The sequence below is a fragment of the Eptatretus burgeri genome, chromosome 23 (assembly GCF_056783735.1).
Source record: "Eptatretus burgeri isolate ZD-2024b chromosome 23, Ebu_testis_v1, whole genome shotgun sequence".
NCBI classification, from domain to species: Eukaryota; Metazoa; Chordata; class Myxini; order Myxiniformes; family Myxinidae; genus Eptatretus; species Eptatretus burgeri.
The window spans coordinates 1,657,287-1,728,521 of record NC_140983.1 but is presented as its reverse complement, the minus strand read 5'-3'; the positions used below and the strand labels follow the sequence as shown (position 1 = coordinate 1,728,521).

Here is a 71,235-nt window from a genome sequence, read left to right as displayed (position 1 = left end):
TCCCCGATTACTGTCAATAAATACCTCATTTGTTAAATGTATCAGTTCGTTGCTGTGTTTCTTCCATTGGTTTAGCATTCCGCTCGGGTTGCGCACGGGTCGGGCATGCTAACGGCTAGACTCGTACGAGTGCCGTCGAGGGTGTGAATACTCGGTAACTCACCACGTGGATCTCGAGGTATTTTGAAGATTGGTAAATAACCCTGTACCATGTGGTGGAATTATTGACGATTCACGGTCCGGTCAGGGACCCGTACCCTCGGAGTTTTCCGAAAGGTATGATCTAGATTCCGGGTGTTCGGTAGAATCGACCCTACCGCCCCACCCGGCGGTCCTGCTTGCAGCCGATGCCCGGCTCCGCAACAATATTGCGCGTCAATGTGAAAAAAAAAACCGGAGAAAAGAAAGTCGAAGAAATTATTGTGCGTAATCTTCTAAACACAATTTTATTTATTAATGAACACGGAAGTATTAGATCAAAATGGCGATGTTTATTTTATGCTTAAAAATAAATCGTTCTTTGTCTGCACTTAATGTGTTGAGAATTTTTTAATAAATAATTTCAAGAAAAAAAAAGGTAGCTCCAGCGAACTTTCCCGCTGAGGTTGTTTGCATTGTTCAAATACTTCCGAAAAGTACTTGACTGAATCGGGAATCGATTTGAAATTTTTTTTTCCGTTGCCCGATTTGCTGCCCGTGTTGCAGCATCAGGGTCCAAACCCGGGATGGATGGTCTTGGTGTCACTACCAAGAGCACTCCTCTGCAGTCCAGTCCCGACCTACCCGGTGAGTGGACTGCTCTCATTGACAGAGCCCGCCGTCTGCAGCTGTGACCGGTCTCCCAACGTCTACTGTGGTGCTGAATGTGGTGACCAGGTCGCACGTGGTTCATTCCGATGAACCCGGCTCCGAGCGACGTGACGCGAACATTCCAACAGAGATGTCGGACGGTCCACACAGGGGTACCCAAGGGTGGACGGGGACTGAAGACTGCTCTCACGTGATTGTCCAATATCGCGCCATTAGACCTGCATTTGGAGCATGACGTGGCCCTGCAGCCTGGCCTCGTGGTGGCGTTTGATTCGGCGAGAAGGACCATCTCGGGATGTTGGCGGAGTCTCCAACGGACTCACGGGTTGTGACAAACTTAGAGCCCTCCTGGCCCATCCTGTCATCTGTCCCGTTACTGTTGGGTGCTACCCTGCCACGTGTGCCATTGACTTGTGGTGGTACAGGTGTAGAAAGTTCACTGGGTTGCACCAACCGTCACGAGCGGCTGGAGGAGGACACTCACTCCGTGCAGAAACCCCTCTGTTGCTGTGCATGACACCATCAAGAAGCAGGACGCAGGACGTGGGCGAAAAGGTGTTGGCCCGTCCAAGGGGGCAGCAGTGTCCCCGAGCAATATTGGTCGATATAATGACCATTGTGGGGAAAGAAAAAGAAACTGAGCACAGAGGGAAATATCCATATTGTTGCAGGCCGGGGACCGGTGGCGAGAACGACCGCGAGGTGGGGGAAGTTACGTCGTCTTCCTCCAGACTCCCGGAATCGTAGGTCGTCGCTCCGGATAATTCCGTGAGGCAGCGGGTCGCTTCACCGACCGTGGACGCCAATACCTCCACCGCGTAGCGTTGGGTCTTTTTGTCTGGAACCAATTTACCGAATTAACCACGGGGTGTCGTCTATCAGGGAACCACGCCCTCGGAACGTCTTGCCGGAACCGGATCACTCTTCCAACTACCAACTACCTTTCCGGTTCGGATGCAGCCGAGCGGAACTACCAAGAACGTACCGGCTGGGATAAACAGATTATCGGGGATAAAGACCCGGCTATTTACAAAAGGACTCGGAGCAGACATATCGCGGGATATGCAGGCAAGATTTACAATGATCAAACACTTAAGCAGTTCTACTTAAAGACTGCGCCACACACTCAGACGAAAATAAACCCAGGTGTATTGCAAAGGACCCCCACAACCAGAGAGGGAGGTGAGCTGAGGTCGCAGTTCTTTTGGGGTACCTGCACGTTGGAGGGAAGGGATGCTCCGTGGTGTGGCATCTGTCAGTGGTCGTGCAGCTCGGCTTAAAGCCACACGCGCAGAGACCGTGTCCGCGAAGGAGCCTGGTTGGAGCAGAGCGGAGTCCGAGACGGGGATCAGGGCCGCCGACAGGATCCACGAGAGACCCGGTCAAGATCAGGTGCCTCGAACCAGCACAACAGACGGGCCGCCGAGGCGAGACGCGGGCAGACCCCCCACGTCACGACCCTCCTTTCTTTGGCAACCCTTGACTCCAACCGTCTCACTCCAACTACTGTCTCGCTCCAACGCTGTTTCTCTCCAACCTCAGACTCCAGCGAACACGGCCGACCCACACAGAATTCTCTCTCTCCCCTCTCAGGATGGTGCCGTAATTTATCTCCCAGCCAAGGACTCCACGCTGAGGATCGCTTCGTGATTTATCGATCTCTCTCAGCGGGGAGGGGCCTTGGTGAAGCCGACGCCACTGTCCGCCCTGATTGGACAGGGCCTCCATGGGTCCGCCCTTTCTGGGTGAGGTTTCGGCCATGCAGGGAGAACCCCCCCCCCGCCCCCTCCACGCCTGTCTGGACTCATCAAGAAGAAGCCACAACACAAAGATTTTGCCCCAGCCAACGGGCCTTCGGATACTGCAGGTGGACAGTGGATAGTGATGGGGGATGGGATATAAAGATTTATTACCCTTACTAAAAAAACATCGCAACGCACCCCTTCGATTTCCCACTAAACACGAGGAGGGAATGTGTCTACACATGTACTTAACGACATAACTAACTTTGGGTCAGCTGTATGTTTGAATGCATACGGTCTCCGAGTACCGTAACAATATTTATAAAAGTGAAATGTTTGTTTGTTTGTGACCCTACTCCTCTGAGCTCCCAAAGGTTTATCGCCACAAAACTTTATCGGATCACATTGTTTCCCACGGTGCACCTAAATTGGGGGTTTAAACAGTCATTTTTCTCACAATTCTTAAATTATAAACACACGACCTGCCACCTGTCGCCATCTCCACAAGGACAGATCCATATCCGTACACAACGTTTCATAAAGAAGTCCATTTTCTTTTGGATTTCAACCCGGATACCGATATATTTGGTGAGGTGGTTACCACCGATTGGCAAATATGGTATCAAATATTAAAAATAACTTAATTATGATGTTACCATGTTCGCTAACATCAGCGAAGGAGTCACATGACCTCAAATGCACGAATCATTCAAAAACCAAATATTGTACAAAAACAACCCGCACATCGATTTGAAGGAAATTTTACTGCTCATCCAACGATATAACTCTTAAGGGTGAAAAAAGAGGTTGCAGAAAAAAAAGGTTATCATCTTAGCTAACTTCACCAAATGTACACCTGCAAATCTACATCCATCATGCGGTTTAAAAGAATCAAGTCAACATCGTGATTTGTTTTTTGATCGAAGATGTTTGATTAATTCAGTCGGAGATGTCTCACCTCAAATGAGGAAATATTTGGAGTGTGTATTAGTGTGAGAAGCAGAAATTCAAAGAAAAATTCATTGAGGAGATATCGTCGTGGGTGGAGCCACAAACCTTGGCAACCATTTTTTAAAATTATTCTCAAATGGTTTCTGGTCACTGTCGAATAATACTCAATTCCTCCTTTACATTTGAGTCATCTATCTATAATTCCAGCAGTGTATGTGTGTGTGTGTGTGTGTCTGTGACCGCTGTTTCTCGACAACCACTGGTCCGATCTAATTGAAACTTGCCAGATATATTGCTGGGGACCTGAGGATGTGCCTTTTTTAGGTTTGATATTAATCGGACAAGTGATTCCCAAGTTATTGCCATTTATTTACCAAACCAATGACAAGACAAATTGCTGCGTAGGCGTGGCCGATGGGGAAAGGGCGCCTTAGTTACCGTGGCGTTGGAGTGGCAAGAGCAAAGGAATGACCTGTGAGGTTGTTGTTTCTGGCATGTGGTTTGAAAGTTTTTTTAAAAAAATTATTTTTTGGCACCTACGGCCAAGCACGTATGGGCACGTCCTAGTTTATTAAAAAACAGACAAACACAAACATATCGATCTGGAGAATTTAGAGGAGATTCAAAAAGCAACACAGTCTTCCTCTGATTCTGCAGTACATGGACTTTTTGAGTTCTTGTATGATATGCAGGAGAAAAAGGAGGGCGGGGGAGTGGGGGGGTTGCAAGATGATGACAATATCTGGTCATCCTCAAGACAGAATGGTGCTAAGACTGCAGCCCTTTGGGTGTTGGAATAGATCACACGTGGCCACTTGGTAGTTATTATCCAGAGGTCAGGAGGTCAGCCTGAATTGAAAGGGCTGGGGAACGATTTTACAATCTGAAGTTGATAAAAGTTTGAAAAGGCATCTGGATATTACTTCGACAAACATTCCATTGAAGCCAGACTCCTGCTTCCAGCCAGATTTTCCCGCACCAATATATAATTTTAAAAAAATAAGAATCCCTTAACAAGCTAAATAGAATAATATATGATTATTTTCTCCTGAATATTCTTCTTGTTGCACCGCCACTCAGGGTCGCCACAGTGGATCATCCGTTATAATCCGCATAATGATTTGGCACAGGTTTTACGCCGGATGCCCTTCCTGACACAACCCTGGTCACCTCTTACGACACAGGAATATGGTACACCTATTTTAACTGGGGCATACACCGGGCCCAGTACACTGGTACTCACTTCGCCGATCTCGGAAGGATGACAGGCTGAGTCAACCTCCTGGTGTATTAATTCAAGCGGCCAACGGGGCTTGAACTCAGGACCTTTTGGATCCCAAGCCACTACCCTAACCCTACGCCAACACCAGGCTGTTATTTTTTCTGAAGTTGACTTGTTTATAAGATATCTTATACTTATTTATAAGATTTATGAGATATTTATAAGATATAAGATATATAAGATGAGAAAAATAAGATATCAACTTATTTTCTACTGAATAAAGATTTTAAAATATTTGGAAGGCCAATCTATTTTGGGGAAGAGTAGTTGTTTTTACTTCTCAGACTGATAACCTTCCAATACAGTAAAGAGATATAAGGTCGTTTAAAATGTAAATATGTCCATATATATAACGAAAACTCTCCTCTTGCATATATATGTTTGCATGTATGTATGTATGTATGTTCCTGAAATACAGCCAAAACGGAACAGGATAGCGCAAAAATTTTATGGCCACATGACTCACCATTCGCCTGCTGTGTGCAGTATCAAGTTTCGTTCAAATCGGGCAACGAAAAAAATTATTAAAAAATCAATTCCCCATTCAGTGAAGTACTCTTCGGGAGAATTTGATCAATGCAAACAACCTCAGCGGTATAGTTCGCTGGAGCTATATATATATATATATATATATATATATATATATTTTTTTTTATGTATGTATTGAAATGATTTTTTTCATCAACCGTTGTCACAACAGGAACCCAACGGGTTCACGGGTCATCTCGTATATATTAACAATAGATACATGTTCGAGCACATCGATGTAATAATCATGTTGTATTTGAATACATTTCCCATTAAAGAGATAAAACAATGCATTGCGCAATATGATAAAAACTTTTACTTTTTCAGGTTAATTATGCAGTTTAATTGGCAACATTTTTTTGATCTTTTTATTACCCTTAAACCCATTATGCTAATTTTGGAGAAATTTGCATCCACATCACTATCACAGAAATAGTCAATCAAGGAATACCAAAAAAAATCGATAAAAAACCCTGTATATCATCAACAAATCGAAGAAAGGTATTTACAAATGCTTAAATTGCATACATGATTTTAAAAAGCTTTGATGCATTTGGCGTCTCCGGCTGAACATGGTTTAGGAACAGTGAAACCTGTGAGGTCAAGACGTAACAGGTAGTAAGTACAGTAGGATTTAACTTTTAAACCTCACCATCCGAACAGCCGTACAAGCAATCGCGTTTTTCTTTGCCCTCGTGACTGGGTTGAAAGCAATTACCAATTGGTTGTTATTTTATATGAATCGGATGTGCTTTAGAAATCCTGTGCCGAGTCAGTGATCTGTACCGGTATGAAAGTGATGATGGCATGAAGGCGATAACAGTGTGAAAGCGATAACGGTTTAAAAGCGATACCAGTATGAAAGCGATAACGGTTTGGTAGTGATACCGGTATGAAAGCTAGACCGGTACAAGGTTCCACAATAGTCATACCGGTACGGCGATGGCGATGGATTTCGTCCTGTGTCGATTCCCAATACTGATCTCATCTTCAAACAAAATCACATTTAATACAAGTTGAAGTTGGAAGTAAAATCACCGTTTTCATCATGGGGAAAAAAGAAAGCTCCGTGTCGGAATACTTTGAAAAATTACCATGTGTCAATTTTGGAATTGACATACTGTACTTACATTCAATTTTGGAAATTGCGTAAAAAATAAACAAGTTTCAATAATATTGATTTACCGTTATATGCCAGTCTTACCCCACTGGTATATCGGGATCGAAAAAAATCGATATCGACGGAGCCTACTATTTGCTTTTTATCCGAAACTGCACACACAATTTTAATTAAACTCGACCAAAACCTTCGTCTCCCATGATTTACTGAAGTTTGTTCACGACATTAAAAGAGCGGGGTCTAACGGGGTCTACGGTTGTGTGTGTGTGGAGGCGGTGGGGTGGGGTTCTGATGATGCATTTTCAGATGCTGTCCATTTAGTTTTGTGTTTCATTGTCTTTGCAGATAAAGAAATGAAAACAGTTTCTTTTACCAACTCTGTCCCGTTCAACAAAAAAGATTATTTCAATCAGGAAATGGCTTCTTGTCAGGACAATGACAAATCGAGCAGTGTCTCTTCCAACAACCACAAAAGTTGTTTAAAGGCGATCAAGCAGATCCAAGGAAACGAGAAACTCGACAAGTGCTCCGTGTGTAACAAGGTCTTTACCACTTCATCAACTTTATATCAACATACAATATTGCATACCGGGGAGAAACGCTGCAAATGTTCCGTGTGTAACAAGGCGTTCACTCGTTCATCATCTTCACAGCAACATCAAATCATACATGTCGGGGAAAAGCCCCACAAGTGTTCTGTTTGTAACAAGGCGTTTGGTGATTCATCAACTTTACATCAACATCAACTAATACATTCCGGGCATAAACCCAACAAGTGTTCTCTTTGTCACAAGGCTTTTACTCAATCATCAAACTTACATCAACATGAACAAGTACATACGGGGGTTAAACCCTACAAGTGTATTCTGTGTAGCAATGCGTTTACTACTTTAACATCTTTACATCAACACGAACGTAGACATTCCCTACAAGTGTTCTGTGTGCTCGCAAGCCTTTTTTTTCTTCATCAGCTTTAAATTATCATAAAAATACACATTCCCGGGATAAACCCCACAAGTGTTCTGTTTGCAACAAGGCATTTATTTCTTCATCAAATTTACATCACCATGAACGAATACACACGGGGTATAAACCCCACAAGTGTTCTATTTGTAACAAGGCGTTTCATCAGTCATCAAGTTTACATAAACACGAACGAATACATTCGGGGATAAACCCTACAAGTGTTCTGTGTGCTTGAAAGCCTTCTTTTCTTCATCAGCTTTAAATTCTCATCAAAAAACACTTTCCCGGGATAAACCCCACATAGTCCAGGAGCCAAATCTCATACAAGGTCTAGAAATATTAAAACGTAGCCTATATAGTACTTATTTGGTTTGACTCTTTTTCCAGCTTGGGACATACCTAAGGAACATATCCAGGCATGTTGTAGTCCTGGATTGTGGTATCGAAGTGTCAAGGCCCTGTCACACCTTGACGTTTAGCCAGCGTATGCCGATGTATGAAAAATTTGCCGAATATGCTGGTACACGTCGAATACGTTATGGGTAAGTTTTGTATCCGTAAAGAGCACGCTGAAGCACGCTGGCATACGTCGTAGTACGCCGAGCACGTCGCCAAATTTTAAGCATGCTCAAAATTTTTCGACGTATGCCAGCGTATGACTCACACGTTCCGCATACGCTGGCCATAAGTTGTAGGCACGTTATGCGATCGTTGACACACGTCGACACACGTTACTTGTAAGTTACTCATAAGTCGAAACACGTCGAGGTTTGAACCTATGAGTAACGTGCTTTGAACCTATGAGTAACGTATCTCCAACACATATTGATGTATGTAGACGTATTTGACGTCTTCCGGACGACCACAGAACTTGCTGAACATGTTACTAACTTACAGCTACCGTATAATGGCGTATTGGCAGCGATTAGGGGAATTGGTATATAAAAATGGGGTTCACACAGGAGGAACCCGTCAGTGTTCCAGACTCCATGGTTTTTTTTTTTTCTTCGGCATGATGCTATTGTTGACACTTCGATTTCTAGTGCGGTTATGATTTAAATAGTTGAGCGACAGCCTATTAATTATATAATATTATAACCGCACTTGAAATCGGTGTCAACATCACCGAAGAAAAAAAAAAACATGGAGTCTGGAACACTGACGCTAAACATTACCTCGACGTGTTTTGACTTATGAGTAACTTACAAGTAACGTGTGTTGACGTGTGTCAACGATCGCATAACGTGCCGACAACTTATGGCCAGCGTATGAGGAACGTGTGAGTCATATTCTGGCATATGTCGAAAAATTTTGAGCATGTTAAAATTTGTTGACGAGCTCGGCGTACTATGACGTATGCCAGCGTGCTTCAGCGTGCTCTAAATGTATACAAAACTTACCCATGACATATTCGACGTGTGCCAGCGTTTTAGACAAATTTTTCATACGTCGGCATACGCTGGCTTAATCGTCAAGGTGTGACAGCAGCTTAAACGATTGACCAGAACGACTTACTGAATGGTTTCCATTCATGCTTTTATTAACCTCCGCCATCTTCGAAGATGGATGGAGGTTACTGTTTTCACCCCTTTCTGTTTGTTTGTTTGTTTGTTTGTGAACAGTATTACGGAAAAACTCCTCGACGGATTTCGACGAAACTTGGTAGGGGGGTTTGGTATGGTCCAAGGATCATGCCATTAAATTTTGGACTTGGTCCCCCCCCCCCAAAAAAAAATTGTTAGAGAAAAGAATTTTTTTTTTTTGCATTTCTACATGTTTTAAGTGATTTCCAACCCTCCCACCCCCAAAAATAAATTGTTACCCCCCCAAAAAAGAATTTTTTTTTGCTTTTCTTCATGTTTTAAGCGATTTCCAACCCCCCCAAAAAAAATTGTAAGAGAAAATTTTTTTTTTTTGCATTTCTACATGTTTTAAGTGATTTCCTACCCCCCCCCCCCCCAAAAAAAAATAGAGAAATGTTTTTTTTGCATTTGTCCATGTTTTAAGTGATTTCCAACCCCCCCAAAAAACATTAAGAACAAAATTTTTTTTTTTTGCATTTATACATATTTTAAGTGATTTTCCAACCTCCTCCCCCCCCAAAAAAAATTGTTAGAGAAAAAAAACTTTTTGCAATTTTTTTTTCAACAATTTCGATTTATTTTTTTTGCATTTGTACATGTTTTAAGTGATTTCCAACCCCCCCAAAAAAACATTAAGAACAAAAAATTTTTTTTTTGCATTTCTACATATTTTAAGTGATTTTCCAACCTCCTCCCCCCAAAAAAAAATTGTTAGAGAAAAAAAACTTTTTGCAACTTTTTTTTTCAACAATTTCGATTTCTTTTTTTTGCATTTCTACATGTTTTAAGTGATTTCCAACCCCCCCAAAAAAACATTAAGAACAAAAAATTTTTTTTTTGCATTTCTACATATTTTAAGTGATTTTCCAACCTCCTCCCCCCCAAAAAAAAATTGTTAGAGAAAAAAAACTTTTTGCAACTTTTTTTTTCAACAATTTCGATTTCTTTTTTTTGCATTTGTACATGTTTTAAGTGATTTCCAACCCCCCCCCCCAAAAAAAAATGTTGGAGAAAAGAACTATAACTGTCAGCACTGTTGACATCATATTTAATGAATAAGAAATAAGGTTCACTTGAGTGACCCAGCAGTATTGGCGGCGGAGGTTTTGCACTCTCCCGAGTGCTCCCCCTCTCGTTTTATGATATATTAACCACCATGGATACACATATATCAGCTAACACATGTATAAAAACATTAAAACTCCTAAAATTGGCTTTTGCGAAAATGCATACAATTGTCACCTCCACTTGGTATGTTTTAACACATTTTGCAAATTACTTATACCACAATTCATGACTTCAACAGGCCTGGGTAGGTTGCTAAGGTATTTTTCAATCTGAAAAAAGACAAGACAAATAAGAACTTCATGGGCTACATCATCATGTTGGACCTGGGTATTGCTCCTGGACTATGAAGAGTGTCGACATTGAAGAGTGTCGACTAACCCCTCCCCCTCCCTGTTTCACCAAATAACCCCCCCCCCCAAACACACTTCTCCCCTCTCTGTTTCACCAAATAACCCCTCCCCCTGTTTTGGGGATGTCTTAAGCAGGTTGAATCTTTGTTTCATGTTTAACTTGGTGGTTGTTTTTGGAATGATAACAATGATTATCGAACAAGGTATGGAAGGAATCCGCCATCGCAGACTCGTAATCAGAGACTGGTACAAGAGGCTAAAGGAGACTGGAAGTTGTCAGAAACAGAAAAGTGCTGGTCGACCAAACGAGAGTGCAGCAGACGTTGAACGAGTGCAGCAGACGTTGAACGAGTGTGTGAATCATTTCAACAAAGTCCCAGAAAATCAATTTGATGGGAATCCAGAGAACTGGGACTCCCAACCACCACTGTACACAGGATTTTTCATAAAAAGACTGAACCGATATGCCTATAAGTTGCAGATTCTGCAGGAACTAGAATCAAATGACAGATCCAAACACAAGGTGGAAATGCTCAATCACCTAGAGGATGATGAAGATGACCTGAAAAAGATCATGTTCACAGACGAAGCTTGCTTTCATGTATCGGGGAAGGTCAACCGGCACATTTTGAGGATCTGGGGCTCTGAAAACCTCCATGTGGTCATTGAACACATTCCAAAGGTCAACATGTGGTGTGGCCTTCTCTATGACCGCTTGATGGGTCTGTTTATCTTTGTGGAGGATGCGGTGACCTCAATAATTTACATGAACATGTTGGAAGGATTCGCCTTCCCACAGATTGAAGACCTGCAACCTGATATCCCCCTCATTGGGCCTTAATCGTTCGAACCGTCCTGAATGAGAAATTTCCAGGTCGTTGGATTGGCCAAGACAGACCAACCCGCCTGGTCCCCACGATCACCAGACATAACCACAACTTCATTTTTGTTTTCTGTGGGAGTTTGTCACAGATGTTGGCTTCAACACCAAGGTGGCAAAGCTGCAGGATCTTCGTTCTCGGATCACAGCTGCGAGCGCACTGGTGGCCACAAACATGTTGAGATGAACACGGTAAGTACTCATGTTCCGCCTCGATATCCTGCGCACATTGAAGTGTGTTGATGGTGAGCACAAAACTTTATGAGTTTCTGTTTCATTCAAACCAAAGTGCATTGTTGGATCGTTTGTGGTTCGAAAATTATTAACAACCAAAGATGTCCGGGTCTTTTTGGAACACCCTATGTATCCCTACGATAATTTGCTTTCAAAAGTTTGTTTGTTTGTCGCGCTACTCCTGCAGTTCTTAGCCTATTACATCCACACTTGCTCCATAAAATCAGCATGACCCCAATTCGTGTATCGGGGTATTTTTATCTTTGCTGGTGGTCTTGGGGTGGAGGGGAGGACATCAATTCTCCATGTAAATGTGTATCGTGTGGCGCCACCTCCAGGTGGGAGAGGGTATTACAAGTCTCCACCATTTACAGTGTCGTGTTCCTGTCCCCACGTTTTCCTGCACAGTGAGGTGTTTTGAATTATTAGCAGTCGGTATGTTTTTGCTTCACCGTGGAACCCGGGTCATTTTTTATTTATTTTTCGGGAGCGATCGAGGCAGCTGTCAGTTGCCTATACACTGTCCAAATAAAGGGACGTGTTTCATGGTTGGAACAAGACTGCCCGTGGGGCGGGTATTCTGAGGGTACATATAATAATCCTTACTGGAATTCACAGACTGGTGTTTATGTAATTGTGTGTGTGTGTGTGTGTGTGTGTGTGTGTGTGTGTGTGTGTGTGTGTGTGTGTGTGTGTCACCTCGGACATTCTTGGTCAAACAAAGGGAACAGCAGGAGAAAGGGGAAACGCCAAAAGCATGGTGGTGGGAGAAGGGAGACGGACACGGACAAACAAGGGATGTAGGTAACGATGAGGGGAGGCGAGAACGCAAGGGGTGGACAAGATGGAAACATAAGGAGAATTTTGGGAGGGGTGGGTGTCATTTAACGGACGGAGACAGATTACGTCTGTGAATGGGGGATGACATGAGATAGTGGTGAACAGCTCTCGTGAAGACCGGGGCGGGGGGGAGAATGAACCAAATAGTGTGGAAGGCGGTTCTACAGGTGGGAAAAGAGGAATACATGAGTGGAGGTGAGCACTGGTTCAGAATTTAGGCAGTTTCACTCAGATGCGGATGACGGTGGACCGCGTACATCGTGCAGATACTTGGGGGAGACAGGCACAGACAGGGTCGATGATGCGGAAGATTCTCACCATTTTTTGGCCGCCATTCCATCCATTTATTTATTTATTTATTTGCAATATTTTACTGTGGGGATAAAGACGTTTGAAAAAAAAGTATGATATTGTATAATTACAATGAAGCTATCGCCAGCTCTGTAATACGGATGAAAGGGTTAGGATTGGACATTTTGTCGCCGATAAAGTGAAGAAACCAAGGAGCCCAGACGTGGCGCCGCTCAAGACATCTGTCTGTCTGTCTCTCTCTCTCTCTCTCTCTCTCTCTCTCTCTCTCTCTCTCTCTCTCTCTCTCTCTCTCTCTCTCTCTCTCTCTCTCTCTCTCCCTCTCTCTCCCTCTCTCTCTGTCTCTCTCGCACTCTCTCTCTCTCCCACTCTCACCACCAGCCCACACCAACCCCACTAAGGCATCGTGTGTAACCAGGTTTTTCTGTCTCGTGACCTGTCCCTGTCTGAGTCTTTGTTGTGTGAATGGATAAAGTATCGTGTAAGCCATCACAGTTCATGGTTGCAAGGGGATGATTTATTGGACACAAAACCAGAAGTGTTTCCCTTCTTTGTTCTTCCTATCCCTCTTTGCTTTCTTATCAATAAACCTGTTTTCTCACCATTGACGTGTCGGTCTGGTGTGGAGTTCGGAATTGGAAATTATAACCGTGACATGAGTCAAACTCATCGTCGTTGGGAATTGGCATGAAAAGCCCTCATTGGGAGGTTTTGAAACCATAGAGGTTCGTCCTGGGTACATCACTTGGTTCCCATCGTTTCAGCCAGATTAACCCTCTGTAAGCGACAGATCTCGTTTCTCAACGTCGGAAACCGAAGAAACGATCTGCTCGGCTTTCCCGGGACACGGTGTCTGAGCACCATCGGTCACTAACTTGGTGCTCGTCTGGGTGGAAGATTTGACCTCGTGTCCATCCCACTGTCCACCATAACATTCATAGTCAGGATTGGGATCAGGACGCTGGTTCGAATGTGACGATAGTAACAATATTAATCATATTACGTTTCACCAAACTACCTACAATGGGTAAAGTACGAGGTAAGAATCTCGAAAAAAGGCTTTTAATGAAGTTTAACTCAAAGGGAACATGAATGAATCAAAGTGCAGGGAAGGATAAATAAGGAAGGTTATTAAAACAGCAATCTTTAGTTTGAGTCCTTCCACCAACCACAGTAACACAAGTTTTGGGAGGTCAGGATGCAGTACAGGGAGGTACCCTGACCTCCAACTTCCTTCAAAACAGGAACACTGCTGTTCAAAACTTTGACTCAAGAAACAAGTCAAGTGTTTAACCTCTCGGGTTTAACATCAAACTTAACAAGAACAATACAATAAATAACAAGCTTCACAAGAACAATGCAATAAACAACAACGAGAGAAATAAGAGAGGGGCCAAACCATCTAGAATTCCTCTCCCTCACTCTCCTCCCACTCACACAAGTCTTGACCAAGCTCCTCATGGTCCTTCTCCAGCACTGCGAGGTCCTCCCGTGCCTCAGTGAACTCTCCCTCCTCCATTCCTTCTCCCACATACCAGTGCACGAAGGCGCGTTTGGCGAACATCAGGTCAAAGCTGTTCGCCATTATTGAGTGAGCCATCGAAACGTAACGAGGTCGTGATGGACGACGCAATCTGTGCCATAAGGCGGTTCAAGTTCATGAAGCTCGGACACTCTATGCCCAAGTTGTGCCGACATATGTCAAAGATGGCCTCGTTGTCCACCATAAAGGTCCACTCTGAATGATCGAGCATGGCGTGGGTCGTCACAACGGAGTTGTATGGCTCGACCACAGCGGTAGACACTTGAGGTGACGGGGACACGGTGAACTCCAGCTTGGACTTGTTTCCATATTCTTGGGAGAGGCGCTCCATGAGCAGGGAGGAAAGGCCAGAACCCGTGCCTCCCCCTAAGGAGTGGAAGATAAGGAAACCCTGTAGGTTCGTGCATTGGTCCGCCTGGGGTTCAGGAAATACATCACAAGTCATAACCATTGGTATTGAGAGTAGTTATTCCGTGACAGTAATAGAACCTACAAGAATTGCTTCGGAACTTTGTGACATCCTCTTGGTGGAGCAGCGATGTTTGTTTGTGTGTGACGTTTTTGAAAGCTTTTCTGGACTCGAACATCATCACCGGACCAACAGGAGGCAACAAAGTCCCTGCAAGCCAGGAATAAAGAAATAACAAACTTCGGAGCTTATTTTGAGGAAACGATCCTTTGTGATGTTACCTGCTTACGGATGTGGTCTTGAGCCAGGTCCACAATCTCCTTTCCAACGGTGCGGTCGCCCCGATCATAGTTGCTGGTTGCATTCACTTTGCCCGAAATAAGTTGCTCGGGGTGGAAGACTTGTCTATAAGGACGGGTACTTGTCTATAAGGACTTCATCAGAAGGATGGCACAACCTCAACATCAGGACGAAGGTAAATTACCGCAAAAGCTGGAAGTTCAGAAAGAGGAATAAAGAGGAAAGATAAGGAGGAGGAAGAAAAAACTTATCGACAGGTTGCTCACTCCGACACTCACCAATCACGTCCGGTTCCGAATCGATCAGGACGGCACGAGGAACCTGTTTCCCAGCATCCACCTCAAAAAAGAAGGTGTTGAAAGAGTTGTTGCCACCCCCATGGTCTTATCACTGGGCGTTTGTCCATCAGGCTGGATTCCGTGCTCCAGACAATATTGTCAATATCCCAGCACGAATTGCCGATCTGCACGCCCGCCTGGCCGATGTGGATGGAGATGCACTCGCGCTGCGGGACACAAGGTGATCCTTGTGCTTTGACCACTGTTCCCAACCCACAAGGTAGTTTATCCAGAAACAACTTCCACCACCTGCCACTCACAAACCAGCTCCTAAGCACCAACACCCACACACCACCACTCACAAACCACCAGCCATACACCACCATCCACAAACCACCACCAATACACCACCACCTGCACTGCACAATCCCCACGCCACCACCTCTTCACCACCAGGAATACACCACCACCCACAAACCACCAGCCATATACAAACAGCCATACACCACCACCCACAAATCCCCACCCATACACCGCCACTTCCACTGCACAATCCCCACACCACCACCTCTTCACCAGCAGGCATACACCACCACCCACAAACCACCACCCAAACACCACCACCCACAAACCACCTGCCATACACCACTACCCACAAACCAGCTCCTAAGCACCAACACCCACACACCACTACCTACCCTGCACAATCTCCACACTGCACAACCCCTACACCACCACTCACAAACCACCAGCCATACACCACCACCCACAAACCACCACCAATACACCACCCCCTAAACTGCACAATCCCCACCCATTCACCACCAGGAATACACCACCACCCAAACACCACCACCAACACTGAACAATATCCACACCACCACACATACACCACCACCCACACTGAACAGTATCCACACCACCACACATACACCATCACCCACACTGAACAATATCCACACCACCACACATACACCACCACCCACACTGAACAGAGAGAGAGAGAGAGAGAGAGAGAGAGAGAGAGAGAGAGAGAGAGAGAGAGAGAGAGAGAGAGAGAGATTGAGAGAGAGAGAGAGACAGACGAGAGAGAGAGAGAGAGAGAGAGAGAGAGAGAGAGAGAGAGAGAGAGAGAGAGAGAGAGAGAGAGAGAGAGAGAGAGAGAGAGAGAGAGAGAGAGAGAGAGAGAGAGAGAGAGAGAGAGAGAGAGAGAGAGAGAGAGAGAGAGAGAGAGAGAGAGAGAGAGAGAGAGAGAGAGAGAGAGAGAGAGAGAGAGAGAGAGAGAGAGAGAGAGAGAGAGAGAGAGAGAGAGAGAGAGAGAGAGAGAGAGAGAGAGAGAGAGAGAGAGAGAGAGAGAGAGAGAGAGAGAGAGAGAGAGAGAGAGAGAGAGAGAGAGAGAGAGAGAGAGAGAGAGAGAGAGAGAGAGAGAGAGAGAGAGAGAGAGAGAGAGAGAGAGAGAGAGAGAGAGAGAGAGAGAGAGAGAGAGAGAGAGAGAGAGAGAGAGAGAGAGAGAGAGAGAGAGAGAGAGAGAGAGAGAGAGAGAGAGAGAGAGAGAGAGAGAGAGAGAGAGAGAGAGAGAGAGAGAGAGAGAGAGAGAGAGAGAGAGAGAGAGAGAGAGAGAGAGAGAGAGAGAGAGAGAGAGAGAGAGAGAGAGAGAGAGAGAGAGAGAGAGAGAGAGAGAGAGAGAGAGAGAGAGAGAGAGAGAGAGAGAGAGAGAGAGAGAGAGAGAGAGAGAGAGAGAGAGAGAGAGAGAGAGAGAGAGAGAGAGAGAGAGAGAGAGAGAGAGAGAGAGAGAGAGAGAGAGAGAGAGAGAGAGAGAGAGAGAGAGAGAGAGAGAGAGAGAGAGAGAGAGAGAGAGAGAGAGAGAGAGAGAGAGAGAGAGAGAGAGAGAGAGAGAGAGAATGACGCTTTCCTTCAGTTGGAATCATTACCCCTCTCACATGAAGAGAAAACCCTGACCCCCCCTCCCCCCTGCCCCCCCAACGTGAATACTTCCAACATTCGTGTGAATAAAATAAAAATGTTTCCATCATGAACTATATCTTGAACAGAGACCCCAACACTGACACCTGTAATCTCCTCGACAGATGTTAAAATTACGTGGGAAACTCAAAGCACGATGGGTTTTTAAAAATAAATAAATAAATATTTCATATTTAAAACTGAGTTTTGGGTTAAAATCGTGATCATGATTTAAAATGAATACAAAGTGTGAAAGTTTAGTTTGAATGAGAAAAACCGACGCGCACTCATGTCATTCCTTATTCTTTCACAGCAACTGGGACAAGGAACAAACATTGTAACCATGGACGCACTACAAACAAGCTCTGTTGTCAAGGGCGACACGTTTATGACGTCACGCTTCCACAACAGTGGACGTGTTTCACTTGCCGTTTGTTTACTTTAATAAACATTTCTCAACAACGACGGGAGCACTGAAGGCATCGTTGGGCCCCGCGAGGATATGGCCGCACCGAGTCCTTTTGGGTCTCTTGTTGGGAAGGACCTTTTGGATCAGTTTAACCACAGCAGGTAAACCCAGCAAAAAGGGGATCGTGCGGTGCACGAGTGAGCCAAGCTGTGTACAAGCAAGACGTGCTGTGTATCCCCAGTGCTGAGATGTATCCTAATAGTAAATTTATTAATTAAATAAAACGGTGAAACAGCAGTACTCCGAACAACAGTACTCAGAGGTAATTTACCTGTTTACAAACATTATTTTTCAGATCCAATGGCGGAGAGATCCTTGCAGAACAGAATCACCATCTTGGCCCTGTGGATGTTGAAGACCTCACGTTGCAGAGATCTGGGATGGGTTTGATTGATGACAAGGGGAGAGAAACCACAGGTAAATACAGCAAACAAGTGCCCTTCCCCCCACACACACCTGCTTCCATCACCCTCACCTTCGGGGCCGACGCAGCACGAGGCTACTGGTTACATCATTTCTCCATGAAGTAGCTGTGCCACTGATGCAGTGCTCCGTGTAATCAGGGTAGGGCATGGATTGTGAATTTGTTGGGGGGGGGGGGTAGCAGGTGATGACTCACCTTCTCTTTCGTTAAAGACACAATGGCACGTGATCTTTAATGTCCACGTACTCATACCCGCCAAAGGATCCCCAGGTTAATATCCGTCCGTGTTGTCGTCGTTGATATAACCTGGATGAGTTTATATTCGTGTCAGGAATCGAACCCACAACGGACGGCCCAAAGGTAAGGAGGTTTCACCTCCGAACTCACCTGCCAGTCCATTTTCGGTGTTGAGACGTGTTCATGTGATAATTAAATAAATAAACAAGCAGACGTCGTACAGAGCACGAAACTTGCAAAATCAAGAAAACAAATTTAACCTCAAAAATAATTGTCTCGTTTAATTGAGTGATCTGAAATATTAATCCTCTTTTTCAAGTCAATCGGATGAGAATTGAGGATTTTAGAAATCTCACCTAAGTTGTTGACCTTTGGCCTATGTTGACCTTTTGACCTCAAAAACAATAGGATTCTTCCTTATGACAAACGCTACCATGTGGTGAAATTTCCTGAAGATCGGTTAAAATTTGTCACCTGCATGCCATCAACAGACAGGTAGACAGACAAACAGACAGGTAGACAGACAAACAGACAGGTAGACAGACAAACAGACAGGTAGACAGACAGACAGAACAACAAAATCGACTGACCAATATACTTCAACAATCTTCGATTTTGCTCGTCATGAAACAGTGATGTAGCACACCTGGTCAGGTAGTTTTAACCTTTAAATAAACATTATCTTACAGATCAGGTCACAGAGGAAAGAGAACTTGATGAGGAGTTTCTCCACTTTCTGGGTGAGGTGTACGATTCATCATTGTGGGATGAAGAAGAAGAACGGAATCGCCTTCGAGGTAAATAAGTGTCGTGCTGTGTTCAAGCCAATCGTGCTGTGTTAAAGTGAGTCATGCTGTGTGCGACTGAGTCATGCTGTGCACAAGTAAGTCATGCTGTGTATAAGTGAGTCATGCTGTGTATAAGTGAGTCATTCTGTGTGTGAGTGAGTCGTGCTGTGTATGTGTGAGTCATTCTGTGTGTGAGTGAGTCGTGCTGTGTATAAGTGAGTCATTCTGTGTGTGAGTGAGTCATGCTGTGTATGTGTGAGTCATTCTGTGTGTGAGTGAGTCATGCGGTGTAGAAGTGAGTCATTCTGTGTGTGAATGAGTCGTGCTGTGTATGTGTGAGTCGTGCTGTGTATGAGTGAGTCGTGCTGACTACAAGCAGGACATGCTGTGTTTGAGTGAGTCATGCTGCGCACAAGTGAGTCATGCTGTGTACGAGTGAGTCGTGCTGTGCACAAGTGAGTCATGCTGTGTGCGAGTGAGTCATGCTGCGCACAAGTGAGTCATGCTGTGTACGAGTGAGTCGTGCTGTGTACTAGTGAGTCATGCTGTGTACGAGTGAGTCATGCTGTATATGTGTGAGTCGTGCTGTGTATGAGTGAGTCATGCTGACTACAAGCAGGACATGCTGTGTACGAGTGAGTCATGCTGCGCACAAGTGAGTCATGCTGTGTACGAGTGAGTTATGCTGTGTAAAAGTGAGTCATGCTGTGTGCGAGTGAGTCATGCTGTGTACGAGTGAGTCATGCTGTGCACAAGTGAGTCATGCTGTGTGTGAGTGAGTCATGCTGTGTATAAGTGAGTCATTATGTGCACGAGTGAGTCATGCTGTGCACAAGTAAGTCATTCTGTGTGTGAGTGAGTCATGCTGTGTATAAGTGAGTCATGCTGTGTATAAGTGAGTCATGCTGTGTACGAGTGAGTCATGCTGTGCACAAGTGAGTCATGCTGTGTGTGAGTGAGTCATGCTGTGTATAAGTGAGTCATTATGTGCACGAGTGAGTCATGCTGTGCACAAGTAAGTCATTCTGTGCGCGAGTGAGTCATGCTGTGTACAAGTGAGTCATGCTGTGCACAAGTGAGTCATTCTGTGTGCGAGTCAGTCATGTTGTGCACAAGTGAGTCATGATGTGCACGAGTGAGTCATGCTGTGCACAAGTAAGTCATTCTGTGTGTGAGTGAGTCATGCTGTGTATAAGTGAGTCATGCTGTGTATAAGTGAGTCATGCTGTGTACGAGTGAGTCATGCTGTGCACAAGTGAGTCATGCTGTGTGTGAGTGAGTCATGCTGTGCACAAGGGAGTCATGCTGTGTGCGAGTGAGTTATGCTGTGCACAAGTGACTCATTCTGTGTGCGAGTGAGTCATGCTGTGCACAAGTGAGTCATGCTGTGTATAAGTGAGTCATTCTGTGAGCGAGTGAGTCATGCTGTGCACGAGTGAGTCATGCTGTGTATAAGTGAGTTATTCTGTGTGTGAGTGAATCATGCTGTGCACAAGTGAGCCATGATGTGCACAAGTGAGTCATGATGTGCACGAGTAAGTTATGCCGTGTTTGAGTAAGTCATGCTGTGCACAAGTGAGTCATGCTGTGTGCGAGTGAGTAATGCTGTGCACAAGTGAGTCATGCTGTGTGCGAGTGAGTCATGCTGTGTATAAGTGAGTTATTCTGTGTGTGAGTGAATCATGCTGTGCACAAGTGAGTCATGATGTGTGCGAGTGAGTCATGCTGTGCACAAGTGAGTCACGCTGTGTGCGAGTGAGTCATGCGGTGCACAAGTGAGTCATTCTGTGTGCGAGTCAGTCATGTTGTGCACAAGTGAGTCATGATGTGCACAAGTGAGTCATGATGTGCACAAGTGAGTCATTCTGTGCACGAGTAAGTCATGCTGTGTGTGAGTGAGTCATGCTGTGTGCGAGTGAGTCATGCTGTGCACAAGTGAGTCATGCTGTGTGCAAGTGAGTCATGCTGTGCACAAGTGAGTCATGCTGTGTGCGAGTGAGTCATGCTGTGCACAAGTGACTCATTCTGTGTGCGAGTGAGTCGTGCTGTGCACAAGTGAGTCATGCTGTGCACAAGTGGGTCATGCATGTATAAGTGAGTCATTCTGTGTGCGAGTGAGTCATGCTGTGTATAAGTGAGTCATTGTGTGTGAGTGAGTCGTGCTGTGTATGAGTGAGTCATTCTGTGTGTGTGTGAGTTGTGCTGTGTATGCGTAAGTCGTGCTGTGTATGTGTGAGTCATGCTGTGTATGAGTGAGTCGTGCTGAGTGCAAGCAGGTCGTGCTGTGCATGAGTGAGTGATAAATTACGATTACTCACTAATATTACTCATATTACCATGTTGTAAATAAGTAAATGAAACAGTGATGTAGCACACCTGGTCAGGTAGATTTCACCTTCGAATAAACATCTTTCAGATCCGGTCACAGAGAACAAGGAACCTGATGTTGAGGAATTTCTCAACTTTTTGAGTGAGGTGTACGATGCAGGATTGTGGGATGAAGAAGAATGGAATCGCTTTCAAGGTAAACAAGTGTTGTGCTGTGTACAAGCCAATCGCGCTGTGTACGTGAGTCATGCTGTGTGTGTGTCATGTTGTGTATGAGTGAGTCGTGCTGTGTAAAAGAGTCGTGCTGTGTACCAGTCGTGCTGTGGAAAAAGTCATGTGGTGTACGAGAGTCGAGCTGTGTACCAGTGAGCCAAGCTGTGTACAAGCAAGACGTGCTGTGTATCCCCAGTGCTGAGATGTCTCCTAATTGTAAATTTATTAATTAAATAAAACGGTGAAACAGCAGTGCTCCGAACAACAGGACTCACAGGTAATTTACCTGTTCACAAACATTATTTTTCAGATCCATTGGCAGAAATGATCCTGGAAGAAGAAGAAGGAGAAGGAGATCATCATCTTGACAATATGGGTGTTGACCTCACATTACAGGTGTCTGACCTGAGTGTGATTGATGAAGAGGAGAGAGAAACCACAGGTAAACACAGCAAACAAGTACACTTCCCTCCACACACACCTGCTTCCCTCACCCTCACCTTCGGGGCAGATGCAGCACGAGGGTACTGGTGACATCATTTCTCCTTGAGGTAGCAGTGCCACTGATGCTCCGTGTTGTCAGGGTAGGGCATGGGTTGTGAATTTGTTTGGGGGGGTACCAGGTGATGACTCACCTTCTCTTGAGTAAAAGACACATAGGGATGAGATCTTCAATGTCCACATCCTCATGCCAGCCGAATGATCCCCAGGTTAACGTCCCTCCACGTTGTAGTCGTTGATATAACCTGGATGGGTTTATATTCGTGTCAGGAATCGAACCCACAACGGACGGCCCAAAGGTAAGGAGATTTCACCTCCAAACTCACCTGCCGGTCCATTTTCGGTGTTGAGATGTGTCAATGTCATAAATAAATAAATGAAACAATGATGTACCACACCTGGAAAGGTAGTTTTAACCTTTGAATTAACATTATCCTTCAGATCAGGTAACAGAGAAAGCAGGACCTGATGTTGGGCAGTACCAAGACCTGCTGAGAGAGGCTCAGGGCATCAAGATTCCCACCGATGAGGATGAACAAGTAGGTCCAAAAATCGTTAATTACCTTTGAAACAACCAAGGAAGTCCTCTTGATATAAGATTGTGTCTCTCTGTTATATTCTTGTTGAAGTTTGTTCTTATTCCGATGTGTCACAAGAAAGTAACGACAGATTTCTCCCATTATTCCCCCACAAGAACAACTTTACCCACAATCCAACGAAAGAGCAAGAACAATTAATTCTCATGATATTGTCACACAGATTCCAGTCGGTGTTGAAGAACCCATGGAGGTGTATGGAGATTTCACTGTGGAGCCCATGGATGTGGATGGAGTTTTCACGGTGGAGCCCATGGATATGGATAGAGTTTTCACGGTGGAGCCCATGGATATGGATAGAGATTTCACTGTGGACCCCATGGATGTGGATGGAGTTTTTACGGTGGAGCCCATGGATATGGATAGAGATTTCACTGTGGAGCCCATGGATGTGGATGGAGTTTTCACGGTGGAGCCCATGGATATGGATAGAGATTTCACTGTGGAGCCCATGGATGTGGATGGAGTTTTTACGGTGGAGCCCATGGATATGGATAGAGATTTCACTGTGGACCCCATGGATGTGGATGGAGTTTTTACGGTGGAGCCCATGGATATGGATGGAGTTTTCACTGTGGAGCCCATGGATGTTGACTGTGACTTCCACGAGGAGTGTCCCAATACAAGGGAACAACCGATGGATGTTAACCGGGATGATGTGGACAATCGTGATCCACATGAAGAGCCGATGTAAATAGACATTGACTTTTTTTTAACACGTCCTTCCATGCAGGTGCAAAAAACATGATTTTTCAGAAACCGAAATTGGACACTTTTTCCCTGATATCTCCAAAAATGTAAACGAGACAACAACGGGTGAACACTTCCGAAGCTCGAAATGAGGAGCTGCTTCGTGTGTTAAAATTTGAGAGGTGCAACTTTAAATAAAAACGTTGTTGTTGTAAAACCACACATTTCAAGCAGCGTGTCGGATGGGTGATGTTGGCCACTTTCAAGATGATGTCCCATGGGGTTAAGAAGGGTGTCGGAAGCTGAAACCTTGCACGTTAACTCGATTACAGGTGGAGTTTATTGTGTGCTCAGCTCGACCCTGCAAGTATTTTAATTTCAAAATGGCCTCCGACCATGCACATGCAATACCGATGTCCAAATGCTTGAGTTCAGATGATAACAGAGACAGGTGATCATCCTCTCTTTGGGATCGGGTACAATAATTGAGGAAGGGTAAAGGCAGTAGTTGCCTGAGCGATTAGTATGGGTTGGTGCGATTGAACAACCACAGGAATTAAACACAAAGCAACCGGTGGGGAGTGAAACAAGTGTTATAAATTTATGGGAAGAGATTGAAAGATGGACCTTTGTTTCTGGGTCTCCAGACTCCCGGTTTCGTTCTAATACCCAAACTTCTCTTCTTCAAAGGCGATGGCTCTGGACTGGAATCGGTAAGGAGACGGTCAACAAAGCAATCCAAGGAGTCCATCAGGTGATTTATTGCTTTTGTATTTTTCACTGGGTCTTGATAGCTCATTCTCACCCTCGGACAACTCCATCATTGAGAAATATTCCGATTGGCTGGCGCCCCAGCATCGCATCTGATGAGTCTAAGAGGTCTCAACATTAATGGGATATCTAAAGATGAGGACGAAGGATCGTCCGTTGCTCTCACATCTCTGGTATTACCACCTCTCTTCCGGTCTCGCTCCCTCTGCTTATCTGACTCTCCTCCATCCCAAAATCCAGGTTTTCCGCACACCTCCACTGTTTACTCACTTCTGTGGAACCAGCTTCTGGAGACGGTTCAATCCCGTCCTTCCCTCCTGGATTCGAGGATGTGTTGCAGCAGCACCTCACGTCATCTCCCATCCTGACCTGCAATCTTGAAACCCCCACTTACCCCCGACCGGCCGTCCCTCTCCAACCCTCTTCGGTGTAGGTTCCTGTGTTTCCTCCCCTCCTCTCACTCCTCTTTTTCCTCTCTATTAATTTCCTGGTTTCGTGTGTCCCACAGCAGCCCCAGTGTCAACACTTTGCCGTTTTACCCTCTGCCACCTCACTCTTCCATGAGCCTCGATCCTGTGCAGAAAAAACAACACAGCATGGGATGTTATTCCCAGTCTTGTTTGACATGTGACGCTTTCCATCATTACTCCAATGAAAAACATAGCCCCGTGAGGGACTGACGGTTACTTTGAATCCCAAAATCTGAGGGATTAGAGGAGGGAGGCCGTGGCCACCTTTCCAGGGGAATTACGGCCATGAGGAGCACAGCTTGAGGTCATGGCATGGTCTCGATGCCTTGTGGCGGGTTTGGTCTGGATCTGTCTGGCAGTTTCTGAGAAGATTATTTTTTTTTAATAAAATACCAATATTTGGGGTAAAACCCCCCCACCCCTTTCTCTGAATAACAACTGAATGGTTTGATCTCGGGGAGGGTGAAACAGGGGAAGAGAAAGGGGCGTGGAAAGACGAAGGCGGAGCCACACGTCTCGGAGGTGGGACCAGCGTCCTGGCGTCACTCGCCATTAGTCCTCATTGTGGCCCTTCCGTGGCTCCGCCTTCTTCTTTCCACGCCCCTTTCTCTCCGTCCTGGCGCCGCTCGCCATTGGTCCTCATCGTGGCCCTTCCGTGGCTCCGCCTTCTTTCCACGCCCCTTTCTCTCCGTCCTGGCGTCACTCGCCATTAGTCCTCATCGTGGCCCTTCCATGGCTCCGCCTTCTTCTTTCCACGCCCCTTTCTCTCCGTCCTGGCGCCGCTCGCCATTGGTCCTCATCGTGGCCCTTCCGTGGCTCCGCCTTCGTCTTTCCACGCCCCTTTCTCTCCGTCCTGGCGCCGCTCGCCATTGGTCCTCATCGTGGCCCTTCCGTGGCTCTGCCTTCGTCTTTCCACGCCCCTTTCTCTCCGTCCTGGCGCCGCTCGCCATTGGTCCTCATCGTGGCCCTTCCGTGGCTCCGCCTTCTTCTTTCCACGCCCCTTTCTCTCCGTCCTGGCGCCGCTCGCCATTGGTCCTCATCGTGGCCCTTCCGTGGCTCCGCCTTCGTCTTTCCACGCCCCTTTCTCTCCGTCCTGGCGCCGCTCGCCATTGGTCCTCATCGTGGCCCTTCCGTGGCTCCGCCTTCTTCTTTCCACGCCCCTTTCTCTCCATCCTGGCGCCGCTCGCCATTGGTCCTCATCGTGGCCCTTCCGTGGCTCCGCCTTCTTCTTTCCACGCCCCTTTCTCTCCATCCTGGCGCCGCTCGCCATTGGTCCTCATCGTGGCCCTTCCATGGCTCTGCCTTCGTCTTTCCACGCCCCTTTCTCTCCGTCCTGGCGCCGCTCGCCATTGGTCCTCATCGTGGCCCTTCCGTGGCTCTGCCTTCGTCTTTCCACGCCCCTTTCTCTCCGTCCTGGCGCCGCTCGCCATTGGTCCTCATCGTGGCCCTTCCGTGGCTCCGCCTTCGTCTTTCCACGCCCCTTTCTCTCCGTTCTGGCCTTCTTCAACTTCACGCTCCTGAAATATGGAATTTTCAGTCCAGTAAATTGGCATATCGCTTCGTTTGTGACGTCATTGGAGAGAGTTTTTGAGGCATAATCGATTCATTCTGTTTTTTTTCAAACTCTTTGAAGATCTGCGCAAAATTTGGGATGTGCGTGACCTTGCAATTCCTCGCATCAAACACACGCACAACTCGAGATGTACACTTCCTTGATGACGTCATTCCTTGCGTCACCTGTGAACAGCACCAAATGCACCATTCAGCCGCCGTTATCGAAGCCGCCGTTTGCGAAAATGTTTCCAGTCCCTCCATCCCATCATGCCAGCACACATGCCGACCCCTTCTTCTTCTTCTTCTTCTTCTTCTTCTTCTTCTTCTTCTTCTTCTTCTTCTTCGTCATCTTCTTCTTCTTCATTTTGAATAACATTCATTATCTTTTGGAAGATTTCTTTCACGAATACATCACAAGAGCTGGATGGTATTCACACTAAAAAACATACCCCACACAGTCTTGGGATGGGCCTGGTGTGAGGCCACGTCCAATATGGCTGCTGCCAGACTACATGGCTGATGACGTCATCTTTATCAAAGCATATTTATTTCCCACGGGAAGTTGATCGATTTTGCTAACTTTGCATTGGTCAGTTAAGCAGTTTCTCCAACAAAGATTTTCAGATTTTCCCTGAGATCCAATTTAGCCGCCAGACCACGTGACACATAATGGTCATTTTTTTATGAAAATCTTCTTCAAATCTCGTCATTCGGATGAAAATTGAGGATTTCAGAAATTTGGTCCATGTTGACGTCACAAAGAGTGACCACGATATCACACTGTCATGTTACATGTGATAAAGTTTCAATTTCCTCCACTTAACGGTTTTCAGTGTACGCTCTTAACATGTGTACGGTGTGTGTGAGTGTGTGTGTATTTTTGTTTATGTGAACTTTATAAGCTGTAGATTAAAGAATAGCTTCATGATTTGGAGTTGCACAGGTCAACTGGGGTCCGCCCTGAAACAACAAGAATCACACTATCATTATCGATTACTCATGTCTGGCATGTAGCCTGTGTTGACCAGAGTGGAAAAATGTCCATTTTGTGGTTAACAGCTGCTGCTCTAATAAACAAGCCACACATGTCGCTGAGCCTCATCAGACGAGGGCATCACAAAACACAGTAACACGACACAAAGTGAGCTGGGTTCGTGTAAAAGGTGCAATTGGGAGCAACAAGGCCAAAAATTAACGAAACGAATTTACAATAATCCTTCAGCACACAAGTGACAACGTTTTTGGGGAAAAAAAAACGAGGTGAAGAGGTGTCTGCCATGTACAGAGCCTACAGAAAGTCTACACCTCCTTTAAAAATCCTCACCTTTTGTTACCTTATAGCCTGGAATTAAATGACATTAAATCAGACTTTTCCCACCTGTATTTACACATCGGAACCCACAACCTCCAAGTGAAAAACAAATTATACACATTTCAGAAAATTAATTAAAAATACAAAACGAGACTCTCTTATGACACAAAAAAAAACAAATACTGTAAATATATAAAATACTATAATTATGATTTAATCACTCCACATGAGTAGTCGCACCTGTGGTGAAAATTTAGTCTCAATCTGAGAAGCGGTTGCGGAGAAAAACACGAAAGTTCTGTGTGGACAAAAAAAACAAAGACAGACAAGCCGGTAGGCGGCCATGGGTCGCTGAGCATCCGATGACCTTTGACCCCTGATCTGAGTTAATCTAGTACTAAGTACTTACGAAATTGCAATCGAATCGCTTAACCCGTGTATGAGCAAGGGGGCTTTGAATGGTCGTTTTGCCAAAAAAATACACATTGACCTTTGACCCCTGACCTAGCCGAGATAGGTCAATATGTCCTGAAGCAAAGTTGTAATACCCATTGTGTACTATGTACCTATGAACTTTCATTCGTATCGGTTAATCCGTGTTGGAGCAAGGGTGCCTTGAATGGTAATTTCGCCTGAAAAATGCACTTATTGACCTTTGACCCCTGACCTACTCGAGATAGGTCATTATGCAAACGAGCAAAGTTGTAGTACTCATTACGGTCTATAAGCATGTAAAGATTCATTCGATTCGGTTCAATCGTCTTGGAGCTAGTGTCGTCAAAAACTTTGAATTTTCAGCGGGAATGCTCAATGACCCTCGGACACCCAAGTTGAGAGGGTCACCATTTGGAAACTATAAGATATAGAGAAAAATGGATGTCATATAGCGGATAGAGAATCACCTTAAGATGAATGAACAAACATCAACAGCATTGATGAGACAGCTCGAGTGGGAGGTGAGGAGTAACGAGACCCTCCCACTGATATCACAACCACCACACAGGTGTGTAATCACCTTGCAGGTTCCTGTGTTTCCTCCCCTGTACAAGCTTGTGTGCTGCGCTCTCAACCACCGCGCAAGCGATTCGCTCTCTTCATGTGATCCGACAGATAAACGGGTGTTCGTCCATTTGCTCGTCCCATTGTGTCTGATGGAATGTACCTTCGTCTGTCCATCAATTCAGTGTTTCCCAATATTCTTCTTCTTCTTCATGGCCTTGGCGCTGATGCAGTGCCCCCTGTAGGTTTGGGCAGGAATTTGTAATTCGGCCACGGTGCCGGCAAAAGCTCGCCCACTCCGCGTGGACACTATTGGGATCTTTAACGTCTATCAAGTGATCAACTAACGCTGGAAGACAGGACACCCAATTTAACGTCCATCGGAGGGACGACACACACATTGATGATTCACCCAGCCGGTGAAACACCAGGATGACGTTCTATAGCTGGGTCGGGATTCAAACCCAGGCCAGACAGCTTCGAGGTGACTGTGCGAACCTCGAGGTCATCCTGTCAGAGGTTGTATGTTAACGCACTGTTAATCAACAAACTGAGATTCCATCTTGTATTTATCCAAATTAATTTTGGAGCCATTTTACCTTATTTCTATTGACCCTATTATTTAATTATATTGTGTTATTTTTAACACCATTTCCGGTGCATGTCATGATTTTGTCGAGCTCCACTTGACCCTATTGCGTTTGAAATAAACTTCACTGGAGATTTCGACAGAATTATTTAGGCCATGAGCTCCAATCGTCAAATATGGAATCAGATTTTGAATATCAGCATTTAATAACCTTATACGATACATTATTAAATCTTGGCAGTAGCCAATCACAGTGTACCTCGCCTCACACAGCCAACCACAGTGCACCTAGTCTCACGCAGCCAATCACAGTGCACCTAGCCTCGAGCAGCTAATCATATTGCGCCTTGCTTCGAGCAGCCAATCACAGTGCACCTTTCCTCACTCAGCCAATCACAGTTCACCTAGCCTCACTCAGCCAATCACATTGCACCTGGCATTATTCTATTTTTCGGTGCAGGTTTGAAGTTTCTTTGAATCAAGGTACAACGGTTTTGGCCGTCTCACCTGTGGACCAAGACGATCCAGAAACACCAAATGCAATTATTCGATCCAAGATTGTCAGGTAAAGTCCAAAAGACCCTCATGATGAGATGTTCATCGTTGACTCCGAGAGGGGAATGATCAGCATCCTTCGAGCTGCAATTGACAGAGAGGTGAGTTCCATGTTCCTGGCATTCCCATGAAACCCGGACATTGTTAAATCAACGTGGACATTGCAAATGGTTCGTGGACAGGACAACACGAGTGGAACATGAATGTGTGTTTGGACATTGGGGACATGTGTACACAGGTGTTCCGGGAGACCCTGTGCACACGTTCCTTGTTCAGGCAAACTCCATCAACAATAAAGGCACAGTCACTGTTGTCAAGGTAAGTGTTCATAAAAGATGGGAGATGACTTGTTATCACAATAAATATAGTTTTATGGAAGGAATCGGGGTGGGTGAAGGGAAGGCAGCATGAGGTGAGGGCAAGGGAAGCCAGTGTGAGGGGAGGGTCCGTCCAGACACAACCACCATCTGGACATGTTTGGAGATAACCCACGATCTGGACATAAGCACCATACAGACATGTACGGAGATAACCACGGTCCGGATACGTCAGGAGAGAACCACAATCTGGATATGTGCGGAGATAACCACCGACTGGACATGTCCAGAGATAACCACCATCAGGGCATTACCACTGTCCAACATGAGAGGAGGGCAAGGTAAGGCAATGTGAGGAGAGGGTCCGTCCAGACATCACCACCATCGGAACACGTCTGGAGATAACCACCATCCGGACGACAGGAATACGAAGGGGGGGGGGAGAAAAAGAGGGGAAGTGAGGAGGGGTGGAGGAGAGAGGAAGAATTGGGGGAGGGAAGGCAGCGTGAGGATAGGGCAAGGGAAGGTAGCATGAGGGGAGGGTCCATCTGAAAATAACCACTGTCCAGACACGTGTGGAGATAACCACCATCCAAATACGTTCAGAGAGAGAGTAAGACAGAGCGGTGGGCAGGGGAGTGAGAGAGAGAGAGAGAGAGAGAGAGAGAGAGAGAGAGAGAGAGAGACAGAGAGAGAGGGGGGGGGGAGAGTGGAGAAAGATGGGAAAGGGGGGGGGGAGAGTGGAAGGAAGGAAAGGGAACGGGAGGAGAGAGGGAGCAGAGGGGGACGATTCTGGCAGATGTGACGTCCAGTTTAACGTCACACACATTGATGAATCACGCTGCCTTCAGATACATTTGGTGCCTACATTTAAACCCTTCCTTTGTACATGTCTGGTCAGGTCAGGTATTTAATATTCAACACTTTATAACATTGCTTGCCGCATTATGAAATGCTCCACAGAGGGCATGTTGCTTTTGAAAAGGATTCTGCGAATTACGAAAAGCATAACAATAAACAATTTATTCCAAAGGCTTAGAACACGGCATACTGTAGAATGTTTTTTGGGGATTTTTTTTGTTTTCAGAAAAAGTATTTCCTATTATCATGCAAAGTTCCATCAGCCAACAAAACATGTGCAGTTTGTTTATCCATCAGGTTCGCTTTGATTCAAATCATTTGAGATGTATTTGATCTGAGCTGTATTCAAAAACACCTGTGATGTGAGGACTTCAACAGATAGAGTTTTATTTCATGTTAAACAAACTTCATTTCCTTGAATTAAAAAAAAAGTAAACTCTTCAAGGATGGGTTACAAGCACGGAACGTGATGAAACAATGTGGCGGAGCACAATTGAAATGAAACCATGTAACAATATGTATAACAACAACGTGAAACACAATCAAGGCAAAAAACATTTCGAAAGGTGAAAATATGGGAGTTCAGCAGCAGGTTGTGTCTCGTGTCAAAAATCAAGGCCAAACGCACGCGCAAGCAATTCAAAAGATGAAATATAAACTTGCACAAAATAAAAACACACGAGTTCCTCAGTTATTTAAAGTTGAGCATAATATAAATGGCGAAATAACACTTTCAATTAAACATTTTTTTTTAACTTGAGATGAAGAAAAACAAAACAACAATTTTTTTTTTTTTAATTGAGACAGACCAGAGCTGCTGATTCATTAACAGAACTGAATTTGCTTGGTGATTACACCAGCAATTTCAGTTTGAACGAGGACATGCACAAGTGCAAGGAACACAAAATCTCATCTGTCTTGGCATGAATGTACCTTGGCCTGGCACGCAGAAGCAAGGACGGCACCTCGCAGGGTTGTATGCACCAGACATTGCAACAGAGAAAGAGCGACGAGGGTACCCTCGGTTAGAGGCACCGGAATACGTGGGGATGGCCTGATAAGCGGGAGCTCGGGCTGTGGTCATGTTCTGTTGGTTATTTATTCCTGGAGGGAGTGGGTGCAGGGATATCATTGTATTAGGTCAGGACAACATGAACAGAAATTGTCACAAACTGATGTAAGTCAAGGTATTCAAGGCTTTTGACACACCAGGCTTACCAACTGATCTGCAATGTCCAAAGAGGATACCTGCCTGGTTCAAAGAAACCAGGATACCCCAACAGACCTCATAAATGTACATATATACTATATACACACAGCATTACCCCGGTTTACGACACCCCTTTTCACGTCGTTTCGCAAACACAGGTCAGGTCAGGTTTGGGAGCATGCGCCTGAGCATGCGTGTCGCTGCGTCTGCTTTCTGCCGGTACTCCAGGGACCTCCGTCTGGCCATCCCCCAGGCAGATGCCTGGCCCATCCCCATCTCCTTGAGATGCCGATCAACCTGCCGCAACCACGAGGAACGTGGTCGGCCCATTTTCCTCCTCCACATGTCCATACATCCGCAGTTGATGCTCACGGACGATGCAAGTAACAAATCTCATTTGAGTCTCTCTCAGCAACCGCTCGTTGGACACAAAGTCAGACCAGCAATAGCCAAGGATTCTCCGAAGAGACCTGGAACCAAAGGAATTAAATCTCTGTCTCAGGTCAGAGTCCAAGCCTCACATCCGTAGAGCAAGACTGGAAGCACCAAGGACCTGAAGACTCGGACTTTCGTTTTCCTGCACAGGGACTCCTCTGTTAAGAACCCACCACCCTCCGCTCTCACTGCAGTGCACCGAGGGACGGGCTTGGAGGAACGCAATTCCCCTTTAAACAGGACGAGAATCACTTGACAACAGGTGATGCTCTACCCCTTCATCTCGGGATAAAATGGTCCAAAAAAGAATTTGATGATCATCGGTCACGTGATTCGGCAGCCATATTGTTTAAAAAAAATCTTCTGAAGTGGCTGAACAGATCGAGGCAAAACTTTACACGTATGGCCGCTTATCATTGAGGAACAAAATGTTTACACATATTACATCATAAGTCACATGGTTTAGCAGCCATATTGGATTCACCTGAAAACCTATTAAAAATCCTCTTTTCCAGAACGGCTGGACCGATCGAGGGGAGACTTCACACAAATGTTCCCCAAGTCTTGGGTGAACAAGTTTGTTCAGGAAAAATTTAAAGGTCACATGGTTTGGCAGCCATATTGAATTAAAAAAATTAAATAAAGTTTTCTCTGCAACCGCTTAATCAATCGACTTGAAACTTCACATTGATGATCTGGTAGTGATGGGGAATACAGGTTTTAAATTTAAACTTGATCGGCAGCTGATGGTCTGGCAGCCAGAATTATTACATTTTTTGATCTGGGTTATTTTTTTATTTTATGTTTGTATTATTTTTTTTATGAATAAGGCTCACTTGGCTGTGCCTGGATGGGTTTGCGGATAGAGGAGCAGCAGCTGAAATGTGAATCCTATCCATGTTCCTCCTGATGACTTCATCTTTACTTGTTTCTTGTTTGGGTTGCTTCTGATCACTCCAATGCAGGACTGTACCTATTTGGTCTTCCATTTGATTTGAATAATAATGAATAATAATACAATTGAATAATGATTAAAAAAACGTCATGGGTCAGGATCAAGTGTCCGATCAAAGCGGGATTGCGTCAAAGCAGGACGTCTTGGTACCGTCATCACTACCAGAAGTTATAAAGTGGCAGTTCCAATTAGTCTCTGATTAATTACGTAACACACCAGTACACAAACACCACACAAAACAAGTCCTGGAGAGGGTCTGCAATCTCTGATTGCTATTTTTCTTGTCTATTTTGCTCCTGTCTGATATTCTAGCAGATAAAGCTCCAGAACGCTTTAGTGTTATTTCTGCATTGATGAAAGATGTCTTTGTAAGAATACAAATTGTACTCCAACAAAGGCTGAATGAGAACCTGTCTCATTTATAATGAATCATCAATAATGATAAAACTTTGTTGTTTCCCCTCTCTCTTCCTGTTTGTTGATTCACTTGCTTTTTGTGTTTAACTGGAGCTCCCACGACCAGTATGTTGCCTTTTTATTGTCAACTTGCTCTTTCATGGGTCTATCAGAGGCAAAGATGCTACAGTTAGAATTATAGTATATGAGAGTAGTACTCTCATATACTATAGTTGGTAACAGGTCATACTGCATTAGTCTGCAGATAATTATGACAGAAAGGAATTTTTGCCTGGGATGTTTTCAACAGCAAAGGAAAACTCAATTTCTTTGTTACAAATGGCAAACATTTGAATGAGTATTTTACTTGATATTACCAAGTTTGTTTAAAACGTTCTGTGCAGCAAGTTCTTTCGCTCCATCAAGCACTGAGCAAACCTCATCTGGAGCGAAAATTCCTCCAGGGAAGCCATTCATGTACACCTGCGAAAAGCAAAACCAGTGAGGGGTCCGTTGTTGAAAAGGAGCTCAATCACCGCACAAAGTCGTAAATCTCTGAGTAACAAGTATAATGCAATGTTGAGCAGAAATAAATGGCAGCCTCACCGTGTATCCGTAGAGCTGCTGTCCGGTAGAACCTGGTGAGCTAAAAGGTGAGTATGAGGGAGGAGGGAAACCACGACGAGCACACCACAGCTCCAAGCGCACTATGGCCGTACGTGCACCTGCCAAGTCGATTTCTTGATGTGACAAAACCGTCTCTTCGGCATTCGGGTTACGCCAGAATGCTTCACCAAAATCCGCACCCACGCGCCGTGTAGCTCCAGGAGCACCGCTTACACTGTCCAGTCTTGCTTGTGACTGGTTCATTAAAGGACGAGGCATCCCGTGGTACACCATTCTGGAATGTGTTTGAGGCTCCCCAGGTTCCCTGTGTGCGTCACGATTGTTCATAACTCCACCACCAGCAGCTGCATGTTGGGAGAATGCAGGTCTGGCCAAACTCACCTCCACCTGGAATTCCACACCACAAAACCAAATCAAATGAGCTTCATGTCACTGGAGTGGCCATATTCAGTCAGAATTGTCTGAGAGCATCCAGGAAAACAACTCGGTTTTGTGAATTCAGAATGGGCCACTCAACTATTTCCACAAACCATGACACTGATCGTCACTTCCACAGCAATCCAGAGCTCACTTCCGGGAATCAAATCCACAGTAAGTAAGGGTAATGCAACAAGGCTTTAGTCACTCTACCACCAAAACACTCATTTGAAATCGTATCTGTAATAATTTTATTTTTTTTATGTTGCAGGCTACAGGCACGGACTGAATAGTCCTCATCGAGGCCAAGCCTGAAATAAAAGAACTGCATGAATAGAAAAGTAAGAAAAGTAAGAAAAAACAGTCTAAGAGTTTTTGAGAAAGAAAAAAATGTTTCTCCTCTTTCAGGAGTTCCCATAAAATAATGGTTATTTACTTATGTTCATTGTTGGAGAGTACTGTCGGACGCCGGTACACACACCTTCAAAAACAAACAATACCTGCACAAACAATCAGGAAATGAACTTCATGGACAAAGCACCTGTGCATATCATGACAGTTGTCTTGTTCCAGGGAACGAACGGCCTACCTGTACTCCGTCTAGCCATGCACCATGGAGTGAGTTTTGTGCCCGCAGAGCATCCTCTCGTCGTTTGAAGTCCACGACTGCAAGGTTGCCGATCTTTGTGATCTTGCCGATTGCCCCGGCATGTGTTCGATCACCTCCTGCCCCATTGCGAAGAGCTCTCTCGAACGCCGAGCGAAGCGCTTGCTCCGACGTTGCAGGTGACAAGTTCTTCACATTTAAGGTTCGCACATCAGACACCACTGGGTTTACCTCCCTCTCTGGGCTGGCCCAGTCGACCTGTATTGGGCGCCCCCAGAGATAAAAGGATCCTTTTTGGGGAAGGAGAAAAGTAAGGTGTCACTTAAAACAGTGAAACAATTATCGCTAATAAATAATATAACTGACTGTGAAGTATTGTAAAACCTTGGGTCAAGAAATCTAAATAGAGAGGAGCACCTGTATGGGATAAGAAATTTCTCTCCATGTTGTATCTTAAAAAAACAAAAGTTAAAACCCCATATTACTCAACACTTATAAAACCTCATGTGATGGAGACAACAGCTTCAAGAGAAGTTCCACACACCAGGCTGTAACTTTCTGCGTGCCAAGAGTGCTGATCGGTGGGAATCGTACCGCACAAAAGCAAAGTCACGGTTGCGATTCGCAGGTTTCATCCCCACGCCTGGACAAACAATCGCATTTTTTACGCCACTTGTCACCTTCTTTAACTCCACGAGAATTTCCTCTTGACTTTTATCCTGCATAGTGAGGCGGAAATGAGCATTGCAGTGATTTTGGAGAGTGAAACGTACAACAACCCATCAAACAAACGGTTCAGTGGTTTTGTGGGTTAACGCACCCGGGGTAGTCCTCCGATGAAAAGACGGCAGTTGTTGATACAAACACCGAGTGGGCGGCCCGGTCTCAGCTCATAGTGGTTGAGCAGATTAATGGCAGCCTTGGAATCCTGTGAAATTGGACATGCCACAAGGACAAAAGTTGGCTCATGATAAATCTTTGATCAGTTGAAGATAAAAATGACAGTCAACTGCATGAACAGTTACAAAAAATAATATTGATAACAATCAATACGACAAGAAGGCTTTAATAGGACACATTGAAAGGACTGTGAAGGGTAAACAACCTGCTCAATCTAAGCAATAAATAGCAAACATGAAATCACGTGACTGGAACTCACCTGTAAGTTGATGAGTGAAAGTGTTTTTTTTTTAAGATATATACTGTAAAGAGTCGAGGCTCGTTAAATGAGCGAGAACAGAGAACGGATCAGGACGCAACAGAACAAAAGCACAACAGAAGAAGAGGGGGAAACACACAACGGCAGGGTTGAGGGAGAAAATGGAGAGACACTTCGAAGATGAGGGATGTGAGGAAGAATTAGGATGAGGGGAGGACATGGGGTGGACAAGATGAATACTGAAGCAAACTATCAGGAAGGAAAAAAGGAAAGTTGGAAAGAGGTGGGCTTGGGAGAGTTAATGGCGGTAGAGAAGATCATCGTTTTGGATGGGGGATGATCTGAGGTGGTGGTGAATTGCTGTAATGAAAACCTGGAGAAACAAATGAGATTGAGGAGAATGTGGAAATTTATTCCACAGTCAGGAGAAAAGAGGAACGAATGAGTGGAGGTCAGCAGTGATTCTGGATTTTGGGAGTTTCACCAGGAGGGACTGTAGGTAGACCTTGTGCATCCTGCAGAAACCTGGGGGGAGGAGGAGGGACAAAGCGTAGAAAGAGCAGAGGATGAAAGACCAGAAAGGAGGTGGTAGAAGACAGAGAGACCACCCACCTGTCTCTGATTTGAAAGTGAAAGGCCCATCGACTCAGCTTCATCACAGGAGGTTCCAATGATCTTGGAGGTCTCCATTCCCGCAGCATCAAGCTCAGCAACGTGTGAGGCAGGGGCGCCAGCCAAAAGAGAGCAGTACTCCTTCAAAAGGCCTTGTACCAGTCGGTGGATAAGAGTTCAGGTGTGCCAAGGAAGGACTTTGCACGACGGAGGATGCCCAGTCGGCGACTGGCTTCGGAGGCTAATTTAGGAGTGTGGTTTGCCCAAGAAAGATCATCGTGAGACCCAACAGTTTGAGTCACTGAACTTCTTCCAAAAAATTGTGAAAGAAAGTAGACGGGAGTGTTTGCCAGACGTCCTTTCGGAGAGAGGCAGTGAGTGTGTGGGATTTCTCAGGATTGATAGACAGATTCCAAGTGTTCCGATTCTATCATGGTTTGTAGAGAAGGAAACAGCTGCTGCCATCAGGAGTGTGGAGTCATTAGGAAAAAGAGAAGGAGGATTTTTGTTAGAGAGTCTGAGAGATCATTGATGAAGATTAGGAATAGGACAGGGCCCAGAACACTGCATTGTAGACCTCCAGCCTTGACAGGGGGATCCAGTTGAGAGCCACACGTTGGCGACCTGAATGGAGGAAGTCAGGAAACAATGTGTGGAGTTGGCCTTGCATCTCATCGGCGAAGAGTTTGGGAGAGCAGGACGGGGTGCCAGATTGTATCGAATGCTTGAGATATGTCTATCGTGACGGCCCTGATCTCAGTCTGACATTGAGGGACTCCAACCATTGTTGGGAGAGCAGAAGCAGCATGCCCAAGGTAGAGTGACCTTGTCTGAATCTGAGCTGATGGTCAGAAATCTGATGTCTAATGCGATTCTGGATTCCAGAACCTTGTTGATGATTTCAAGTCAGCTGATGGGTCTGCAGTTCAGGGGATTGTTGTTTGTACTTTGTTCATGTAATTCTGTGATGTTGGCCGACTTCCTAGCAGACGGAAGATTACCTCGGTCAAATGATTCAGTGAACAGAACAGAAAAAAGATGTGCAGAGCATTTTCCTCTCGTATTTTGCTTTACTTGATGCACCTGCTTTACTCGAGGGTGTGTTAGTTACAGACATTTGACTAATAAAATCCTCTGCATAAACCATGTAGAAGTGAAACTGCTTTGGAAACCAGAACTTTCAGGAACTGGCATATTTGGCTTAGCTTTATAAATGCACGTATTTAATGTCACTCCAAATTTTGAGCTGCACCGAGCCGATTTCACCCTTTGATTTGTTTTCACCCTTTGATTGACGGGACAAAGCACGGAAGGAGTGGGGAGGGTGCAAGACCAGAAAGGAGGCGGTGAATACCACGATTGAAACAGCTACTTCATGTCACGGCTCATCACGGTCGCCTGTCCAACTCACAATCCTGTGAGATATGAGGAAAACATATGACGTGAGTTTATACCCTGCTTAAGAAAATTCCACGTCGTTATTTGGGGGGAGTGTAAGGCAACAGACCGCTGCCAGCATCACTGAGGCCTACCTTCACATGGCCCATGACGCCTATCGGCATCATTTCAACCGTCACTTTAGTCGTTTTACACTGAAGGGAAAACTTATAGAGAGGTCATGGCAATTGTGAATATGACAGCATCAAACATATTGTTGCGGTTCTGTGAAGCTGACACTCCCTCCGAGGCAATGACACGCAACATATCGCGGTCCCGAGACAGTTATTTCATTAGTATTTGTTTTAGATAGCCCTTCCCTTATGTCTAGTGGGTTTATGGGTCATATGCGTTGCGTGGGCCTTCAATCCCCATGTCTTTATCCCCCATCTGTTATCTTGTGCATACACGCAAACAGCTTATTAGCATATGCCACTAAAAACCTCATTCAAACTTCGTGCCATTCTCCAATGCCACATCACCTCAGACCTTAGCCATACTTGAACCTCAACGCTATGACCAGGAGTTCACATAACTGGTACTCAGATACTCCTGCACTGTGATTTCAAAATTTAAGTGCAAAAAATGAAGTTTATAAATGATAACATTGTAATTTGTAAGTTATATAAAAGCAACCCGATCATTGGGTGGATCACTGGCACATTTATGAGGGCGAAGCCGATAAAACATTCACACGCACAAATAGTCTTTCACGTAAGAGCCATCTTCTCACATGTTCTGTCTCTTGTTTTCCCTCTCGTCTGCTGTGGATGCATCAGAGCGATCGGCGAGGGCAAGTCCAGAACACCCGTTCTTTTCAGTGACCCCACAGAAATGCACTTCTTTACATTTTAATTTTCTGCACCTCACTGCAACCCTCATCACACCTCCTCCGACCATGCACCATTAAACACCCTCAGTTTTCTTCCCTCCTTCCCCCCTCCTCAGCGACTGGGTTGTGTTGGTCGGTCGACCGCGCCTGGTAACAAAGAGGTTGCTAACCACGTAAAACTTTCTCTTTCTTGCTCTTTAACTTCCCACAGTGTATGTTTCTGATGGTGCCTGTCTTGTATCATGGAAGTTAAGTTTGTAAGTTCGTTATGTCAGTATAGTTCAGCCTTTTCTATCTTGTTATTTTGTAAATATTTGCATTTCTGTTGCTTCACTTGTCGTCATGAACTTGCTTGTATAAATGTTCCCAGCTGGGGGTGTCGTTTCCCAATTGGTCGAGCATGGTCCACATGTATTGTTAGGTGGGAAGTTTTACCCCACCAATTTGCTCTTGTCAGCCGGTGCATACTTGGCAGCTCCGTTCGGCTGCATCTGATACAGTAAGTTAACTCAGGTACACATCGAGGGCACGAGATCCCCCTTGATTCTGCCAATCAACTGGAAATGGCAACACACCAAGTTGTGTGAACCCTGCCAGGATTGGTGATACCAATCGGCGCTTGTGGTTGATTAGCAACCGGCCAGCGCACGAGTTATCCATGCTCGATGGCCTCAGGACAGGGCGTTTGCGAGGGACCAGGGTGCTTCCCCTCGTGGTGAGCCTCAAACACCGTATCTGTGACAATATATTTGGCTTCGCAAAACGGTAAGCATCAACATGGTGGCCATATTATTTTTCATCAGGTTGAAATTGGGAGTCGAGTCAGGCAAGCTGTCCAACCTATGGGTGGAACGGAATGTTAGACATAGACGGATGGACGAGTGGACGAAAAAAGCATGTTATTATTTTGGTGGACAAATCAACAAAGCATCTGAGATTTGAAGCATGTATCACAGCATAATGAGCTTTGTGGTCAGTCAGGAAAGCCAAACAGGTCGGACTGACTTGAACAGGTCTTGGTTGCTTGCGAGCACTTGCTTGATAAAATAAAATGTGTCGAAAAACAAAAGCTGGGTTTCCACAAACAGGCTTTTGGACACAGAATAGGAATTCCGAAATGTGTGTGTATATTCGTAAATTCAACTTTAAAATAACTCCGGATATTAAATGAAGGATATTAATGTATTTGGTCTTTAAAAATCGTTTTCATCTTCAACAGAGTTTTTCACTGCATTTCTCACCGTGTACCAACCTTCCGATTTGTGTACGTCACAACACCGTAGCCACGGTTCTCCCCACTGAACTGCATCATGAGTCGAAGCTCGTATATCTGACCGATACTTCCAAATACCGGCACAAGTTCATCCTCAAATGCATCACGAGGGATCTTCTTGACGAAGACCTCACAGTCCCGTGGAGGTGGAGGGCCAATCCAGCCTAACGAAATAAAGACTTGGTCATTAAAAAAAACACTCGAAATAACATTTCCGTTGTACCAATACACATAATTAAACATCAGCCATTCTGATGAATGACTCGAGATCTTGAGAATAACGAGTGGCAGTTTTAGATTCAGCTTCTATGTACAGATACAGCAACCTCTCAATTTACACGAAAGCTGTGTTCTTGAAGATAGTCATAAAATTGAAAAACGTGTAAATTAAAACGAATTTCCCCATCTCTACTTATAAATGTCAATGTGTGTGTGTGTGTGTGTGTGTGTGTGTGTGTGTGTGTGTGTGTGTGTGTGTGTGTGTGTGTGTGTGTGTGTGTGTGTGTTCAAAAAGCATCACATATTCTCTCTGCTAACTCCCCGACCCCCACCCCCACCCCTCTCTCTCTCTTTGTCCCATCCTTGCTCTACCCCCTCCCAATACAGTGCAGCACCATCCTCCCACACCTCTCTCCCCTCCCCCCTCTCTGTCTCTCTGTACATATCCGGATGGTGGTTATGTCCGGATGGGAGTTTGTCTCCGGACATGTCCGGGCGATGTTTATGTCGATACGGGAGTTTGTCTCGGATGTGTCCAAGCGGTATTTGTCTCCAGGCAGCTTGACTCCGGATGCGCACGGGCGGTGTTTGTGTCCGAATGTGTGAGGACGGTGTTTACATCCAGAAAGGAGTTTGTCTCCGGAGGCGTCCGGGTGGTGTTTGTCTCCGGGAGTTTGTCTCCGGACATGTCCGAGCGTTGTTTGTCTCCAGACAGCTTGGCTCAGGAAGCGTCCGGGTGGTGTTTGTCTCCAAACGTGCCTGGGCATTGTTTATGTGCGGACTGGAGTTTGTCTCTGGACGTGTCCGGGCAGTGTTTGTCTCCGGACGGCTTGCCTCCAGACGTGTCCGGGCAGTGTTTGTCTCCGGACGGCTTGCCTCCAGACGTGTCCGGGCAGTGTTTGTCTCCAGGCTGTTTTTATCTCAGGACATGTCCAGGCGGTGTTTTTCTCTGGGTGGTATTTATAGTGTGACCGTGACAAAATGGATTTTTGTTTTTGGCTGTGTTTTCGCTTCCAGTCCAACCTCCTGTTTATTTGTGTGTTGTACCGTCCTCCAAACCTCTCTCAAACATGGACTAGCTTTTAACCACTCATCCCAACTCTCGCTTCCTCATATGTGGTGATACAAATTGTCACCATAATTTCCTCGGTGTTGAAACCTCTCTGACCAGCTATGGAACTTCAGCAAAGGGACTCCACTCCATGAGACGACTCGATCTGTGAGCTTTCCAACCCGGATTTCTACCAATGGCAAATCCTCGCCTTTGGACTTAGTGATCACAAACTTTCCTTAAAATGTCTCCTGGTCTTCATGTGCTCCAATTTGTTCATCTGATCATCTGCTTGTGAGAGTAAACCTCTCTCTGGCTATTCTCAGAGATCCACCTTAGTGCCGGCGAGTCTGGCAGTTCACTCAGGGAAACTGGCAGGGACTGCAAGCAGCCATCTCACTTCAGGATTGGTCTCCTATATCTGCCACCCCTGAAATGAACTCAGCCTGGGAATTCTTCCACAGAAACCTGCTCTCTCTTTTGCACAAATCCATCCAATCTCGCCTTCAGCAAGCCCCACCCCCTTTCCACCGATAGTACACTGAATCATATGGTGAGGCAGTTGCTTTTAAACAACGAGCTTTCTCTTTCTGGAAGGAAAACCCGACCGAAGGCAATGTCAGTGCTTTCCACATGCCCCAGGAGTGCGTGTCAACTCTCAGGAGAGCCAGAAAACATCTGTCCAACCTTAAGATTGAACTTTCAAACTGGTTTTCCTCCTCTAAAACCTGGTGGCACCTTGTTAGGTCTGTCTCTGGAGTATGCTGCCCCTCTTCTCTCTCTTCAAAAGGCACCACAGCCGACCACTCGTCAGAAGGCTGAATGCCTCAATAATGTGTTTGCTTCCAAATCCTGTGCAAATCCTGTGTCCCCAACGCCTTGCTGTCTGTACCCACCCTACACCCAACTGCTCCAACTGTCATACCCAACTGCTCCTGGACTCTGTGTCTTTTTCACCTGAGAAGATGGATAAGTTTCAGGCAACCTTCGACTCTGATTCTGCAACTGGACCGGACGGCATCAGTTCACGTCTCCGAAAAACATACCAAGCTTCTCTTTCACATCCTCTCTCTGCCCGTTCCAACCGATTACACAGGTCTGCAAAATGGAACTTAAAAAAATTGTTCAGATAATTTTATGTTACTTTATATATTTTTGGGGTGCTAATTCGGTTCAGCGCAGGACTACTAGATTGATTCCGGGCCGAGCTCGACTCAGCAATGAGGAGCGGCTGAAGGAGACAGGGCTTTATTCACGAGAAAGAAGGTGGTTACGAGGAGATATGATAGAGATGTTTAAGATAATAAAGGGTATGGATAAAATAGGTGCATATGAATTATTCAACAGAGTATCAGTAGGCAGTGATAGAACCAGGGGCCATAGCCTGAGAGTAAAGAAGAGGAGAGTTCGGATGGTAGTAAGGCAGGGCACTTTCACTCAGAGAGTAGTTAATGCATGGAATGGCCTCCCTGGAGAGAGAGTGGCAGCAGAAAAAGTAGATAAGTTTAAATTGGAATTAGGTAGGTACCTGGAAGTTATGGAGATGGAGGGGTATGGGGATGTTGATAAGACTTTTAGGTAGTTTAAGTATTGATAGGTGATTGTGTATGGAGTGCTGTTGGTGGGGGTCTTGTTAAGTGTGTGTTTTTAACCAAGCCCATGCCCCCTCCCTTGAGGGGAAGGACAAAAAAAACCCGACAAAATAAATAAATAAACAAATCAAACAAACAAAATATTTATTTCATTAATTAAAAACATTTTTTTGTATTTTCTTCCTTGGATCTTATGTTGATAAATTAGTGTGGTGTTCGCGCAGGCATGATGGGATGAATGGCTTCCACCTGTGTTGGATTTCCTTGTAATTTCCTTGTATCTCTTTTCTGATGACTACACTTTGTTGAGGAGTTGGTCAAACACTTGGAATGTGTCATCAGTCCTCGCAAATCTCACTCTCTCCGCGAAAGGACTGTCTGTCAATCACCCCTCTCCCATTTACTTTCTTAACAATCCTCTTGAAGAAGTTCAGTCACTTACACGTTTCGGTCTGACGATCAGCCATGAACTTTCTTGGGAAAACCACATCTCTAAGTTGGCTTCCAAAGCTCGTCGCTGAATGGGCATCCTCCGTTGTGCAAAGTTCTTCCTTGGCACTCCTGAACAAGGCCTTCATCTGGAGCTTGATGGAGTACTGCCATCCCCTCTGGGCTCGACGCCTGCCTCCCACCTTGCTGAGCTTGACACCGTGGAAACCAACGAATTCAAGATCACTGCAATCTCGTGTGATGAAGTTCAGTCTGTGGGACTGTCACTTCACCATCACAGACAGGTCGGTGGTCTCTGTGCGTTCTACCGCCTCCTTTCTGGTCTTTAACACACAGCCCTCTCCGTGCTTTGTCTCCCATCCCAGTGCATCCCCCCTCCCCATGTTTCTGCAGGGTGCATGTGGTCCACCAGCAACACCCTTCTGGTGAATCTCTCAAAATCCAGAATCATTGCTCACCTCCATTTATTTGGTTCCTCTTCCCACCTGTTGAACCAACTTTCATAAGTTCTCTTAAATCCCATTCTTTCATCTTTGTCTTCAAGACAGCTGTTCACCACCATCTCAGATCATCCCCAATCCAAAACCATGTTCTTTTCCTTGAGTTTGCTTCAGTATCCATCTTGTTCACCCCCTGCATACTCTCCTGTCTCTCAATCTTACTCACATCCCTTGTTTGTAATTATCCTTCTATTTTGTCCCTCGGCCCTGCTATTGATGTTTCCCACATCTCTTTCTGCAGTTCCTTTTGTTCTGTTGCGTCCTTTGTGGGATGAGGGATGGAAAAGGTGGAGGTGAGAGAGAAAGGAAGGAGGTGGAAGGAGGGAGGGGAAGGGGAGGGGTGGGAAGAGAGACAAGGCGTTTCCTGGCGTTGGGCAATGCCGGGGTATCTTTGCTCGTGTATTGTAATAAAAAGTCTGCACAGTAAAGAGAGGAGAAAGCTGTTTGGAACTGAACCCTGTTATTCCCATTCTTTTCTATCCAATCGACATTGTGTCTCAGTACATCAAGCAGTCTGGCAGAATATATCTGTATAAAAGAGCAGTTTTCTCCGATGGTCACAATTGGTTCAAGACTAATGGTATGTTATGAACAGCTTGAAGGACAATTTTGATGTTTTCTTCCGAAGAACTTAGTCGATGTGATGAATGAGTGATAACGAATAAATTCCTACCGAATGAAAAGACATGCATACCAGGTGGGGGCCCAAACCGCCGCTGTCCCTTTTCCTGGATGATGTTGTATCCGGTTTTCTCCATAAGATCCAGCAAAGCATATGTGTTGATTTGATCCGAAGTCATTTTTGGAGGTCTCATCGGGTGAGGATACTGAGCCATACCTATAAAAAAAAAAAATTTCTTGCATGTTCTTTGCATTTTAGTCATTCACATGGAGGTATTTACAAATCATGCATCTAATATTAAAACCAGCTTTGAGCTCAAGCAGAACGGATCAAAAAAAACATAGGGGCAATACCCTTGGGTACTCACCTGGTGGCGGCTCGACAAGATAACCAGGGAACCGCAGGTAGGCATGGATGACCCACAAAATATATAACAGAGAAGAAAGTAAATACCGATGGATTTTTATTTTATGCCATAAACACACCTTGGTACATCACAGGTGATCAAGGTTGTGGTCAAGTTTCATCGAAACTGTGTGTGCGGTTTCAGAGAAGAAAGCAGACACCTATTTGTTGGGGGACAACCCCCCTTACATCCCCTGAGACCCCAATTTTTCTGATGTTGTGAACAAACTTTGGTACATCAAGGGTGATGAAGGTTGTCGTGAAGATTCATCAGCATTGTGTGCGTCGTTTCTGAGAAGAAAGCAAATACCTATTTTGGGGGGGAATCCTGGAATGGACCCCCTTCAACCTGGAATTATATAACGGCATAAACAATCTTTGGTACATCATGGATGATGAAGGTTGGAGTCAAGTTTCATCGGAATCGTGTGTGTAGTTTCAGAGAAGAAGTCGTGTTTCCGGACGGACGACGTGCCATCCGATAAGCTCATGAATGACGAACCACCCGGAACCCCTCTGTTCCCTCTTCCCATTGAAACAATGCTCCGGCATTCGTGGATTCGACATTCGGGGAATTTTTTGGAACGTACCCCCCCCCCCCAATGCCCCGATCCCCACACCCATTCCCAACCGTGAATGTTGTGGTTTTACTGTAATTAGCATGAACCGATGAACGAGTGATGCATTGTGGGTCCATGCGGTTGGCTTGTGTGGGTTGGGGCCACCATCTTATATATATATATATATATGTACCTCGTGTTAATGAAAGGGTTTGTCACTCGTGTCCGGCACTCTCACGTCGTGTTTGTAGACAACTCTTCCACTGGTTTGTCCCCTCAGTTTTATTGGAATAAACTCCTCGTGTCCATCAGAACGTGTTCCCGCCCAATCCAATCGAACCATCGGATACACGACGTGGAGTCGACATCGATGAGGTAAAAGGTTCCATCGAGACCAAACACTCGAACGGGTCTTTGATGTTTGTGCAAAACGACACTAATTCATGAAGAGGATTCAAACGACAGCTGAGAAGACCGATGTAACGACTACCCGGAATCCGGTACCTCAGGTAACGTAACGTTAGTACCTCAGGAAATTTCCTATGTAATGACTACCCGGTATCCGGTACCTCAGGTAAAGTAACGTTAGTACCTCAGGAAATTTCCTACGTAACGACTACCCGGTATCCGGTACCTCAGGTAAAGTAACGTTAGTACCTCAGGAAATTTCCTACGTAATGACTACCCGGTATCCGGTACCTCAGGTAAAGTAACGTTACTACCTCGGGAAATTTCCTACGTAACGACTACCCAGTATCCGGTACCTCAGGTAAAGTAACGTTACTACCTCAGGAAATTTCCTACGTAACGACTACCCGGTATCCGGTACCTCAGGTAACGTAACGTTACTACCTCAGGAAATTTCCTACGTAACGACTACCCGGTATCCGGTACCTCAGGTAAAGTAACGTTACTACCTCGGGAAATTTCCTACGTAATGACTACCCGGTATCCGGTACCTCAGGTAAAGTAACGTTACTACCTCGGGAAATTTCCTACGTAACGACTACCCGGTATCCGGTACCTCAGGTAAAGTAACGTTACTACCTCGGGAAATTTCCTACGTAATGACTACCCGGTATCCGGTACCTCAGGTAAAGTAACGTTAGTACCTCAGGAAATTTTCTACGTAATGACTACCCGGTATCCGGTACCTCAGGTAAAGTAACGTTAGTACCTCAGGAAATTTCCTTTGTAACGACTACTCGGTATCCGGTACCTCAGGTAAAGTAACGTTACTACCTCGGGAAATTTCCTACGTAATGACTACCCGGTATCCGGTACCTCAGGTAAAGTAACGTTACTACCTCGGGAAATTTCCTACGTAACGACTACCCGGTATCCGGTACCTCAGGTAAAGTAACGTTACTACCTCGGGAAATTTCCTACGTAATGACTACCCGGTATCCGGTACCTCAGGTAAAGTAACGTTAGTACCTCAGGAAATTTTCTACGTAATGACTACCCGGTATCCGGTACCTCAGGTAAAGTAACGTTAGTACCTCAGGAAATTTCCTTTGTAACGACTACTCGGTATCCGGTACCTCAGGTAAAGTAACGTTACTACCTCGGGAAATTTCCTACGTAATGACTACCCGGTATCCGGTACCTCAGGTAAAGTAACGTTACTACCTCGGGAATTTCCTACGTAACGACTACCGGTATCCGGTACCTCAGGTAAAGTAACGTTACTACCTCGGGAAATTTCCTACGTAATGACTACCCGGTATCCGGTACCTCAGGTAAAGTAACGTTAGTACCTCAGGAAATTTTCTACGTAATGACTACCCGGTATCCGGTACCTCAGGTAAAGTAACGTTAGTACCTCAGGAAATTTCCTTTGTAACGACTACTCGGTATCCGGTACCTCAGGTAAAGTAACGTTACTACCTCGGGAAATTTCCTACGTAATGACTACCCGGTATCCGGTACCTCAGGTAAAGTAACGTTACTACCTCGGGAAATTTCCTACGTAACGACTACCCGGTATCCGGTACCTCAGGTAAAGTAACGTTACTACCTCGGGAAATTTCCTACGTAATGACTACCCGGTATCCGGTACCTCAGGTAAAGTAACGTTAGTACCTCAGGAAATTTTCTACGTAATGACTACCCGGTATCCGGTACCTCAGGTAAAGTAACGTTAGTACCTCAGGAAATTTCCTTTGTAACGACTACTCGGTATCCGGTACCTCAGGTAAAGTAACGTTAGTACCACATGAAATTTTCTACGTCACGACTACCCGGTACCTCAGGTAAAGTAACGTTAGTACCTCAGGAAATTTTCTACGTCACGACTACCCGGTATCCGGTACCTCAGGAAATGTGACGAACAGTCAACAGATACAGTGTATTTATCAATACCGACGACAGCACTGGACCGTCGGGTACCAAGCAGAGCCCCCGATAAATGTCTGCAGTAAATTACCCGAAGTTCGGTCACGAGGTACAAAATGGAAATGCGACAAGATTCACCACACAGTGAACTCTCCTCTTCTTCAGCGTCCCCGGTCCGGTTCGTTTGTAAAGTGAACACGTGGGTACAACCGGTTGGGTGTGGTATAATTTACCTGAGTTCCTGTGAGGAATGCAAGAACAGGAAAGGGAACACCACGTGTCGAGAAGCTCACAGTTTAAAATGGCGCCCGCAAAATCAATTTCCCGCTTTTTTTCCGAATCTCTTCGAGCAATTCCAAACCGAAATATTTATTTGATCGTCACACGAAATTGAGACGACAAATAATGACAGGAATGGCCACACAGTCTGAGGAGATTATTTTCGAGACTGCAAAAAATACGATCTCTGCAGAAACGCGCCGACAATGGCGTCTCAATTTGGAACACAACGATGTTTCCCTCAACCTTGGTCTCTTCACGATTTTCCGCTCGTCTGTGGAAAAGATCATTTTAAAATCCGAAAACTATAATTTTAAAATCTTATACACCGCCTAAATTAATGCATGCGTCAGAAGGTCGCGTGTTGCATGCTGGGAACAAGGTTGCCCTGAGGGGCGGGGACTCTGCTGGTGTGGCCGCGTGAGGATTGGTGCTGGTCATTTTGGGGTCACGTGACTTGTTACCGCCCACCGCCGAAGGTGGAAGGAGGGAGGTGATGATTTCACCCCTTTCTGTCTGTCTGTCTGTCTGTGTATGTCTGTGAACTGTTCTGTGAAATCTGATCTGGTGGACGTCAAAGGTGGCTTTTGAAAAGAGGAGGTGAGCTATCGCCAGCACCCTGAACAAATTACAAATTCTTGCTCAAATCAACTGCAGTCGAACGTCAAGCCTCTCCAGTCGGTCCTTGAAAGACTTAGCCAAACTTCTTCCATGGCTGACCCCACGAATTCATGAATTCCATGTACTTTTCATTCCACACTTGTTCCCACCTTGTCGTGGCGTCGGCAGAAAGGAAGTTTTTGGCCGCAGTCTTTCACGAACCGGCTGGCCAGGCTGACACCGTCATTCTAATGGTCTTCCCGGGGTCTTGGCACGTAACCTGGTGTCAAAGAATGTCCGAGAAGAGCACAGCACCTGCTCCTCGCTGTCAGGGCAGGAGCTTGTCTTTTGTTCACAAGGTGCCGGTGATACATCACTCCATGTTCATGAAACACACCGAGGGATCTTTACCTTCCACCAACAACCATTGTTCGCACAAGGGTCCTCCGGCGTGATGTCCACCCGAGAGATGGATTTGGAGGTTGTGGTCCATCCGATGGATGTACCACCTGTTGACAACCTCCTACAACTACTGTTTTACGACCATTTCCATCTTTTTTCAGGTGATCCGTGAATTGATGGCATTCCTCCATTGCGGATATATCCAATGAATCCGTTTTGTGCAAACCCAAACATTCCACATCTTTCTTGACATTTACAATCCATCACTTTTTTTTAGGACGTCCTCTCGGCTGTCGACCTTTTTAAAAGAGTTTTTTGCGAAGTTCTTCACAGCTTCGTCTTGTGACTTCCGCTCATCTTCTCACCTGTTGATTGACATTCCAGCGGGAAAAGCAAACACTTATTGGTTCAACAGGCTGTAAAAGGCTGTAAAGTTCAACAGGCTGTAAAAGGCTGTAAAGTTCAACAGGCTGTAAAAGGCTGTAAAAGGCTGTAAAGTTCAACAGGCTGTAAAAGGCTGTAAAAGGCTGTAAAGTTCAACAGGCTGTAAAAAGGACTGTGCAGCTAAAATTGTAGTAAAAAAAGTTTTTTAAAGTTCCGTTAATATCATTCATTAACCTCCGCCATCGAAGATCGGAGGTTACTGTTTTCACCCCTTTCTGTTTGTTTGTGAACAGTATTACGGAAAAACTCCTCGACGGATTTCGATGAAACTTGGTGGGGGGGGGGGTTAGGTATGGTCCAAGGATCATGCCATTAAATTTTGGACTTGGTCCCCCCCCCCAAAAAAATTGTTAGAGAAAAAAAAATGTTTTTTTTTTGCATTTCTACATGTTTTAATTGATTTCCAACCCCCCCCAAAAAAAAATTGTTAGAGAAAAAAGTATTTTTGCAACTTTTTTTTCAACAAAATTTCGATTTTTTTTTTTTTTTTGCATTTTTACATGTTTTAAGTGATTTCTAACTTCCCCCAAAAAGATTGTTAACCCCCCCCCAAAAAAGAAAAAAATTATTTTTTTTTACATTTCTTCATGTTTTAAGTGATTTCCACCCCCAAAAAAATGTTCGAGAAAAAAAATTTTGCAACTTTTTTTCAACAAAATTTCGATTTTTTTTTGCATTTTTACATGTTTTAAGTGATTTCGAACCCCCCAAAAAGATTGTTACCCCCCACAAAAAAGAAAAAAATTATTTTTTTTTGCATTTCTTCATGTTTTAAGTGATTTCCACCCCCCCAAAAAAAATGTTCGAGAAAAAAAAATTTTGCAACTTTTTTTTCAACAAAATTTCGATTTTTTTTTTGCATTTTTACATGTTTTAAGTGATTTCCAACCCTCCCCTCCCCCCCCAAAGAAAGAACTATAACTTGGAGAAAAGAACGATAACTCTGTCAGCACTGTTGACATATTTAATGAATAAGATATAAGGTTCACTTGAGTGACCCAGCAGTATTGGCGGCGGAGGTTTTGCACTCTCCCGAGTGCTCCCCCTCGAGTTCTCAAATATTTTCACACGTCAGGTCGTGAACTCGTGGATCATCCATCATATCCTTATCTTTTTTGGTTTCTTTTAAAAAAAATGCAGGTGTTTGTGATATCATATAGTTAAAACAGGTGATTATATCCCTTATGAGGAATTAGTGGATGTTGGTTGAATCACGTGCAACCATTTTTGAGGAACAAATGAAAAATATATTTGTTTCATTATAATCTCTGCAAAAAATATTAATCTCCGCAACGCTTTGGAGATCGCACACCTCCGCCAGGCTGAACCAGTGTACGTTTTGTATTCCACTGATGGGCCGGATCTGGATTCGGACCTGAAGCAAAATCGAATCGGCTCGTTCTTGTCACCTGTCGAACTGGTCCACCAAGTTTCGTCATAATCCGTCCGCAGCTCTTTGAGATATCGTTGACCTCAACATCCTCACCACAAACAGGTACAAACAGGACAGAAGCATCTAAGATGTCATTGAAAGCCTGGATCTTAGTTTTGACCATGGAAACCCGTAATCCCAGCGGCTCCGACTCCTCATTCAACACCTCGAGGGCCCCCAAAAGGATATCCAGAGTCTCCGCAAAGATGACTATCATTTGCGAAATCAAGGTCAGAGATCTTGACATTCCCAAACGATGCACAGCAGCTTGATCTCTCCGACATCCTCCCTAAAATCCAGTCCATACAAGTGCTGAAAAGTGTGGGGTCCAGTACACACCCCTGACGAACTCCAGGAACAACTGGAAATAAGTCAGAGATGGTACCACCATATCTCACAGCACTCTCAGTACCAGAGTATAGTTCAGGTATCCGATTGATCAGTTTTGGTGGCACCCCACGAAGACCAACAATCCTCCAGAGGACATCCCGATTCACTGAATCGAACGCTTTACAGAGATCAACATATTGCTGATCCAATTGCCTGTTTTCCACTATCAGTAATGGTGGGTGGAGGCATATCTCTCAACGTTGCGATGTTGAAGAGTACCGTTCTAGTTTTGTGTTCTCCAGTGATGGCAGGTTGAAGGGAGAGTGGGGGGCGAAGACGAGAAAGTGACAATTGAGACACAAACGAAGAAGACAGGTGGTAAAGAGAGAGGAAGAGAGGATGCATTCTTGTTGCCATGGCAACTCAATGTTGTTTGCACTTACTTCGGACAAATTCCGTCCAGTCTTCATTGGCAACACTTGAATTGCGTCCAACATTATAAGCGACCAAATGTGGACCAAATGCCATCACACATGAAAAACATTTTTAAGAAAAAAAGAATACATGGAGTATCTACATATTATGTACGTAGGGGGAGAGGTGAACAAAAGATTGAGTTTCTGTTTCGATACAGAGCTGAGGCTCGTGGAAGAGCGATAACACAGAACGGACCAGGACAAGGAACAACCAAAAGGAAGAGTGGAAAGAGAGGGGAAGATCGGGAACTCACCAACAGGAAGCTTGAGGGATAACATGGAGTGAGACTTGGAGGAATCAATGACATGGGGAAGACGGGGGGGGGGAGGAGGACTTGGGGTGAATAAGCCAGATAAAGGCACAAACACTCTCAATCACAGAAGTGGAAGGGAAAACTCGGGGGAAAACAGAAATGGAGCAAAAATACAATAAAAACGATGTGATTAAAATTAATATAAAAGAGATGGAAATGAAATTAAACAGAAGAGTGAAAAGAGAACGAAGGTTTGGAAGAAATTGGAATGGAGACAATGCGGGGAAGAGCAATGCATGAGGTCCATATGGGCTAAGAGGATGGAATGGGTGTGAGAGGGGAAAGGGGTTCAAACGCCATCATTCATTCACATCTATATATTACTAACTCTCATGTTGTATTTATCTATGTATGTATGTATTATGTATGTATGTTCCTGAAATACAGCCAAAACGGTACATGATAGCGCAAAATTTTTTGGCCCACCTTACTCACCATTCTCGTGTGGTGTGCAGTATCAAGTTTTGTTCGAATCGGGCAACGAAAAAATTATTAAAAAATCGATTCCCGATTCAGTCAAGTACTCTTGGAGAGAATTTGATCAATGCACACAACCTCAGCGGTATAGTTCGCTGGAGCTATCTTTTGTTTTTGTTTTGTTTGTGGAAATGATTTTTTTTTAATCAACCGCTGTCACAACGGGAACCCAACGGGTTCACGGGTCGTCGAGTCCACGATAAGGGAGTCGTTTGGCCCTGTGTCGCCATTTTTCTCAGAGATGGCCAAACGGATCTTCATCAAACTTTCAGATGTTCATAAGTGAGGGCCAGGGAGTGTTTGAAGCGAAAGTCTTTTTTGAAAAAAAAAAGAAGCATTTTGGGGGCATATTTTTTAAATCGCTCTCTCGTGCCGAAGCCTTTGTAGCTGCATGAAAGGTAACATTAAATTATCTCCGACCCCATTCCTTCGTGGGAAGTGTTTGAGGCCCCCACCAAAAATATTGGAAAAAAAACCCCCAAAATTTAATTTCTTGAAAATGCCACCAGGATTCGAACAGCAATGAGCAAGACCAGGTGTCCCTGCTAGTATGTAATATGTAGAGGGCTCCTTACTTTATTGGTGAGACTTGAGTCAAGGATTCAAGGAATGGCAAAATGAAGCAGACGAAGGAAGAGGAAAAGAGATCAGACCAGACGTACGTGTTTGAATCTTGGGCAGAAAATAATGCTGATTGAGGTGGTTATGCAAAACCAGGTGTTGAAGAGGAGTTGTTCAACAGAAACAACTTGTACTTCCTCATCTGATGATACAAGGAAGCACAAGCAACGTTAATGCAGGAAGAAGCCATTTGGCCCATCATGTCTGCTCAACATTCCACCCTGGGCGTTTGCCAATCAAAATTCACCATTCACCTGACTATCTTTTCTTCAACCTTTCCTTCACCTAATCTTATGCAATCTTTATCAGAAAGAAACAAAAAATAATAATAAAAACGATCTCTTATAATGCTTCATCTTCCTCTTCCTCACGTGTGGTTCTCATTACTGTATCGTAATTCACGACTCTTCTTCTTCTATTTCAACAGACTGCTCTCAATTCGACATTTCATTCATAAAATCCAACTGTTACTGCGTTTCTTCTCTCCATTCTCTAAATTCGCCTTTATTACATCCCCCAAGAAATGTCTTTAATCGCATTTGTGACTTAAAAATTTAAATAACCCCAGTTTCCTGTGAGTGTTCGCTTTCCATCAACCATCCTTTTTTTCCATTTTCAGTGCCAACTCACCCCTCTCACCCCTCCCTCTCAAAGTGAAAATCACACTCTTCTTACTCCAAGCTTCCCTCTCAACTTTCTCCCTCAACTCTCTCCACTCACCCTTCTCCCTCCACTCTCCCCACTCACCATTTTCATTCCATTCACCCCCCCTCACTCACCCTTCTCAAAGTTTCCCCCCCCCTCTCATCCACAAAGCTGCCTCCTTCCCCTGCCCTCTCTTCTCCATCTCAAAACTCCACCTCCTCCAATCCTCATCTTCCTTCTGCCCCCTCTCTTATTACTCCCCACTGTACCTCAACCGAGCACCACAGAGCCTTTTCTCCTCCTCATCCGGCCTCCTCCCCAACCTCTTCTGCAATCCCCCAAACTCATTCCACAACTCTCATCATCTCCGCCCCTCCTCCCTTGTCCTACCCTCCCCTCCCCTGCTCCCAAAGCCTCCTCCCCTCCCTCTTCATTAACAGTGTGGACGTCAAATATCCGGGGCCTTGGCTCAACCCTGACAGATCTTACCATCCAGGTTGCCACTGACAAACCAGACATCATCTGCCAAACAGAAACTTTCCTCCATCAAGAAGTCTCTGACTCCCTGGTATTTCTCCCTGGTTACTCCCTCCTCCGGTATGACAGACCTGAGCCTCGTCCTGGTGGAGGAGTTGATTTCTTTATCAAAGACTCTATTCCTCACTCACCATGCACTGTCCTCACTCCCCCACACCCCCAGGAATACCTCAGTCTATGTCTTCCCCTCCACTCCCACCTCATGTTTATATGTGTGCTGTACCATCAACCAAACAGTGATGACCTCACGATTCAAAAACATGGACCAACTTCGATTCTCTAATCCGAACTCTCTCTTCCTCATGTGTGGTGACTTCAGTTGTTATCATGCCAGTTGGCTTGGTGTGGGTACCTCTCTCACCTGTTATGGCACTTTAGCAAAAGACTTCTGCGACTCATTGGGACTGACTCAGTCGGTCGACTTCCCGACCCGGTTCTCAACCAATGGTGCTCCATCTCTTCTGGATCTGATTTTGACAAATTTTCCTGAAAATATCTGCTGTTCTTCCTCCACTCCTATCGGTTCTTCTGACCACGTCCTTGTCAAAGTGGACATCTCTCTGCCTGTTATCAGAGAACCACCTCAGCGCCATCGAGTCTGGCATTTCACTCAGACTGACTGGCAGGGTCTCCAAGCAGCCATCAAACTTCAAGACTGGTGTCCCATCTCGACTTTCTCCAACGTCAACTCGTCCTGGGAATTCTGTCAATGAAACTTGCTCTCCCTCATGCACAGATTTATCCCCTCTCGTCTTCAGTTGTCCGACCCTTCCTCCCATCCATGTTTCACTGAAGCTTGTGGCGAGGCAGTTTCCCTGAAACAACTTGGCTTTTCCTCATGGAAAACAAATACAATGGAGGGTAATCTCAGTTCCTTCCATAAAGCTCGAAAAAGTGTGTATCTACTCTCAAAAAAGCCAGAAAACAACATCTTTCTAATCTCAAGTCTGAACAATCAAACCTCTCTCCCTCCTCCAAATCTGGTTCTGGTGAATGTTCCCCCTCCATCCCCTCTCTTCCCTCAAATGGCCCGCACAGCTGACACCGCACGTGAAAAGGTTGAATGCCTCAACTCCGTATTTGCATCTTAATCCTTGTCGGAAACTCATCGCATTCTGTACCCACCTTACCCAGTCGCACCCAGTTGTCCCTGGACGCTGTGTCGATTTCTCCTGACAAGGTGGAGAGCTTGCTGTCAAACCCAGACTCAGATTAAGCAACCGGTCCAGACGGCATCAGCCCTCGTGTCCTAAAAACCCTGCTGCTCTGCTCTTGCTCACCCTCTCTATGTTCTATTCACCCTCTCATTTGCTCAAGGTCATCTCCATCTGCTTGGAAATCAGCAAACTTGACCGCCCTGCAAAAAAGGTGCAAAAACAGATCCCTGCAACAACAGACCAATCAGCCTTCTCCCAGTCATCAGCAAGGCTACGGAATACATCATCGCTTCTGACATTAAATCCTTCCTCTTCTCCAATGGCTTGATTTCCGATCATCAATTTGGTTTCACACCAGGTCACTCCACCCTGGAATGCTGCTTCTACTCTCCCAACAATGGATGGAGGTCCTCAATGCCAGTCATGAAATCAGAGCCATGTCCCTCGACATATTGCATGCTTTAGACATCTCGTCTGGCACCCTGCCCTGCTCACCAAACTCTCTTCCTATGGTATCGAAGGCCATCTTCACTCATGGCTCGCAGACTTCCTCTCCTGTCACAGTCAACGTGTGGCCCTAAATGGAGTTCTTTCATCCCCTCTTCCTGTCCAGGCTGGAGTTCCTCAATCCAACGTTCTTGGCTCTTTTCTTTTTCTGGTTTTCATCAATGATCTCTCCGACTCTCTGGAAAATCTTCTTTCTCTCTTTACCAATGACTCCACCCTCTGCCACACCATCTGTCATCCCTCAGACCGGCAAGCAGCAGCTTCATTGCAATCTGCAGATCTGGATAAAATCACGAGCTGGTCCAACACGTGGAACATGTCTTTCAATCCTGACAAATCTCAAACTATCACTCTGTCTCTCCGAAAGGACCGTCTGGAATCCAACCCCAACCTGCATCTACTTTCTCAACAATCCTCTGGAAGAAGTCCTTTCATTCAAGCTTCTGGGTTTCACTATCTGCCATGATCTTTCCTGGGAAAGCCACATTTCCAACCTGCTCAAGGTCCGCCAGCAAGCCCCTTCTGGTGGAACAACCAAAATCACGAATCACTGCTCACCTTCACTCTTTCATTATTCTTTTTTCCCGCCTTTGGAATAAACTCCCACACTCTCTTCAATCCCATTCTTCCCTCCAGACCTTCAAAACACCTACTCACCACCATGTCATATCTTCCTCCATCCAAAATCTCGATCTTTTCTCCCCCCACTAATCCACCCCAAACTCACCTCCTTCAAATTCCCTTCCTTCTGGAAGGTTTATATATTCCCTTGTATTTTGCATCTTGTATTCCCCGTGTTCCCCGCCCCATCCCTCTCCCGTCCACAGATCTCCTGTCTCTGTTCCCCACTGTTTTGTCCTTCCGTCTCCCGCCCCTCTTGTCTCCTGTCCCCCTTGTTGTGCGTTGTTTGTTTTCTCTCATACGAGCCTCGACAATGCATTAAAAAAATAAAAATAAAAAAGGAGTCGCAATCTGGGTAAAGGACAGCATTGCATCAAGAGAAAGGGGTGACATTAAGGAAAGAATCGGTGTTGAGGAATCTGTTTGAGTAGAGATTAGAGATTGTAAAAACAGTGAGATACGAGGAGGATGCTTTTATAGGCTCTGGGTGTGAAGGAAGAGGAGGAAGGAGGAGGACATGGAGAATTCAAAAGGGCATCTGGTTAGGGAAGAGTATTGATGATGGGGGATTTTAACTTGCCAGGGACAGATTGGGTCCAGGAACAGGGAAAGGGAAGAGCGGATGAAGATTTTCTTGTTTTATTCCAAGATTACTTTTTACCCAATTTGTAGATAAGCCCAGGAGTGCAGTGTTCGACCTCCTTTGAAGTCACCATCCCAATATGGTGGATGAAATGCATTAAGGATGAAATGACAAAAACATTGTGTGTGTGCAAGGATTCTGTTAAGGTTTAGAGTTGTGGACAGGTTAGAACAAGTGTGAGCCCATTGAGGAATAGTAAACAGAGGAGAGTGGTCAGTGATGAAGGTGAGATAGCAGGCTTATTAAACAGGTATTTTTCTGCAGCTTTGACAAAAGAACAATCATGAGAATTGCCAATAGCTGAGACGATCTATCGAGGAGGTGAGGAAAGGTTTTTACAGAAGATCCAGGTTGGAGTGGAGGAAGTAAAGGAAGAGCTAGGTAATCTAAGAGTAGATCAGACTCCAGGTCCAGATAATATCCACCCGAGAGTGTTGATGGAGGTGGCTGAGCAGGTAAGCGAGATGTTAACGGATATTTTCAATAGTTCCCTGGAGTCAGGACAGGTACCGGAGGATTGGAGAGGAGCAAATGTAGCACCATGATTCAAGAAAGGATCCAGAGAAGAATTGGGAAACTACAGACCTGTTCGTTTGACTTAAGTTGTGGGGAAGGTGGTGGAGACATTAATTAAAGACCAGATGAGGAACCATCTATCTATAATTCCAGCAATCTCTGTGTGTCTGTCTGTCTGTCTGTTTGTTTGACCTAACAGCGATGTGTCGAGCAAATAGGGTTTTAGGTTGTATTCGGAGGGGGATCAATTATAAATCAAAAGAGGTGGTGTTAACATTGTTCAGGAATTTAGTGAGGGCCACATCGAGAATATTGTGTGCAGTTTTGGTCACCACAACTCAGGAAGGACATCGATGTCACAGAGAGGGTTCAGCACAGGGTTACTAGATTGATTCTGGGCCAGGCTAGACTCAGCTATGAGGAGCGACTGAAGGAGACAGGGCTTTACACACGAGAAAGGAGGCGGTTACGAGGAGATATGATGGAGATGTTTAAGATAATGAAAGGTATAAATAAAATAAGAACAGATGAATGACTCAACAGAGTAGACAGTGGTAGCACCAGGGGCCAAAGCTTGAGGGTAAAGAAGAGTGGAGTTAAGATGGTAGTAAGTTTGGGGACTTCCACTCAGAGAGTAGTTAGTGCATGGAATGGCCTCCCTGGAAAGGTAGTGGAATGAAAAACAGTAAATAATTGTACATTAGAATTAGATAGGTACCTGGAAGTTATGGAGATGGGGGTTATCGGGATGTTGGCAGATACTTTTTGGTAGTTTGAGCACTGATGGGTGATTGTGTGCATGTGCATGGAGTGCTGTTGGTGGGGGTCTTGTCAGTGAGTGTTGTGCAGTTGATGTGTGTGTTTTTTACCAACCCATGCCCCCTCCCCTGTGGAAAAAAAACACAAAAACGACAAAAACTTAAAAAAAACCCCATAAAAACACCATCAAAAAAAATAAATAGATTTTGCATTTTCTTCTTTGGACCTTGTGTTGATAAATTAGTGTGGAATTGATGACGTGCAGGCAGTGCTGGATTAACCATCAGGCAGACAAGGCATGTGCCTCAGGGCCAGCCAAAAATTCGGGCCACAAACATTTAGGCAACTTTTTTTTTGTTTGTTTACATACAATTGTTATTGGTCTCGTAATATATCGCATTATTGGCGATGATAAACTCATAAATTTTCGTTATTAACTGTGCGAATGGCATTCGTACGAGTACTACCAGTCTCGTGCTATGGATCTTTGTATAGATCTATCACATTATAATTATGATTGTGTTTATCCCTACATTGGGCGACAGTCTGTCTCAGCAAATCAGAAGAGCGGTTTCATTCCGGCTTTAGAAAATGAGGTCATTGGGAATTCGGGATTGTCCATCGTCTGATATAATCATAATATTCGTGTAGATTGTCATTTTTTTTTAATATGGACAATACAAGCAGTTTTCATCAATTTTTAAAAAAATTTTAAACAAATTATTTCTAATTTCTGTCCCTGCCAGGGTAATATTGTTGCGAATCTGGAAACCACGATCACACTCAACAGTCAGGTCCTTTTGCTCAGTTAACTCGGTAAGTACGTATTTTATAGATAGCTCCCCGACCCTGGTCTAATGGGTAATTAAATGTTCCTGCGCTGTGAAGTTATTTTAATAGTCAGGTTTGCTTTTCGGTTATTTTTCCACCACCGACTACACCGCCAAAACCTGCAGAAACCTGTTGCTCCGCTTCCTGTTGGAGGGTGGGTCCAAGTGATGTCACCACACCACCTGGCCAAACTTGGGGGGGTTTGGGGGGTCTCACTGGGGTCGAAATCTATTGTGTGGCCTGATGCAAGGTCAACGTGAACCAAATGAGTGAGCGCCTTGTTCGGAACCGCGGTCTTCAGACACGGTCACCTGTTTGTGTTAGTTTTATAAATAAATAAATAACAATCTGATCACTTGTTTAATGAAACATTTGAACGAACACGTGCTGTGTGCAGCCAGGTGTAACAGGCAGGTATACCTGGGTGTAACCCCACAACGTTCACCTGTCAATGGAGAAGAACGACGTTGGAAGTGCAATCATCGTCATAACAACAAATCAGGTACAACGAATGCACTTGGGTTGGTAGGATAGCCAGCTTCGAGGTGTGTGCACTCGCCTCGGAGCCACGTAACCGGCGTTCGAATCCCTACCCAACTGTAAACTACCGCCCTGGTGTTTCACGTGCAGGGCGAGGCATCGATGTCCGCGCCGTCCGTTGAAAGGACGTCAAACTGGAACACCCGTCTGCCAGCACTGATCGTTGATGGACCTTGAAGATCTCACGGTGTCTTGTCACCAACAAGTTACAAAATGCCTCCCCGAATCACCTTCGGCACGTCGAGGACGGCACGCCTGTCCAACCGGTTCGTGAAAGTCCCCACCACGTGAGCAGATTTGGAGCAGATTCTCAAGGTTGTTGTCGAGACCACGACGAGCGGACACATGCGGCTAGTCCTGGAAGACGAGTTTTTGCTCTCATATGAGCCTCGACATTGTATACAAAATAAATAAATAAAAAATAAATAACGTCATTTGTTGAAGCCGGATGTTCGGTTCAAATCCTGTATTTCGTTCAAGAAGCATTCTTCAGGTGTCAGGTCTTTATCCACCTGAAATAAAATAATAAATAAAAACAGAATAAATAAAATCAAATAAATAAACATATATCACCAAGTGCACTGACCTCACATTTACAAATGAAATCGGCAAAACCGAGAAACTAACAAAGAACCGGAGAAAACTAAATAACTGAAAAATAGAAATCCTATAGAAATCCTATATAGTGATTTGAGGATTCCTGTCGTGGCCAAAAATATTGGCACCCTCGCACTTTTTTTTCAAATAAAGTCCCATTTCTTCGAGAAAATTGTTGAAAATAAGAAATATTTTGGTTTCGACAAACCTATTTATTTGGTTTGTGGTGGAACAAAACAAAAAAAGCTGAAAAAATTACGATATGTTAGCTTATCCCATCCAGAAATCCTAAAATGGTACGGGCAATATTATTGGCGTCTTTTAGAAATGATTAGATTTCAAGCAGGTGATTCTCCTTTTCTATGTAATTGAACTCACCTGTGATGAGTTGCAGGTGCCTGCAATATAAAAAAAATCCCTCATTCAACCAGTTTGAATGGAGAAAAGGAGTCAATCTGCTGTTTTGTGTCTGTGTGTTCCACAATAAGCATGGAGAAAACAAAGAAAGTCAGAGAATTGTCTGAGCAGGCCAGACACAAGATTGTAGCCAAGCACGGACAATCTCAAGGTGACAAGTCCATCTCCAGAGACCTTGATGTTCCTGTGTCCACCGTACACAATGTTATCAGGAAGTTTAAGGCCCATGGCACTGTCGCCAACCTCCCTGGACGTGGCCGCAAGAGAAAACTTGATCGAAGATTGCAGAAAAGGATTGTTTGAATCGTGGAGAAAGCACCTCGATCAACTGCCAAACAGATTCGAGCTGACCTTTAGACACAAGGAATGACAGTTTCAACTCGCACCATCCGTCGCCAACTCAATGAAAGGGGGTTCTATGGTAGGAGATCCAGGAGGACCCCACTGCTGAGAGAGAGAGAGAGAGAGAGAGAGAGAGAGAGAGAGAGAGAGAGAGAGAGAGAGAGAGAGAGAGAGAGAGAGAGAGAGAGAGAGAGAGAGAGAGAGAGAGAGAGAGAGAGAGAGAGAGAGAGAGAGAGAGAGAGAGAGAGAGAGAGAGAGAGAGAGAGAGAGAGAGAGAGAGAGAGAGAGAGAGAGAGAGAGAGAGAGAGAGAGAGAGAGAGAGAGAGAGAGAGAGAGAGAGAGAGAGAGAGAGAGAGAGAGAGAGAAAAAAAGAAAGCCCAACTGGAGTTTGGCAAAACACACCTGAACAAGTCAAAATCCTTTTGGGAGATTGTCCTGTGGGCAGATGAGACGAAATTAGAACTTTTTTGTGAAGCACATCATCTCTGTTTACAGAAAACAAAATGAACCCTTCAAAGAAAAGAACACCTTCCCAACAGTCAAACGTGGAGGAGGTTCAGTGATGTTTTGGGGTTGCTGTGCTGTCTGGGTACCTTGAATGTGTGCATGACATCATGAAATCAGGAGATGGCCAAGGAAGAATTTTGGAGTGCAATGTTTAGCCCAGGATGATGAGAGCTGTGTCTCTGTCAGCTTTCTGACACTGGATTCAACATTGACCCCAAGTGTTGATCTTCACGACACACGGTTATGTAACCAGTTCCACACCCTGAACTCGTCCATCATGGGATGGAAACGAACACCTGGAAAATGCTTCCCCAGAGTTGGCTCCCACTGAACTCCTGTTTGTAATTAAAACTTCTTTTAAAACTGAACTTTTTGTGAGAAAATGTAATCTTATTTTCAATCACAAAACTGTTTCGATCAATGTTTTCATTTGGAATGTAATGAGCACTTCCCCCGTCGATGCCCTTGTCCGTGTCCGCAGGAGGTTTTCCACAATGACCCAGGGGATCGGGGGGTGATCGGTTCTGACAAACGAATGTCTGGTGCAGTGGCAGCAGGGGGTGACAGAACATGGAGCACACTCTCCTTGGAAGGTGACATCAAGTCACGGGTCACACCTGTCGTGGAAACATGAAACATGTTATTGTGTTTCATCAGAATCATCATTGTCCTGCAAACATCCTCCGTGGGACGTGTCTTTGGTTAATAAATAAATAATAAATGTTTAATTAGTAATTGTAAAGATGGAGATGTTCCATCAAGGAACAAACCTCGTCAAATCAGGGAAGAGGAGGTTAAAGAAATCTGATTATGATGACGAATATTTGCTTGTTTTATGTTTTGGGTTCATCGTCCCAGGGAAAGAAAAACTGGAGGGGGAGAGAGAGATTGAGAGAGAGAGAGGGGGGAGAAAGAGAGAGGGAGAGAGAAAGAGAGAGGGGGATTGAGAGAGAGAGAGAGAGAGAGAGAGAGAGAGAGAGAGAGAGAGAGAGAGAGAGAGAGAGAGAGAGAGAGAGAGAGAGAGAGAGAGAGAGAGATTGAGAGAGAGAGGGAGAGAGGGGGATTGAGAGAGAGGGAGAGAGGGGATTGAGAGAGAGGGAGAGAGGGGGATTGAGAGAGAGGGAGAGAGGGGTGTGAGAGAGAGAGGGGGATTGAGAGAGGGAGAGACAGTGAGAGAGAGGGGGATTGAGAGAGAGGGAGAGAGGGGGATTGAGAGAGAGGGAGAGAGAGGGGAGAGAGGGAGAGGGAGAGAGAGAGGGGAGAGAGAAGGAGAGGGAGAGAGAGAGAGAGGGATTGAGAGAGAGAGAGAGGGGGATTGAGAGAGATGGTGCAAGTGCAAGCATGCGGTCACCCTGCTGCCACTCCCTCAAATCCACCGCAGTCCCACTGGGTATCTTGTCATCAGGATGACACAAAAATAAACCAATGTCACCCGCAGGGTGACTCGTATCTTGCCAAAAGGTGACCACGTGTGACTTCTTTAAGGTCACACTGAGATGAACAGAGCTGCTATCCACGAGGAGCGACTCCTTGAGGAAGATCTGCCGACGAGAGATTCCGATGAGAATCGTTCAACAGAGTAACCATGAAAAATATGTTTGCTTCATAACGTCACCAAATGACGTCATAATGTCTCAAGCTTGACATATCTAGAAAGCACTCATCGAGGTGTTCAATTTGAGGTACTACACGATATGGTTCCTAAAACTTGAAAATTTGACCTTGGGGTCAAATATGTTTGACCTGAGGCGCTAACCATGAAGGTCAAGGCCAATCGCCACCAAAAATTAATCAGCTGAGCGCCAGACCATTAACTATATTCCCATGAACTTTGAAGACGATCCGATCAAAATTACTCAAAAAATAAGGGTTTCGTCGACTCCCCTGATTTGCGACAAAGTGACCTTGACCTTTGACCTTCAAAATTTTGTGCACTGAAAGGGATCTCTATAGGCCTCTGATATGCGAAGTTACAAAAATGTCCAATGATAACTGTGCTCTGCAGAATTTTTTATACGTGATTACAGACAAAAAACAAACAAACAAACAAAAAAAAAACACAAGCTGACTAACATATTTTGCAAAAACTTCGTTTTGGCAAGAAAAAACCCAAAGTTAAATTTATTGTGAATTCAGGATTGTAAATAAAGGTTACAAAAGTTTCATTGATTTTATGAACAAGCATTTATACAACGAACAGGCACTGAAATTGTTCCAGCGAGAGGAACGTTTGGAATAATTGGTTCACGAAAAAAGTGGAAAAATATTTTCACGAAAAAAATAAGTGACCACTATATTCGTTATTGTTGTGTGTCTGTCTGTCTGTCCCGAGCATAGCTCCGTGGGTTTTGATCAAATCCTGATAAAATTTTGGTGGGAGGTTTATATCATGATGTCGTTGTTTTCCTGAAAATGGGCGTGGTGCTCCCATTATGGGCGGAGCCACGCCCAAAAACGTGTTTTTAGGGGGTAGCCGATTTCAATTTGCATCTTCTTCTCGGGGGTTTGTCGAATCTGACAGGGGTTTCGGTATTTGCTTAGCCCAATGGCACCTGCATAGCCCCACGGAGCTCGATTTTTCATTTTCGTCCCAAGGTCAAGGTCACAAGGTCACGAACTTAGAAAATTGCGATTTTGACATAAAAATCCATCTTCTCCTCAGGGGTTTGTCGAATCTGGCCGGGGATTTCGGTATTTGGTTAGCCCAATGGCACCTGCATAGCCCCACGGAGCTCGATTTTTCATTTCCGGCCCAAGGTCAAGGTCACAAGGTCACAAACTTAGAAAATTTCGAATTTTGACACAAAAATCATATGACCACCAAAACTTTGAGAGCTGGGATCACAATATTTTTTATGCATAATCTTGAGGTCATTCCCCACCTAAAGTCTTGAAACCATTTTGCTCTATCTCGAACACCTTGCCCGTGGTTTCCCCTTCAAGTTTGTTTTTCCACTGATTTCATCAAAGTATGGATAATCCGAGGAGTACGAAATGCCATTTAGCCTATATGACGTGATATTGTTCCTGTAATGTTCCAGAGGAAGTTTTGCACCAAAGGTCATAATCCTTGACTTTTAAAGTTCACAAAGGTCAAATTTTCAAAGTTGTGGAAATCGAACCGGGTTTTCGACCTTCTTTGACGAACTAACTCCAATAAGCTATAGCACGTATCCTGTTTCCTTATTTTAATGTCCACAACATTGTTTTGTGACCTTTAAAGGTTATGCAAAGGTCAAATTTTGAAAGTTGTTGAACGAAACCGGGTTTTCGACATTTTGCAGCTAATAACCTGTCACTCGTACCACATGATGTTGATCATTTTTATAACTTGGTCAAACATTATCACATCATCTCATCCTTGACTTCTGAAACAATCTACATCGTCAAATACCGCTCGTGAACCATCGTCGTCTTCACACTTGTCTTTGCTAAAATTAATATGAATTCCAAACAGGAATGTTTTTTTGTGTAAATTAATGAAAAACGAAACTTCAAAAGCCCTGGAGACGAACATCAGTGTGATTTTTTATTTAATGCTTCATTACAAACCCCCCAAAAATCAACCACTTCCACAATCAGTACAAATTTACATCCTTCACATCAAATGTTACATCACTGAACATGATTTTGAATTGTTTTTTTTTGTTAAAGCATTATCTCTGATTTATGACGGCAAGACTTTGTTTGCATTGTTAAATCACACACGAGTGGATGCCACTGTTGTTTTCCTGCCACATGATGAACAAGACACAACGAGCAAGAATAACCCACGAACGAGGAAAAGAAAACCTGCACATGGCGTTTGTGCGTAACGTGTGGTCAGTTACCAATGGAATCTGAGAAGTCGAACGGGGAAAATTAAATGTCAATTAAATTATTGTCATGATGTATTTAATTTAAATAATTAAATTATTGTCATGATGGCATGATGTCAATTAAAAAATTGAGGAAGAGGATGGCAGAAGAAGAAGAAGCCTATAGCTGCTCGAGGTGGGGGGGGACAATTAGGAATCCATCTCTTGCAGATCCCATTCCGATTGCAAAGTTTTGGATCACCAGGAAAGGGAAGTGGGTGGTGATTGATCGATGATGTTCCATTTTGCAACCAAGCGGGTTATGGTCAAGTTTTATACACCGAAGAGGAATATGTAATACGTGTACGACAAGAGCAGTGATTGGGCATTCGCTTCTTGTACATGTCGTGTGGAAAACAATGAAGAAACCTGGGACCGAAGACCCAGAGTACGGAGCAGCAACATATTTGCTGTAATTTAGAACGGTCTTCGTTCTTGTGACCTCCTAAGGCACTTGGACGCATGATGACAACTACCTAATCCATACGACTTCAAACCCGGTGGTGAAACTCTATTGGACGCAGCTCGACACGAACCGGCTTCACAACCATCCCGAATGTGAGGGTTCCACATCAGTGTAAAGTTTCTTGGATGTGCAAGGAAAAAAAATTAAAAATGTAGGGGTGTGGCCAAGGAAAAAAATTCTTAATCAAGGGGTGTGTCCAAGGGAAAAAAAAGTCCAAGGAAAAAAATAAATCTTAATCAAGGGGTGTGTCCAAGGGGAAAAAATAAAGGGGTGTGTCCAAGGGAAAAAAATCTTAATCAAGGGGTGTGTCCAAGGGAAAAAAAAATCTTAATCAAATGGTGTGTCCAAGGGAAAAAATAAAGGGGTGTGTCCAAGGGAAAAAAATCTTAATCAAGGGGTGTGTCCAAGGGGAAAAAAAATCTTAATCAAATGGTGTGTCCAAGGGAAAAAAATCTCAATCAAGGGGTGTGTCCAAGGGAAAAAAATATAAAGGGGTGTGTCCAAGGAAAAAAAAATTCTTAATCAAGGGGTGTGTCCAAGGAAAAAATAAAGGGGTGTGTCCAAGGGAAAAAATCTTAATCAAGGGGTGTGTCCAAGGGAAAAAAATATAAAGTGGTGTGTCCAAGGGAAAAAAATCTTAATCAAGGGGTGTGTCCAAGGGGAAAAAAAATCTTAATCAAATAGTGTGTCCAAGGGAAAAAATAAAGGGGTGTGTCCAAGGGAAAAAAATCTCAATCAAGGGGTGTGTCCAAGGAAAAAAATTTCTTAATCAAGGGGTGTGTCCAAGGAAAAAATAAAGGGGTGTGTCCAAGGGAAAAAAATCTTAATCAAGAGGTGTGTCCAAGGGAAAAAAATCTTAATCAAGGGGTGTGTCCAAGGGGAAAAAAAATCTTAATCAAATGGTGTGTCCAAGGGAAAAAATAAAGGGGTGTGTCCAAGGGAAAAAAATCTCAATCAAGGGGTGTGTCCAAGGAAAAAAATTTCTTAATCAAGGGGTGTGTCCAAGGGAAAAAAATCTTAATCAAGGGGTGTGTCCAAGGAAAAAAAATCAAGGGGTGTGTCCAAGGAGGAAATTACAAAAAATAATTATTTAATCAGTGGGTGCAAGCCATCATGCCAGGGTTGTGGATGTGGTGACAAAAAGCCGGCCACAGATGTCCGCAGCACAGTTGACACGTGCGCATTGAATGTCACATCTGTCAGTGTCAAATCCGAGCATCTCTTCAAGTTATTTTGGTGTCGTGTACGCGTGACTTGGTGAGTTCATAACGACACATTCAAACGATAAATGTGGAATTTGAAGTCCCAATGACAACGACGGGACTTCAGCACGGACTATTCCGAGAGGGGCAGGTTGGAGTGGAGCAGGGTCGTTGTAGTTGAGGAATCTGACACTGCAAGAACAAACCCAGGCCAGGAATAACAGATGGTGTGTAGTTCTGTGGCCGAATTGTCAAGGTCCACAAAAAACAACAACAGGTGAACGACCGAGATGTCAACGTTTGGAGCACGTGAAAATGAGGTCGGCTTGGGTAACGACATCCTCAGCCTAAGGTATGTGTCAAAGTAAGAATCGGCTCACTGCTGTGCAAACGACAGAAAATAAGTTGCAGAACGGCCTTCTAGAACGTTCTTCTCCATCAAAGGAACTCAACACCCATTCATTTGTGATGTCCATGTCGGCAAAAGTGATGCGCACGGCAGAACCATCCCTGTGGTCCACACAGGCTGCAGTCTTCCACACGAGGTAGCCACTCAGCACAGAGCAGCTCAGGTGTGCTTCTTCACGTGCAAGGCGAAATGATCCGATCTTGAGAAGGTCCTGGACACCGAGGAGATAGCAACAACAACAGCAAGAAATCAACAAATGTGACAATTTATGAGCAACATGGCCATCCATGTTGGAAAAAGGTTAAATTGATATGCAACACAGTCGGTCCGCACACTCAAGAGGAAGACCGCTGCATCGGTTGACGACATCACCTTTCACCTGCAGTGCAATTGGAATCAAAAGAACACGCTTCGTTTCGACACGCGTGTCGAGGTGAAATACCATGGCTTAAGATAAAATTGGCAAAAGGGACACGCACAAAGGCCTGGTGTTGGCTTCACGGTTAAGGTGGCTGGCTGACGATCCTGTGGTCCTGAGTTCAAGTCCCTGTTTTTTCCATTGAACTTACACCAGGAAGCGTTGATTCAGCCTGTCATCCTTCTGAGGTTGGCAAAATGAGTACCAATGTACTGGTAACAGGGGCACTGCATCAGCACCCAGCCAATGATGCTACTCATGTGGACACACTGTATATGTCCCAAGCAAGTCAATAGTGTTTTGTTAACATTTTTGTTCTTTGGAAAGGAGAAAGGATAAATCTTGTTGCTTATCTTTGCACTGACAAAGATATCGCTTTGTCAGCTAAAAGGCTGCCTCTGAAATACCACAGCTGGTCTTGTTGACAGTTCGGAAAATAGACCAGCTGGGCTTCCCAGTACTACTGGGCCACAATAACATGCAGGAGGTGACCTTGCCAATACAGATAAGGGAAGGAAGGGAGCTGATCTTGTACTTTCTGTGCTCTTTTATCAACAATACAGACTTGGAAAGAGTTAATGACCAACACACAAGATAAATCCTGTTGACAGGCAGTCACGCAAAGGTCACAGTAAAAATTGTATATAAGGCAGAGCTGAGACTGAACTTGCCAGAGCTGGGCTGGACGGACTACTCTGTTCCTAGTCTCTCTCTCTCTCCATATGCGCATATGTTTGGTGTGTAATAAACTCTTCTCCACCAAGATCGGTGTGGACAGAACTTGATTTCAATCAGGTGCGGACCCTCACCTTGATCTCAACACTCAGCTTTGTGCTGCACACGAAAGAGGACACCTGCTTTCAAACTTGCATGGAACATGCAACTTACAAACAACCTGTTGTCCAAACAATGGCTCATCGAGAAGTCTGCTATTGTATTGTGGAACCAAATAACTAAAATTGCCAAAATAACTTTATTGTGGCCAAACAACAACAATAAATGCAAAAAAATCTTTGTCAGTCGCCTCCCGAACAACCCCATTCCCTCAATCCCCCAAAATGCAGTTTTCAGTTGGTTTGTTTCTGAGAATCATCAATTCGAAACCCACAGGATATGACGCGGACTTACAGCCTCGACCGGATGCACCGAAATAACAAAACGATCTCATCTGCTCAAGAGCCGGTGCAATAACCTATCAGCAGGTGGTGTGTCTGCAACCTCAACCTCAATACACCCAAATTATCCAGGACAAAGTCGAGGGAGGTAAGGTGTGGCGGAAATGACGCGAACGACTACGTTTGCTGCCACACCTGCCACAGTTTGCACACTTGAACGGCTTTGCTCCGGTGTGCCTGCGATAGTGTCGCCTGAGCTCATCGCTACGGGAGAACTGCCACTCACAGCCTTCCCACAAGCACTTGTGCGGTTTCTCACCTGCGGTGGGAGGGATGGAGAGAGAACGAGTGGATTAATGACAGCAAGTCCGCACAATCGACCTGCGTGCAGGTGTGTGATGCCGTGACATTCCAAAGCTTGGGTTGCATCCCCGACAGCAGGCCTTGCATGATGGCTGATAATTGGGCGCAAAAAAGTTTACTGGCATTGTTTTTTCCGAGTGAGGAATGCCTGCCGGCTTGTTATCGAGACCGATGAACCCTGCTCCACAAACCGAAACAAACTTCTGCACAAAAAGGAAACACTTCCGGCATCAGCCCTCACAAGGAACGCAAGAACGTGGAACATTTCTCCAGGCGAAGTTCAAAGGATAAGACAAATCAAAACGGGTCATCGACCAACTGTCCAGTAGTCATTGGATCAGCAGCTTGCAACGCCGTTTCACTTATGACGTCACTGCAACTCATGTTGCATGCATCAAGTTATCTGGGGCTTCATGGAAACTCCAATCTGGAACCAGATGGCATGAGCCTTTTTGAAAACAGGGGCGGCACTTCCTGGTTCATTCAATTTCTCTTAAACTGATGTTTCTTATGGAATGTAGAACTACGAGCTGCCTCGTCTGGGTTCGATTCCGGACCAGAAGATAAAGAGTCCGATATTTGCGCTTCGCACGCATCACAAAGTATGCCGTCCCTCGGATGGACACGTTGAGCCCGGTTGCACACCTGCTCGTCGACGTTCGATCCCATGGTGTGTTGAATGAAGAGTAGGTGAGTTATCTAGCCGGCACCTTGAACAGATTACAAATCTCGAACCTACAGGGAGGACTGCATCAATGGCACAGCCACGTTTCCAAGCAATGACGGTACGAGCAGCTTCGTGCTGCATACGAAGAGAGAGGGACAGGAAGAATATGAAGAAGTAGAGCCTGCAACAGGGAGGTGTCGTCAAAATTTCATAATTTTT

The 71,235-nt window shown here is 44.9% G+C and overlaps 3 protein-coding genes and 1 long non-coding RNA gene across 10 annotated transcripts in view; 1 reads left to right on the top strand and 3 right to left on the bottom strand.

Annotated features, from left to right (window-relative positions):
* The first annotated feature begins 9,882 nt into the window (after positions 1-9,882).
* On the top strand, positions 9,883-23,631 carry LOC147007959 (uncharacterized). Of its 2 annotated transcripts, XM_085866103.1 has the most exons (8): positions 9,883-11,472; positions 17,469-17,725; positions 17,920-18,041; positions 18,975-19,082; positions 21,490-21,597; positions 21,925-22,056; positions 22,557-22,654; positions 22,875-23,631. In XM_085866103.1, the coding sequence occupies exons 2-8, from the start codon at positions 17,658-17,660 to the stop codon at positions 23,403-23,405; spliced, it is 1,167 nt and encodes a 388-aa protein (XP_085722229.1). In that variant the 5' UTR covers positions 9,883-11,472; positions 17,469-17,657; the 3' UTR covers positions 23,406-23,631. The 2 variants fall into 2 exon arrangements, with proteins under 2 accessions (XP_085722229.1, XP_085722230.1); XM_085866104.1 differs by lacking the exon at positions 17,469-17,725 and having other exon boundaries at positions 9,886-11,472.
* LOC147007960 (uncharacterized) lies at positions 13,712-18,025 on the bottom strand. 2 transcript variants are annotated; one of them, XR_015053763.1, is made up of 4 exons: positions 17,896-18,025; positions 15,255-15,420; positions 14,897-15,107; positions 13,712-14,621 (listed from the first exon to the last, which is right to left on the bottom strand). It is a non-coding gene; the product is annotated as an uncharacterized LOC147007960 (long non-coding RNA). The 2 variants fall into 2 exon arrangements; XR_015053762.1 differs by having other exon boundaries at positions 14,897-15,420.
* A 7,965-nt stretch (positions 23,632-31,596) lies between the features above and the next one.
* On the bottom strand, positions 31,597-49,115 carry LOC147007958 (putative RNA-binding protein 46). Of its 3 annotated transcripts, none has more exons than XM_085866133.1 (9): positions 48,759-49,115; positions 45,296-45,439; positions 40,769-40,953; positions 36,297-36,404; positions 36,021-36,195; positions 35,459-35,766; positions 34,432-34,839; positions 34,203-34,308; positions 31,597-31,933 (listed from the first exon to the last, which is right to left on the bottom strand). In XM_085866133.1, the coding sequence occupies exons 2-9, from the start codon at positions 45,435-45,437 to the stop codon at positions 31,695-31,697; spliced, it is 1,671 nt and encodes a 556-aa protein (XP_085722259.1). In that variant the 5' UTR covers positions 45,438-45,439; positions 48,759-49,115; the 3' UTR covers positions 31,597-31,694. The 3 variants fall into 3 exon arrangements, with proteins under 3 accessions (XP_085722259.1, XP_085722260.1, XP_085722261.1); XM_085866134.1 differs by lacking the exon at positions 48,759-49,115 and adding an exon at positions 48,617-48,752; XM_085866135.1 differs by lacking the exon at positions 48,759-49,115 and adding an exon at positions 48,664-48,683.
* Positions 49,116-66,035: 16,920 nt separating this feature from the next.
* The window catches only part of LOC147007957 (Krueppel-like factor 7), a 6,423-nt gene continuing 1,223 nt past the window's right edge, over positions 66,036-71,235 (bottom strand). Inside the window, exons 2-3 of one of the 3 annotated variants that reach the window (XM_085866131.1) lie at positions 70,182-70,305; positions 66,036-68,664 (exon numbers count right to left, since the gene is read on the bottom strand). In XM_085866131.1, coding sequence (XP_085722257.1) covers positions 68,613-68,664; positions 70,182-70,305 — 176 coding nt within the window. In that variant the 3' untranslated portion in view covers positions 66,036-68,612. The other 2 variants (XM_085866132.1, XM_085866130.1) reach the window with 2 other exon arrangements.

Excerpts from the sequence above, each read along its gene's own strand:
- LOC147007959 (XM_085866103.1), top strand. The coding sequence starts at position 17,658 with ATGGCCGCACCGAGTCCTTTTGGGTCTCTTGTTGGGAAGGACCTTTTG. Across the intron at positions 21,598-21,924 it reads AGAATGGAATCGCTTTCAAG|ATCCATTGGCAGAAATGATC; the intron begins GTAAACAAGTGT and ends ATTATTTTTCAG. Across the intron at positions 22,057-22,556 it reads AGAGGAGAGAGAAACCACAG|ATCAGGTAACAGAGAAAGCA; the intron begins GTAAACACAGCA and ends ATTATCCTTCAG.
- LOC147007958 (XM_085866133.1), bottom strand. The coding sequence starts at position 45,437 with ATGGCTCAGTATCCTCACCCGATGAGACCTCCAAAAATGACTTCGGAT. Across the intron at positions 36,405-40,768 it reads TGACGTACACAAATCGGAAG|GATTCCAAGGCTGCCATTAA; the intron begins GTTGGTACACGG and ends CCAATTTCACAG. Across the intron at positions 34,840-35,458 it reads CATGGCTAGACGGAGTACAG|GTGGAGGTGAGTTTGGCCAG; the intron begins GTAGGCCGTTCG and ends GTGGAATTCCAG.